The 72,089-nt window shown below is 34.7% G+C and overlaps 1 non-coding gene and 2 pseudogenes across 1 annotated transcript; 2 read left to right on the top strand and 1 right to left on the bottom strand.

Moving 5' to 3' along the window:
* Window positions 1-12,546: 12,546 nt before the first annotated feature.
* Window positions 12,547-13,336, top strand: LOC100426683 (histone-binding protein RBBP4 pseudogene; annotated as a pseudogene).
* A 33,990-nt stretch (window positions 13,337-47,326) lies between these two features.
* Window positions 47,327-47,433, bottom strand: LOC114676481 (U6 spliceosomal RNA). The gene has a single exon (XR_003727553.1). It is a non-coding gene; the product is annotated as a U6 spliceosomal RNA (small nuclear RNA).
* A 7,886-nt stretch (window positions 47,434-55,319) lies between these two features.
* LOC696118 (large ribosomal subunit protein eL20 pseudogene) lies at window positions 55,320-55,833 on the top strand (annotated as a pseudogene).
* Window positions 55,834-72,089: the final 16,256 nt, after the last annotated feature.

Raw genomic sequence — 72,089 nt, 5'->3', positions numbered from 1 at the left:
GTAATGGCTAGAAAAAATTTAAATTAATATATATTTAAATATTTTCTTTTACTTTTTACTGAAACAATATATTCTGCTTAAAAGTAAAATAGTTATAAAAAATATAATGCTATCAGTATTACAAAGGAAAAATTAGTACTGTTTAATAAATTTCTTCTTATTTATTTCTTAGGAGGAAGATAATTTTTCAATAGCTTAACTGCTTCTCCTAATATTTATTTACATATGTCTAAATTATATGCTAGAATGATGTCTGGATATTTCAATTTTATTCACAGACATTATACTAGATTAAAATTTTGCTACTTTACACTATTATTTTACCTACTGCATTCTTCTAATGTCAATAACAAATCAATACAATGATTATGTAAAGATTATTCACTGCTAACGTAATTAAATCTGTCTGATTGTTTACCTTGTCATGTACAGTCTGGAGTCTCTTGGAGATTATTTTCTCAATTTTACATGCATACGTTTTAAAAATTTTCTTTCAATTTTTCCCATTTTTCCATCAAATCTGTCATTTGTCTATTCTCATTTGAAATTTGTAAATATATGAAATATTCTATGAAGTCTTCCTTCTCTTTTAATTTGCTACTATCTTTCTCCCAGATATTCTCCTATTCTAATATAAAGCAAATGATCTCTAGGTGGTTGAAATACTGTCATACATAAAATTCTCTCCACAGCATTTCTGAGTTTAATACACCATTTAGTTCATCCCATATGTTTCTATTTCTAGTTTTACTACACTGTTCTATTGGCAAATAACAATGGATAAAAGATGATGATTTAGTACATAGGTCATAAATTCTTGAGTCATATCAGATTTAAACAAATCTTCATGCTCCCCTTCCATGTAATACATAATTTGATTGGGCATAGCATTCAAGATTTAAAAGAAATTTTTTCAGTATTTAAAAAAGAATTTTCCATCCGTCCTAACATCAAGTATCACTGTTGATCTTTTCAATATCATTTTGATCTCCCTTTCTTTGTGTTTGGCTTAATTTTTTCTTATTAGCTTAATTATCTTTTTCTTTTCTGAAAGTACTGTTAAATTTTGATCATACTGGTTTTGTCTCTATCATTTCTTTAAAAATCTCTCATGGGTTTAAAACACTCACTTGTTCTATACTCTGAAATAATTGTTTAGATTTTTATTTAAATATTTCTCTTTTGTAATATATCAGCAGTAATAATTTGTTTGCAAAACAAATTACTCTTGTCTTCTGAGTTTCTCATAGCATCATACATCTTTCTGAGAATATCAAGTAGAGAAATTTGAGGTTATTTATATCTTCTAATTTCTCTCTTTTTCCAGTCCTCCCCACCCCCTTTTTTTGCTAGTTTATTTTGGTGACTCTATCAATAGAACCCTGCCCATATCCTCTCTGCATTCATTGTACTCTTCTTCTCTAGTAGTTTCTGGCTGTAAGCACCTGGAAGTGTCTTGCTTGTCAACAATCGTAGTTTCTGGTTGTAAACACCTGGAAGTGTCTTGCTTGTCAACAATTTCTGGACCTGAGTCCTTACTCTACAAATGGGGCAGTTGTAGCTGAAATGCCAGGAAATTAATGCCTCAGCAAACATCCCCAACAATAACTGATGGGAGTAAATTATAAATATGTAGCTATTTTGCTCTTGGTTAGGGCAACTCATATTTTTAAACCTCCCAGAAATCCTCAGCAAAAATGAATAAATATTGCTCATAATTAGAACCTGTTCTGTTACCCAATTGTTAAAGTCTTATTTCCCTTCTTTTTCTTACTCCTCCATTCAAATATCAGAATTTCCTGTGATCTCTTCCCAAATAACTGCTTGTATTCACATCTCTTTCTGAAATTTGCTTCAGGGAGAACTCAAGTTAAGGTATTATTTATTGTGAGGTTTTTGCTCGAATGTCAGGTGATTGTTGGTAGATAGTTCATATTAAAATTAATCCCACAAAAATTAACAGAAATTTATATGTGTATGAAGACTTACATGAAGAAGAAGTGGTCAGTTGGGGATGATTTTGCCTCTGCCTCCCAGGGACACTTGGCAATATTTGGCAACAATTTGTATTGTTACCATAAGATGGAGAGCTACTGACATTTACTGAGTAGAAGTGAGGGATGCTGCCAAACATCTTATATTGCATAAGTTTGCCCCCAAACCCCGTACAAAACAAAGACATCCTGTTCAAAAATCAATACTGTTGAGAATCCCTGATTTCAAGTAATATGGCTGGGAGTCAGTAGCATTGCTGTGGTATTTATAATTGTATAGCTTTAAAATTAGTGTATTACTAGGAATGCAGCTAACAAGGGAAGTAAAGGACCTCGTCAAGGAAAACTGCAAACCACTGCTCAAAGAAATCAGAGAAGACACAACAAATGGAAAAACATTACTTTCTCATGGATAGGAAGGATTGATATCATGAAAATGGCCATACTGTCCAAAGTAACATATGGATTCAATACTATTCCCATTTAATTAAATTGTTTTTGGACATTCTTCACAGCATTAGAAAAAAAACTATCTTAAAATTCAAATAGAACCAAAAAAGAGCCCAAATGGCAAAGACAATCTTAAGCTGGAGGCATCACCCTACATGACTTCAAAATATACTACAAGGCTACAGTAATGGAAACAGCATGGCACTGGTACAAGAACAGACACATCAATCAGGGGAACAGAATAGAGAACTCAGAAATAAGAGCACCCACCTACAATGATCTGATCTTCAGCAAACCTGACAAAAACAAGAAATATGGAAAGAACTCCCTGTTTAATTAATGGTACTGGTAGAACAGGCTAACCATATGCAGAAAATTGGAACTGGGCCCTTTCCTTGAATGAACTCAAGATGGCTTAAAGGCTTAAATGTAAAATCAAAACCTATATAAACCCTATAAGAAAATACAGGCAATACCATTTAGGACATAGGCCCAGGCAAATATTTCTGCACAAAAATGCCAAAAGCAATTGCAACAAAAGCAAAACTTTACATTTGGGATCTAATTAAACTAAAGAGCTTCTGCACAGCAAAAGAAACTGTCATCAGAATGAACAGACAACCTACAGAAGGGGAGAAAATGTTTGCAATCTATCCATCTGACAAAGGTCTAATATCTAGCAACCATATATAACTTAAACAAATTCACAAGAAAAAAGAACAAACAACCTTATTAAACAGCGGGCAAAGGACATAAACAGACACTTCTCAAAAGAAGAAATACATGTGGCCAACAAACATGAAAAAGAGTTCAACATCACTGATCATTAGAGAAATGCAAATCAAAACCACAATGAGATACCATCTCACTCCAGTCTGAATGGCTATTAAAATGTCAAGAAACAACAGATGCTGGCAAGGTTGTGGAGAAAAAAGACCACCTTTACACAGTTTTGGGAGTGTAAATTAAGTCTATCATTGTGGAAGGCAGTGTGGCAATTTTGCAAGGACCTGGAGGCAGAAATATCATTTGAACCAGCAATCCCATTACTAGGCATGTACCCGAAGGAATATAAATCATTCTATTATGAAGATACATGCATATGTATGTTTATTGCAGCACTATTCACAACAGCAAAGACATGGAATCAACCCAAATGCCCATCAATGATAGACTGGATAAAGGAAATGTGGTACATATATACCATGGAATAGTATGCAGCCATAAAAAGGAACAAGATCATATCCTTTGCAGGGACATGGATGGAGCTGGAAGCCATTACCTTCAGCAAACTGAACAGACTAACTTCAGCAAACTAACACAGGAACAGAAAACCAAACACCACATGCTCTCACTTATAAGTGGGAGCTGAATGATGAAACACATGGACACATGGTGGGGAACAACACACACTGGGGCCTGTCAGTTCAGGGCTTGGGGGAGGAAGAGAATCAGAAGAATAGCTAATGAATTCTGGGTTTAATATCTAGGTGATGGGACAATCCGTGCAGCAAACCACCATGGTGCACGTTGACCTATGTAATAAACCTGATAGCACATGTACCCTTGAACTTCAAATAAAAGATGAAGGAATAAAATAAATAATTAAAATAAAATTATTGTGTTAGAGAAGAAGAAAGGTCTATTATCAAATACCTGAATCTCTTCTTCAGAAGAGATTTTGTTAAATAATTAAGACAAAAGTATATTTGAAATTCATAGAACAAAGAAAATAATAAAAAAACTAAAATGATTAAAACAGAAACAGACATATAATAGCTGACATTAAAGCCAAATTTTATTTTTTTAAGAAGTATCAACAAAATCTATAACTATCTATACTGATTAAGAGAAAAAGAGAGACACCACAAGTTAGCAATATCAATAATAAAATCTGGACAATGACTACACATCCTTTTGATATTAAAAAGATAGTAAGTGAATATTATTTTAAAAAACTAGATTCCCCCAAAGGGTTTGACTACTTAAATCAAATAGAAAATACTCTTACAGATGTAACTTATAAAAACTGATACATGATGAAATATAAAATCTGAGTATTCCAGTTTCTATTCAAGAAATTGAATTTACTGTAAGGCATAGTCACATAGAGAAAACTTCAGGCCCACATGATTTCACTGGTGAATTATAACAAACATTATTTGAATATCGTATTAGTCTCTTCTCATGCTGTTAATAAAACATATGTGAGAGTAGATAAGTTATAAAGAAAAAAAGTTTTAATGGACTCACAGTTCCACGTGACTGGAGAGGCCTCACAATCATGACTGAAGGTGAATGAGGAGTCATGTCTTACATGGCAGCAGGAAAGAGAATTTGTGCAGGGGAATTCCCATATATAAAACCATCAGATCTTGTGAGAGTTATTCACTACCATGAGAACAGTATGAGGGAAATCACACCTGTGATTCAATTTTCTCCACTTGGCCCCACCCTTGGCATGTGGACATTATTACAATTCAAGGTGATATTTGGGTGGGGACACCACCAAACCATATCAAGTATATATCAATAGTAGTACAGAGATTCTTCTGAGGATGTAAAATAAAGAAATACCTCCAAATGCATTATACAAGACTGACATAACTTGAAACCAAACTCTAACAGATATTAAAATAAGAGAAAATTTCAGACCAATACCCCTTATGAATGTAGATGAAAAAATACTTAACACGTTAGCCAATATATCCAATAAAACATTGTAAAGACAATAAACTATTAATGCAAAGCTAGTTTAAAATTTGAAAATCTGTTCTCATAAGGCACATATTATCAGAATTAAAAGAAAGAAGCATAAGGCCATTTTAATAAATCTAGAAAAAGAATTTGTTAAGATGCAATCCATACCTGTGATACCTCAGACAGTTGCAAATACATAAAGGATTCCTTCAACTGATAAAGACATACATGAAAAATGTATAGCCAACATAATAATTAATAGATACCTCATAAAGGAAACATAAAAGTTGTCAATAAACATTAGAAAATTGTTCAACATTATTTTTTATGAGGCAAATAAAAAATAAACCCACAATGAGAGCTCACACCCATCAGAAAGACAGATAAGAAAAACAGGCTAACATCACCAAGTATTGGCAACAGTGTGCAGCAATTGGGACTCTCACACATCATTGGTGAGATTATAAAATAGTAAACCAGGTTTGGCAAATGTGTGGCCGTTTCTTGTAAAACTTGAAAACTAACTAAAGCAAAACAAATAAACAAAATATTTTATTCCACATCACAGTCATTCCACCTGTAGGCATTTAACCAATATAATTTGAAATATCTATCCTCAAAAAAATTTTTACAAGAATGTTCCTAACATCTTTACTCAATATATAAACAAACCTTGAGACACTTCAGGTGGCCATTAACAGAAACATGGCTAAACAACTATGAAACATTCTTACGTTGGAATACTATCACGAATAGAAAAGAACTATTGATATATGCAACAAGCAAGATCAATTTGAAAAATTGTTGGGATAAGTGCTCTATTACTAAACTAAAACTGTGAGGTGCTGGCATATGAATAGGCAAGAAGATCACTGGAATAGAATAAACGTCCAGATGTAGACCCAAGTATATATAGAAATTTATTATATAGTGCATGATAAAGGTGGCATTTCAAATTACCAAGGCAACAAAGGACATCTTAATAAATGGTTCAGGGACAATTGGTTAACCATCTGGAAAAAGATAAAATTAGGCCCATACTTCACTACCATACTCAAGAACTTAACTCTAAATGGATTATAGATCTAAATGTAGAAAAAAATGTAGCCATACAAGTTGTAGAAGAAAACACCTGTTAATTCCTCCTTAATCTCAGTATAAAAGAAATACTTCCTAGTTAAATTTCAAAAGTCAGATAAATAAAATATCAATAACTTTACCTAAAAAATGACAGCAAATTTTATGGCTAAAAAACACCATATACTCAAAAGACAACTGCAACACTTGAGAAGAATATTTGCAATATGTACCACAAACAAAGGGCTAATGTTCCTAATAATATAAAGAACTTTTAAAAAATAGTGACACTAGGCAAAAAATTGAACATTAAGAGAAAGACACACACAGAAAACACATTAAAGGTATGTAACTGGGCTCTTAAACACATGTAAGAATATTTATCCTCACTTAGAGAAGTGCAAATTAAAACATCATTAAGATAACACTTCTCACCTACCATATTGGTGAAAATGAAAAAGAATGACCTCACGTTCTTCTAGCAAGGCTATGAGGAACCTGGCACTAGACTACGTTGCTACTGGCAAGACAAAGCTGGAACCATTCTGCAGGAAAAATTTTCAATACATTAATTCAATTAATTTATTAGTTATTTATAAAACCCAATTGTGTTGGTTTTTATATCTAATATGTCAATTATATTCTGTCAATTTTATGCATTTGGCTGAATGTTTAATGAAGATAATTTTCAAAGATGTTTAAATTTTACTTCCTATTTGATCAAGTTTTTAAAAGGTTATATTTTTAGCATAAGAAGATGCACCTCTAGGAGATTACAATATGCATGCATATTTATTTCATAAATTCCTTCATTCTTAGGTCAATAATAAACTCCACTTGTGAAAGGATATACCCATTCTTAGTAAATCACCTGGCTTTACATGCATGCTATAAGAACATGTAGTTAAAATATTTGTTTAAGTTCTTTAACTTGGTTTTAAATCCACTCCCGTGAATAAAAACCCCTTTGTATGTGAGCAGTCACTTGATAACTAAGATTACTTTTATGGGCATTTCATTTTTAACTAAGCCTTACACATCTGTTCTACCCACACATTACAATTTCAAAATGATCACAATTCAGAATTTGGCCATAAAAAAGTAAGATTGAGTGACTTAAATGCATCAGTATAATCTTTGCTCAATGCAGCATATATTTATAAGGCTTCCTCAGGTTTAAGGTATAAATTGTAAAATATATTCTCTTTATTTGTAAATTAGCCTCATAAGAAAAGAGTTTATGATTATACATATTTATGATCACCCAGACATCAATGTAAGATTAAATTTAAGTTCAAATTTATTAAAAGTGAACTACTAAAAAAATGCAGAAAAATGAAGCATTTCATAATCTATCTTTCTGTAACATCATAAGAAAGGACTAATTCACATCTCCAAGGGGAAAAATACAATTGAGATGACAATCATGCTTTAGCCAATAGGACTTCAGTCTTTGATGGCACTTACACAAGTTGAAGTGTACTAAAATTTAATTTGTAGTGTAATGATTGCTGAGAAATGAACACTTCATTTAAGCTATATTAATTGACTACAGAATTTTGCTGGTAACCAACTGAATGAATGAGTTGTAAAGAAATTCGTATTTTTTTCATGTATAAAGCTGTTTCTACAAACTTCTAAAGGTAGATATTTCTAAATATTCTCTGCTCCCTAGGAAGAATTTAATCAAATATTATAGCACAAACCACTTAAATAACTTAGAATTTTCTTCATTATTTAGTCTTCACCTGTAACAAACATCTGTTCAATTAAAATTTCACTCACATACATACTAGATATTTTTCTCACAAGTATAAAGTTAGCAAAATACCATTTAATATTTACAGTTAGTATAACAAACCGTGCAGTATATTAAAATCATTAAAATGCATTAAATGTGTTTCATATCTAAGGATAAGCCATGACGTATATGATCAGTTCAACTATATTTTAAATATCAGATAATCTTACTAAAATAATTATGTTGTGTGTACATGTATGTATTTTTAATTAATAGCTGTAAAATGTTTAAAAACTTAATTTTTGTGGATGGTTTTATTGATGGGTAGGTGGGTAGATGGATATCCAGACTTAATTTAGTTCATCTTTGCACATAGAAAACAGTCATTTCATGCACATATGACTTTAGAAATATAGGAATAGGAGGATGAATTAAATAGCCATTTCTGAGCTGTAGAAGGAAACTCTAGAACATCTGATATAATTCCCAATTTAAAGTTTCCACCCACTCCAGAATATCTCCAACTAGTGTTTAAGAAGCCTGTTTATGAACTTGCATTATTAATCCCTATCTTTCTAGCCAGTCAGAGCAGTATTATTGCATAAAATTGAATTTTTTAAAGCACTGATATAGAATCACAAATCTTAGTCATACAATATGTAAATGCATGCTGAATTGACTGAATATGTTTTATTATAAAGTGGTGAATATATTTAACACTATGGTTATTATTCAGAATCCAAGAAAATATGACAGGTCCAAATAACTACAAAAATAATTGGATACAGTCCACTTACAGTTATAAGCCACTGAATGAATAATTCATTGTGAAAATGGATATTCAAGGTGTCATTTTATTTCATAACAATAACAACAATAATAATAATGTGACTCTGGGGAGATATATACTACTATGGGCAGAATTATGTTCCCTCCAAATTCATAGGCTGAAGCTCTAACCCCTAGTACCTCAGCATATGATTGCATTTGGAGATAGAGACTTTAGAGAGGTAATTAGTTAAAACGAGGTCATTAGGGAGGGGTCTAATCAAATATGACTAGTGTCTTTATAAGAAGAGTAAACTTGGACACAGATAGAGAAGATGACATGAAGACACAGAAGATGGTTATTTACAAGTGAAGGAGAGAGGCCTCGGAAGAAATCAACATTGCCAACATCTTGATCTTACATTTTAGCCTCCAGAATTGTGAGAAAATAAATTTATGTTGTTTCAGACACCCGGTCTGTAACACTTTGTTATGGCAACTCTAGAAAACACAGTCATCCTGGAAATCCTCTCTCAGGAGGTAACATTTTAATAGAAAGCGGCCAAGTTCAATGGCTTTGTGACAGTACAACTAGAGACCTTTAGAGCCGAATTAATTTGAGCAGAAGAGTAGGAGGAAATTAGATGGAGGATATAGGCTGAGGACAAATAATATTAGTGCCTAAAAGTCACTTTCCCAGGGTCAGTGATGAAAGGAATGCATATTTATTATTCATAATTTCCTATCTCTTTTAGCAGAGCACTAATCTGAAAAAAAAAAAATTTAACAACTAAAAACTAACATACCAGAATTTCTAGGCTCTGAAATCTAATTACAACCAGTGCAGTAGAGATTGAAGTTCCAGTCATTGTTGGTTAGAATTTGATCAAGTAGTCAATTTGACACAGTAGTCCCATCTCTAAGCATCTTCTCCAAAACTGAAGACATAAATATTGAAGGATACAAGCACAGTGATATTTGTTATACCACTAGTTACAGGAAAAAAAAGTTGAAAAATAGTGACTAAAAATAAAACACATTATAATACAAAGTTTACAAGAACATATACAAGCTAACTATCCAACAGAAAGAACACCTACTTAGAAATAATTCGGTTTTTTTCTTTCTCCTCCGAGTATAATATTTAAATCCTGCTGTATATGATACATTATAAATTGGAATGTGAGCCTTTATAGCTTTCAAACTTTTTTTCTAGATAATTTTATATATTGATGACCAAAACACTGAGAAATAGATATTATCTGTTGTAAAAACAACAAAACACAGTAAGATTGAGAATGGTAAAATAGGTGATTTCAAAACTAGTGAGGAGTTTTTAAAATCACCAGTTCCCAGGTAGCTTGGAAGATGGAAGGAGTTCTGAGATGATCACCACATGAAGAGTTCACTAACCTTTGTTGAGTAAGAAATAAACTGTTGGATGCAAACATGAAGTTTTGGCTTCTCCATTTATAGCACTTTTGCCTTCTCTAGTACAAATAGTACGAAGAGAATTTTATGGTTTAAAATTTAAAACTACACTTCTGGTCTGTTCCTTTTGAAAGATTGGAACGTTCAAAAGTTACAGATAACATCATAATGTAAAGCATTAAATATTCAGTTCTAAATGAAAAGGAGATTCTACAAAAATTTGACATATGAAGCAAGAGATACTTAGAGTATAATAGCTGTAATACTCACATTAGAAAAAAAGGAAAGATATAAAGTTCATAAGCTAAGTATTCAATTCATGAACAACATAAAATCCAAGAAAGAAGGGAGAAAATTAAACATAAAAGCAGAAACAGATGAAATGGAAAGCAAAGAAATAATAGATCCTATTAACAAAATCATATGCTACTTCCTTGAGAAGACTAAAAACTTGAATATGGAACATTAGTAAAGAATCTATTCACAAAAATAACACCATGACCACATGATATAGTTTAAGGTTGATATATATTGAAATTTTAAACAAATGGATAAATTCTCTCATATGTAAAATGTTGATTAAATATTTTAAAAGACAAAAAATTACAGGTATTTTTACCTATCTCATTTAATATAATAGTAATAGAGAAGGGCATTTGTGATGGTTACTTTCATAACTTGCGTGGGCCATAGGTTGCCCAGGTATTTAGTCAAACATTATTCTGGGTGTTTCTGTGAGGATGAGTTTTAAATAAAATTAATATTTAAATTGGTAGAATGAATAAATCAGATTATCCAACCTAATATCAGTGGTTCAGTATTGTAAGCAAAGAAAATTGTGGGGCAATTGCTTTTATAAAGATAAACACAAAACCATAAAGAAAACAATAGAATACCAGTGAAATAAATGCATATATGTTTACGTACACACACACATATGCACACACACCATGATCAAGTGGAATTATGCCTAGGAATGCAAACAGATCTAATAAATTTTGATACATGAATACATTTAAAGTGATTTTGGTGGTAGTTAAAATCAAAGATTTCGGTAAAATTTAAAGCTCATGTATGAAACACATACAGAATTATAAGAAAAACTATTCTATAGAACAAAAGCTACTTATCAAAAAATCTGTAGCAAATATCAGTGTGATAAAATAATTATAAAAATATTATCTAAAAGTAAGAAACAAAACAAAACTACCCGCTAATGTGGATTCTATTCAACAGGATATTTACCAGAAGTCCTATGTAGCCCAGTAAAAGAAGAAAAAGGAATAAATCATACAGAAATAGCAAAGGAATTATTTTAAATGTTTTCATAATTTTCTACAATTATTGTCAATACAGAAAATTCAATAGAATCTAAAGATAAAATAAAGCCAAATAAGCAAAATTAAAATACATAAAATCAATATAAAAATCAATACTTTAATATTTAGCAAGACTGTTTTCAAAATAAAAATTTTAAAAACCGAACATACAGAAACAGCAGCCCAAGTGACATATAGGAATAAGTCAAATTAAATATATTCAAGATCTTTATAGATAAAATAATTTTTAAAAAATAACTAATGCATTTAAAAAAGACCTAATAAATAAATGGAATGATAAACCAGATTAACATACAGGAAGAGTCAATATCAAAAAGATAACAATATATTTTGTGATGAGTTTCAAAAACCTGATAAATACAAATTAGCACAGTAAAGAAACGTAAACGGCACAGAGTCCTCTCCTTTATTCACATATTTATTTATTGTGTTAATTATTTTCCTTTCTGGAGAAATGGCATAACCTTTTGAAATGTCTAGGTTAAGGTTTGTATGACAAGAAATTCTTTAAGTGTAGAGGATCTCTGAAGTTATTCAGAAGTTTTTAAGGCATATTTGATAATAATTGCTTAAAGATACATGTGTAGTTTTATTTAAGTTGGATTCTGGCAAGGAATGCTCTATTCCAAAGTTTAATATTCACTTAGATAAATGTAGTGAAATTAGTAAAAATGTAGGGCATTATAAGCTGGCACATTTTCCATCATAAAAAGTAACCAAACATATATATTGAATAAAGGAAATTTAGTATGGTAATCTTTTTATTACGTATTAGCCTATTCAATGTAATGCATTTTTATTTTTAATTTAACTTAATAAAGAAATCTAGTGTGATTCCTAGGACTGTACTTACAATGATGTAAATTTTCTGCTTTAATGCCTTATTAACTAGTTGGATATTTTAAGCTTCTATTTCTCTTGTTACTAGCACCAATTAAGAGTTGTGAATATAATTTATACATCCTTATTAGCCTTTATATATAATCCACAGCCTGCCCGTCCCACAATTCTCAACCCCAGGATTTCTCTGGCTCACCTGCCTGCCATGGCCAACAAGGAAGCAGCCTTTGACAACACAGTAGAAGAACATGTGATCAAGGAGGAGTACAAAATATGGAAAAATAACACCTCTTTTCCTTATGATTTGGTGATGACGCAGGCTCTGGAGTGGCTCAGCCTAACTGCACAGTGGCTTCCAGATGTAACTAGACCAGAAGGGAAAGATTTCAGCATTCATCGACTTGTCCTGGGTACACACACATCAGTTGAACAAAACCACCTTGTGCAGCTTCCTAATGATGATGCTCAGCTTGACGCATCACACTACGACAGCGAGAAAGGAGAATGTGGAGGTTGAGGTTGGGTTAGTGGGAAAATTGAAATAGAAATCAACACCAGGCTGAAGAAGTAAACAGGGCCTGATATATTCCCCAATACCCTTGTATCATCACAACAAGGACTCCATCCAGTGATGTTCTTGTCTCTGACTACACAAAACATCCTTGGAAACCAGACCTTCTGAAGACTGCAACCCAGACTTCATCTCCGTGAACATCAGAGGGAAGGCTGTGGGCTTTTAAGGAACCCAAATCTCAGTGGGCACTTACTTATTGCTTCAGATGACCACACTATCTGCCTACAGGACATCAGTGCTGTTTCAAAGGAAGGAAAAGTGTTGGCTGTAAAGATCATCTTTACAGGGCATACAGCAGTATTTGGAGATAGAGATGCTTCCAGTCATCTTTATCATAGTAATATTCCATTTAGATCTTTACTATGGTAAAGATGCTTCCAGGCATCTGTTCCATGAGTCTCTGTTTGGAAGTATTGTTTGAACAAGTATCCCTCTATAATAGATGCCACTAGTCATGCTGTTAGCCCAAACACTGGGTGTTTTCTAAATATTAATGGGTGGACTTGATTCAGAAAACCCACAGTCTTACATTGAAATTTTCTTCAAGAATTTTCTAGTTAAAAAAAAAAAAAAAACAAAAAACCCAGGTCTAAAGGAGCTATAGAAAGGGAAATATTATTTCCGATTATTTTTCTTCTTATGCTATATCCCCAAGTTTTTCAGGCTCAAGTTGAAAAGAGTGAGTCAGTAACTTGTATTTGTTTTTAAAATTGAATTAATCCTTGATAAGAGTGACTATTATTTTAGAAGTTAGTCCTTGACCACTAGTTTGATGCTATCTCCATTTGGGGTGACCTGTTTCACCAGCTGGCCTGTTACTCTTCATGACTAACTGTGAAAATGCTTAAAATGGAATAAATTGCTTTTTCAATTGATAAAACAAAAACCATATATATGTGTATATATTTATTTATGTGTGTGAGAGAGAGCGTGTGTGTGTGTGTGTGTGGTGTGTGTATAACTTATTGAATGTATGTCTGGAAGTTAATGCTGCAGAAGGCCTTCTGTAGTAAAGAAAGTTTCTGAATCATTGTGTATACACTTTGAGAATGTCTGAGAAACATCATCAAAGAAGAACTTTGATGCTTCTGACTTTATGCTGTTTCCAAAAGATTTTTTAAAGTCACACAGCATTGCAATATAATTTAGTGTATTTCTTCCAAAGTTATGACTTCTGAATATTTCAAATTAAATTAGGATGCAAAAAGGTTTTTAAGTCATCCGGCTTATGGTGAGCAAGAAGGAGCCCATTACAGCTCTCCACTTGACACAGCAAATCTTCTGGATCATCAAGCATCCTACATGAAATACTACAATTATATTAAAATATAATGATTCTCAGCTTCATAAATAAGCTTAGAAAACAAATCCCCAAATCCACAGATACCACAAACACTTTAGAGCCTGACTCTCTTTATCCTGTGCAAATGCTATTTACAAGATGTCTTTGGAAATACATTATTAACTGATGAAAAATTATCTTTTTATCTCAGAATCCATGGATACAATAATACCACAAAACTTTAGAACCTGAATTTCTTTATCCTGTGCAATCGTTATTTCTAAGAGCCCTTTGAAAAGAATACCTTATTATTAACTGATGATAGATTGTCTTTTCAAATAAGCAAAATGGAAGACTGTGAGGTATTAATAGAAGTATTTAACTCACCTGAGAAATCTAAGTATTCCTCTTTTCGCAGTTAAAGTTTCATATTATTATTTGAACTAAAAGTTCAAGTATTTCACTTTTCTTATGAATGCATAGTTTCTTGTTTTACATTAGAGCAAAAATTTTAATGTTCTAGTGTAAATAGTGATTTCTGTTCAGGGAGTATGTGTCTGAGATACAGGATAGAGGACAGGAGGGACCAGGAGGAATCATTTAACTACTTTTCTATTCATTCAAAATATTAATAGAATTCTTCTGTGTTCTTGTCACTCTGATTGCTACAGTGGTTTTAGGAAGGTATGAAAAAGAGAGTTGGATATACCTAAATGAGTTTCTTAGTATCACTCACATAGAGCTGGGTACCATCATTAAAAAGCAAATTCTGAATTTTTAATAATTTCATTCTTTACTATGATCTTCATTATGTAGCAGAGTATGAGTTTACACAGCTCATTACATATTAAATGTTTCTAAAAATCAGTTTTTAATCATTTTCTTTTCCCAGTATTTCCAATATAGCAACTATTAAAATTGCTATCTCTCTTCCACTAGTATAGTTCATGCATCGTGACATTGCTATAAATCCAGGCTTTCCTTCCTCCTGACTCTTGGCATATACATCCAAACCTGACAAATACTTCCTGTCATGTATAGCTCTCTAGAAACATGGATTTCCTTCCCCTCTACTGGTTTTCTTAGACATCTCTGCCACCATAATTTCTACATTGACTACAATATCTAGAAAATAAAATTCTCCATTTAATAAAAATTCTTTTAGTGATGTTTGATGGGGCAGTTAGCACGTGGGATGTTGATAGTTCTATGCAGCAAACATGAGCTCCAGTGGCCTCCCATGTGTATGTCTGGCCTCTGCTCCTTTACTGGTAGGAGAAAAAACAACCGCACAATTCTACGTGCTCTGAAGTGAAAAAGAAACCACAGTGCTATAATGTACTGCTCCCTCTCTGGCTTCCATTTCCCCACTAGCAAGATGGAAGGCAGGGTCCTGGGATTCCATTTGCTTTCAGTAAAATTGCTATTACCTGACTCCATTCCTACAGCAGCAATGGTAAACAGGGGTATGAGAGGCCTACGTTTACCTGGCAGCCTCTTTCCTTTCCTTCCACCCACAACCACTACTACAGCCTCATATCCACCACTCACCTTGTGCTCATGGGAATCTTTCTCATTATGCTCATTAGCCTAATCAGTGACTCCTAAGGAACCTGGTCCATACAGTTCTGACTCCCAACCTCACCTCTCCCAAACTTCTCTTTCCTGTCATTCTTCCTTCTGCAACTGCAATCCTTCATCACCCAGAATCACCTCCATTCTCAACTGCTTTGATATTATCTTAACCCTCGCGCTTACTTTCAGCCAAGAACTGGCTCTGTCTTATGAATCCCTGGGAAACTATCAAGTTAAATTATCTTGAAAGAAGAGTCATACCTGTACCTCATTACTATATCAAAATCATTCTCACTGCCTCCCCCTCAAAACTTAAAATTCTTTTTTCTTACTATTATACTTTAAGTGTTCCGGTACATGTGCAGAACGTGCAGTTTTGTTACATAGGTATACACGTGCCATGGTGGTTTGCTGCACCCATCAACCTGTCACCTACATTAGGTATTTCTCCTAATGTAATCCCTCCCCTAGCTCCCCACCCCCCAACATACCTCAGTGTGTCATGTTCCCCTCCCTATGTCCATGTGTTCTCATTGTTCAACTCCCACTTATGAGTGAGAACATGAGGTGTTTGGTTTTCTATTCTTGTGACAGTTTGCTGAGAATGATGGTTTCCAGCTTCATCCATGTTCCTGCAAAGGACATTAACTCATCCTTTTTTATGGCTGCATAGTATTCCATGGTATATATGTGCCACATTTTCTTTATCCAGTCTATTATTGATGACATTTGCGTTGGTTCCAAGTATTTGCTATTGTGAATAGTGCCACAATAAACATACATGTGCAGCTGTCTTTATGGTAGAAAGATTTATAATCCTTTGAGTATATACCCAGTAATGGGATTGTTGGGTCAAATGGTATTTCTAGTTCTAGATCCTTGAGGAATCACCACACTGTCTTCTACAAATGTTGAACTAATTTACACTCCCACCAACAGTGTAAAAGTGTTCCTATTTCTCCACATCCTCTCCAGCATCTGTTGTTTCCTGACTTCTTAATGATCGCCATTCTAACTGGTGTGAGATGGTATCTCATTGTGGTTTTGATTTGCATTTCTCTAATGACCAGTGATGATGAGCATTTTTTCATATGTCTGTTGGCTGCATAAATGTCTTCTATTGAGAAGTGTCTGTTCATATACTTTGCCCATTTTTGATAGAGTTGTTTTTTTCTTGTAAATTTGTTTAAGTTCTTTGTAGATTCTGGATATTAACCCTTTGTCAGATAGATTGCAAAAATTTTCTCCCATTCTGTAGGTTGCCTGTACACTCTGACGATAGATTCTTTTGCTGTGCAGAAGCTCTTTAGTTTAATTAGATCCCATTTGTCAATTTTTGCTTTTGTTGCTATTGCTTTTGGTGTTTTAGACATGAAGTATTGGCCCATGCCTACATCCTGAATGGTATTTCCCAAGTTTTCTTCTAGGATTTTTATGGTCCTAGGTCTTAGGTTTAAGTCTTTGATCCATCTTGAGTTGATTTTTGTATAAGGTGTAAGGAAGGGGTTCAGTTTCAGTTTTCTGCATATGGCTAGCCAGTTTTCCCAACAACATTTATTAAATAGGGAATCTTTTCCCCATTGCTTATGTCAGGTTTGTCAAAGATCAGATTATTGTAGAAGTGTGGAGTCATTTCTGAGGCCTCTGTTCTAATCCATTGTTCTATATATCTGTTTTAGTACCAGTACAACGCTGTTTTGGTTACTATAGCCTTGTAGTATAGTTTGAAGTCAGGTAGCATGATGCCTCCAGCTTTGTTCTTCTTGCCTAGGATTGTCTTGGCTATGCGAGCTCTTTTTGGTTACATATGTAGTTTAAAGTAGTTTTTTCCAGTTCTGTGAAGAAAGTCAGTGGTAGTTTAATGGTGTAGCACTGAATCTATAAATTACTTTGGGCAGTATTGTCATTTTCACAATATTGATTTTTCCTATCCATGAGCATGGAATGTTTTTTGATTTATTTGTGTCCTATTTCCTTGAGCAATAGTTTGTAGTTCTCCTTGAAGAGGTCCTTTATATCCTTTGTAAGTTCTATTCCTAGGTATATTATTCTCTTAGTAGCAATTGTGAATGAGAGTTCACTCATGATTTGGCTCTCTGTTTGTCTGTTATTGGTGTATAGGAATGCTTGTGATTTTTGCACATTGATTTTGTATCCTGAGACTTTGCTGAAATTACTTATCAGCTTAAGGAGATTTTGGGCTGAGACGATGGGGTTTTGTAATATACAATCACGTCATCTGCAAACAGAGACAATTTGACTTCCTCTCCTCCTATTCCTTTATTTCTTTCTCTTGCCTTATTGCCCTGCTCAGAACTTCCAATACTATGCTGAATAGGAGTGGCGAGAGAGGGCATCCTTATCTTCTGTCAGTTTTCAAAGAGAATGGTTCCAGTTTTTGACCATTTAGTATGATATTGGCTGTGGGTTTGTCATAAATAGCTCTTATTCCTTTGAGATACATTCCACTGATGCCCAGTTTATTGAGAGTTTTTATCATGAAAGGGTGTTGAATTTTGTTGAAGTCCTTATCTGCATCTAGTGAGATACTCATGTGGTTTTTGTGATTGGTTCCATTTATGTGATGGATCACGTTTATTGATTTGTGTATGTTGAATCAGCCTTGCATCCCAGGGATGAAGCCAACTTGATCGTGGTGGATAAGCTTTTTGATGTGCTGCTGGATTCAGTTTGCCAGTATTGTATTGAGGATTTTTGTATCAATGTTCATCAAGGATATTGGCCTGAAATTTTCATTTTTGTTGTCTTTTCCCAGTTTTGGCATCAGGATGATGCTGGCCTCATAAAATGAGTTAGGGAGGATTCCCTCTTTTTCTATTATTTGGAATAGTTTCAGAAGGAATGGTACCAGCTCCTCTTTGTACCTCTTGTAGAATTCAGCTGTGAATCCATCTGCTCCTAGACTTTTTTTGGTTGGTAGGCTATTAATTACAGCCTCAATTTCAGAACTTGTTATTGATTTATTTAGGGATTTGACTTCTTCCTGATTTAGTTTTGGGAGTGTGTATATGTCCAAGAATTTATCCATTGCTTCTAGATTTTCTAGTTTATTTGCATAGAGGTGTTTATAGTATTCCCTGATGGTAGTTTGTATTTCTGTGGGATTAGTGGTGATAACCCCATATTATTTGTTATTGAGTCTATTTGATTCTTCTCTCATTTATTCTATATTATTCTGGCTAACGGTCTATGTAGTTTGCTGATCTTTTCAAAAAACCAGCTCCTGGATTCATTGATTTTTTTTGAAGGGTTTTTCGTGTCTCTATCTCCTTCAGTTCAGCTCTGATCTTAGTTATTTATTGTCTTCTGCTAGCTTTTGAATTTGTTTGCTGTTGCTTCTCTAGTTCTTTTAATTGTGATGGTAGGGTGTCAATTTTAGATCTTTCCAGCTTTCTTTTGTGACCATTTAGTACTACAAATTTCCCTCTACACTTTCCTTTAAATGTGTCCCAGAGATTCTGGTACGTTGTGTCTTCATTCTCACTGGTTTCAAATAACATCTTTACTTCTGCCTTCATTTCGTTATTTACCCAGTAGTCACTCAGGAACAGGTTGTTCACTTTCCATGTATTTGTGTGGTTTTGAGTGAGTTTCTTAATCCTGAGTTCTAGTTTGATTGCACTGTGGTCTGAGAGACTGTTATGATTTTTGTTCTTTTGCATTTGCTAAGGAGAGTTTTACTTCCATTTATGTGGTCAATTTTATAATAAGTGCAATGAGGTGCTGAGAAAAACATATATTCTGTTGATTTAGGGTGGATAATTCTGTAGATGTCTACTAGGTCCTCTTGGTCCAGAGCTGAGTTCAAGTCCTGAATATCCTCGTTAATTTTCTGTCTTGTTGACCTAATATTGACAGTGGGGTGTTAAAGTATCCCATTATTATTGTGTGGGAGTCTAAGTCTCTTTGTAGGTTTCCAAGAACTTGCTTTATGAATCTGGGCGCTCCTATATTGGGTGGATATATATTTAGGATAGTTAGCTCTTCTTGCTGCATTGATCCCTTTACCATTATGTAATGCCCTTTTTAATCTCTTTTGATCCTTGTTGGTTTAAAGTCTGTTTTATCATAGATTAGGATTGCAACTCCTGCCTTTTTTTTTTTTTGCTTTCGATTTGCTTGGTAAATATTCCTCCATTCCTTTATTTTAAGCCTATGTGTGTTTTGCTCATGAGATGGTTCTCATGAATACAGCACACTGATGGGTCTTGACTCTATCCGATTTTCCAATCTGTGTCTTTTAATTGGGCCATTTAGCCCATTTACATTTAAGGTTAATATTGTTATGTGTGAATTTGATTGTGTCATTATGATCCTAGCTGTTTGTTTTGCCCTTTAGTTGATGCAGTATGTTGATAGTGTCGATGTTCTTTACATTTTGGTATGTTTTTGCAGAGGCAGTTGTTCCTTTTCATGTTTTGTGTTTCTTTCAGTATCTGAACAGATCAGTATCTGTTCCTTCAGGAGCTCTTGTAAGGCAGGCCTGGTGGTGACAAAATCTCTCAGCATTAGCTTGTCAGTAAAGGATCTTATTTTTCCTTCCTTATTTTTCCTTATGAAACTGGATACAAAATTCTGGGTTGAAAATTCCTTTCTTTAAGACTGTTGAATATTGGCCCCCACTCTCTTCTGGCTTGTAGGATTTCTGTTGAGAGATCCTCTGTTAGTCTGATGGGCTTCCCTTTGTGGCTGACCCGACCTTTCTCTCTGGCTACCCTTAACATTTTTTCCTTCATTTCAACCTTGGTGAATCTGAAGATTACGTGTCTTCTGGTTGTTCTTCTTGAGGAGTAACTCTGTGGTGTTCTCTGTATTTCCTGAATTTGAATTTGGCCTGCCTTGCTAGGTTGGGGAAGTTCTCCTGGACAATATCCTGAAGAGCATTTTCCAATTTGGTTCCATTCTCCTTGTTACTTTCAGGTACGCTAATCAAACATAGATTTAGTCTTTTCATATAGTCCCATATTTCTTGGAAGCTTTGTTCATTCCTTTGTATTCTTTTTTCTCTAATCTTGTCTTCCCTCTTTATTCCATTAAGTTGATCTGCAATCACTGATATCCCTTTTTCCGCTTGATCGATTCATCTATTGAAACTTGTGTATGCTTCATGAAGCTGTGGTTTTCAGCGCCATCGGGCCATTTATGTTCTTCTGTACACTGGTTATTCTAGTTAGCAACTCGTTTAACCTTTTTTCAAAGTTCTTAGCTTTCTTCCATTGGGTTAGAACATGCTCCTTTAGCTCAGAGGAGTTTGTTATGACCCACCTTCTGAAGCCTACTTCTGTAAGTTCATCAAACTCATTCTCTGTCCAGTTTTGTTCCCTTGCTGCTGAGGAGCTGTGATTCTTTGCAGGAGAAGAAGCTTTCTGGTTTTTGGAATTTTCAGCCTTTGTGTGCTGGTTTCTCCTCATCTTTGTGAATTTATCTGCCTTTGGTATTTGATGTTGGTGACCTTCAGATGGAGTCTTTGAGTGGACATGCTATTCCTTTCTGATTGTTAATTTTCCTTCTGACAGTCAGGGCCCTCTGCTACCTGTCTGCTAGAGTTTGCTGGAGGTCCACTCCAGACCCTGTTTGCCTGGGTGTCACCAGCAGAGGCTGCAGAACAGCAAAGATTGTTGCCTGTTCTGTCCTCTGGAAGTTTTGTCCCAGAGGGGCACCTGCCAGATGCCAGCCAGAGCTCTCCTGTGTGAGGTGTCTGTCAGCCCCTACCGGGAGGTATCTCCCAGTCAAGGTAGATGGGGGTCAGGGACCCATTGGAGGAGGCAGTCTGGCCCTTAGCAGAACTCAAATTCTGTGCTGGGAGGTCCGCTCCTCTCTTCAGAGCCATCAGGCAGGGACATTTTAGTCTGCTGAAGCTGTGCCCACAGCCGTGCCTTTCCCCAGGTGCTCTGTCCCAGGGAGATGGGGGTTTTATCTATAAGTCCCTGACTGGGGTTGCTGCCTTTTTTTCAGAGATGCCCTGCCCAGAGAGGAGAAATCTGGCAGTCTGGCCGCAGCAGCCTTGCTGAGCTGCAGTGGGCTCCACCCAGTTTGAACTTCTCAGCAACTTTGTTTACACTGTGAGCATTAAAACCACCTACTCAATCCTCAGCAATGGCAGATGGCTCTCCCTCCACCAAGCTGGAGAGTCCCAGGTCGATCTCAGACATCTGCTTGCAGCAAGAATTTCAGGCCAGTGGATCTTAGTTTGCTGGGCTCTGTGGGTCTGGGACCTGCTGAGCCAGACCACTTGGCTCCCTGGCTTCAGCACCACTTTCTAGGGGAGTGAATGGTTTTGTCTCGCTGGCATTCCAGGCACCACTGTGGTATGGAAAAAAAGAACTCCTGCAGCTAGTTTGATGTCTGCCCAAATGGTCACCCAGTTTTGTGCTTGAAACCCAGGGCCCTGGTGGGGTAGGCACCAGCGGGAATCTCCTGGTTTGTGGGTAGTGAAGACCGTGGGACAAGCGCAGTATCCGTGCCAGAGTTCCTCAGGCTCAGTCCCTCACAGTTTCCCTCGGGTAGGGGAGAAAATTCCCCAACCCCTTGCACTTCCCTGGTGAGGCGATGCCCCACCCTGCTTCGGCTCACCCTCTGTGGGCTGTACCCACTGTCCAACCAGTCCCAGTGAGATGAACTGGGTACCTCAGTACCTTAGTTGGAAATGCAGAAATCACCCGCCTTCTGCATCGATCTCGCTGGGAGCTGCAAACGGGAGCTCTTCCTATTCATCCATCAAGCCAACAATCTCCCAAAACTTAAATTTCAAATCAAATGTCAAAATGTTTACCTGAGTCATAACATTTAGTTATAATAATATCTACATAGATGACTCTTTCAATACTCGGGCACATTTCCAAGAACATTTAATACTCAAAAAACCCTATGAGGTAAATATTATTAATAACACATTACAGCAAAATCGCTTGAAAGCACTGTCTCTATTCTGAGTTTTCAATTACTCTCCTTCACTTCATTAAATCAATTCCAAGAGATCTTCCTCTCCTGCCATGACGTGATGTTGACAAATGTGTATCTCTAACTAGACCCTTAACTCTCAAATGTAATGACTATGTACAAGTGAGTATCTAACACCCTTACAGACATCTCAAGTTCACCACGACTAAAATTCTCACACCCTTCTGTTCTTCATGTGACACCATGTCTCAATAAATGGGAAACTTATACATTCAGTTTCTCAGGAAAAAAATCCAGAGGTCATTTTTGACCCACTTCTCCCTCTCAGTCTTTACCCAAAGCATCAGCTCATCCTTTTGGTATCACCTTCCTAATATATACAGATTACAACCAGTTCTTACCACCTCCAATACCACCATCCTACTGTACATAAGGCCACCATAAAGTCATCCCCAGTGGCACATTTTCAGGAATGCTACGTAAGCAATTATTTGCCATATAAACAGCTTCAAACTGAGACTCCAGGCAGAGCAAAACGTGGTCACCCTAGATCAAACTAACATCAAATTCTAGCCATGGGCTTCTAAATGATAATCTATGCTGCCCCTGCACTTAGTTAGCAACTAACACTCACAGTGATCACATCTCTGTAAAAACTTTATATAATCCAATGGTTCCCCATGTTCATCAGATTTTAATCCAAACTTCCCATAATTACCTAAAGATCCAGGTGAAGGTAGTCAACACTACATTCCCCACCCCCATGACCTCTTTGGCCTCACCTTGTTTGCTTGTTTTATATGATTGTAGCCATTCTTTCACCTAGCTAATGATAAAACATATCAGGTTATTGTACTTACTGCTCTGACTGCCTGAAATGCTTTCTCCAGGTAGTCCCTGACTTCCTCCATCACTGTTGTACATTCTCTGCACAAATATTACCTTAATGCAACTACTTAAAATAGCAACGCAACACTCACTATTCCTGTTCTCTGATTTATATTCTCCTTAGCACTTAGAACTATGTGGCATACTATATTATACTTACATATTTGTTGTCTGTAATACCCACCATTATGTAAATTCCATGCATGAGCATTTATAAAAATAATAGACTTATAAATTCTTGAAGATTGTCTAGCAAATATTAGAGATTCAATAAATATTTGTTAAATAATTGAATAGATAAACGAGACTCAGTGAAAATTTGATTCAAGAAAAATGGTAAATATTTCTTCAAATAGTTTTATATTCAATATGTTTAGTATTCATGAAGTTAGATGCATCTCTTATAAATGCACAGATTCTAGCAGGTAATTTCTTCTCAAGGAACTATAAGTGCAAAAACATTAAAATTGATATTTTTAATTTCATTTAGAAAAAGTCATTATCATAGTATAGACAAACCTCCATCCAGAATGATTATGAATAATTTTAGTAGATACTATTTTCAAGGAGGTAGAACATAATTCTTCACTTCTTAAACATAAGCTGTGCACAGTAACTTCTTTTCAAAGAGTACCAAAAGGAAAAGGGGAAAAAGGTGAGTTTTGCAGTAAAGAAACTTGACCCACATTACCTCAACCAGGTGATCAAGATTAACATCAACAGTAATAGACAATTTTAGAGGAATGTAACCTTAAGATACTTACTTCTGAACTGATTCAAAAGTGATGATTAAGTCTAAAAATTCTTCTGTATTCTACAGTGTTACATACCTAATCAATGTAAAACTTACAAAAGAAAAAATCAAATAAATATCAAATTATGCTTTCAGCAAGCAAGAGGAATAAATAAGAATCAAACTTTAATATGTATGTGAAGGTCATTTAATATTTCCAGCTCTCAATAAGCGCACCACATAGTTGAATACAAATCAGAGATAAACAGGGCAACTGCTTACTAAAAAGAACTTCAAATTATAAGAAGGACATATTTGAAATTAGGGAGCACATATATTTATTAGGGGGCAGAGAGAGGGAGAAATGGGGAGAAAAAGTTCTTGTAAAATATATAACCCTGGAAGCTATATAACCCTGTAAAAAAATAAATACTATAAGAGTGAAATAACAGAACTACATAATAAAATTACATAAAATTACTTCACAATGGGAACACAGTGTTTCCAATAGCTATGATTGTTATTGCAATTCTAATTTAGGGTGATTTATTTAAAAGTTCACAGCATTTTCAAAGATATGACAAATTACAGAAGGGTGATCATTCTTTACATCTCTCTTCCAGTGCATACTTAAATTTTTAGTAGTCCATACCAGAAAACAGATAAAATGCAAAGGTGCTTTCTATGGTTCTATCTACATTAGGCAAAGGTTACTATTATACTCAAACAAAAATCATCACTTCTTTTCATAAGGAATTTGAATAAACGAGCCCTGAAGAATAGTTTCTGAGTGAACTTTATTAAAGATTAGTTTTCTAGTGATTCTTCCTTATTACCGGATCTCTCTAGTGTTTGCTCTTCTGACAGTTTTCCCTGTCTGAAATTTTCAAGAAAAAACTAATATATTCTCAGTTCAAAATATCATAACTTTCTAACTCTCTCCTGTGGTTAAAACATATTATTCACTTAAGGTCAGCATTACGAACATAATCAAAAATACGAGATCTGGGGAGGATGATGTGAACCAAATACAAAAATACATCAAAGCAAAAATACGCATGTTCATCTCCTAGTAAATTCAGTTTTTATGACAAGATTACCTCCAGAAATACCAGAATATTTTTCTTCCTTTAGGAAACCACTGCTGTTTCCATTATTTGTGGACATCCTATCATTTAATAAAAGCAATCACTAGGTATTTTTGCCTGGGAACAAATCTAATTTCAATGAATCAATGTTTTTGCCATTAGCTTCAAGAAAGTGTATATTTATGTTTAAACAAGAATTATTCCAACAATAAGGTTACCGTGATTCTCTTATAACTCTCCAGTATTTTATAGTCACAAAAGTGTAAGCATAATTTAAACACACATTTTGCTAGTTATTATTGATAGATTTTCAATTAGTATGGAGCATAAGACAATCTCACTGTATAATTATTAATTCAATAAAGTTTAAACTGTATTTCATGTATATTTGCTCTAATTCAAATTGTAGCATTCCAGGATAGCAGGGGAAAAATTAGGCTAAATCACGGTAATTATGTTTTCATCTTTACTAATTTAAATTGACATTTAGTATGACTAATTTAAAAAGCAAAACATCAATAATAGAAACACTACAAATAAAAGAAATAAGCAACACGCAAATTATTCCACTCGAAGACAAAATGTATTGCACTCTGCATACCAACCTTGCTATTACTTTTAAACTCAAAATAATGTTCTATGGCAAAGAAATTCACTTAAAATTGGCCAAATTACATCTATTCCATCAATGATAGATTCAAACTAACATCTCTCCAAATTAGTATAACTTAGAGAAGTTTTCCAGAATCATCTTCAGAAATCTCCTAGGGTACTGAATTCTGGAGATAATAAAAGTATTTAACCAATAGCATAATTACTGATCCAAAAAAAAAAAAAGAAAAATCAAGACAAGCCACAGAGCTAGAACAGGGTCTTAGAGGTCACTGAAATTAACTATTTAATTGCTGAAAAAAAAGGGAGGCCCTCTCACAGAGGGACAACATGGCTTTGAGTTAGTACTGAAATACTTCAATATTTTAACAATTACTGCAATGTTTAATGTTTTGTCAACTTGATTGGATTGAAGGATGCAAAGTATTGTTCCTGGGTGTGTCTGTGAGGGTGTTGCCTAAGGAGATGAACATTGGAGTCAGTGGACTGGGAGAGGCAGGCCCACCATCAGTCTGGGTGGGCACCATCCAATCAGTTGCCAGCACAGCTAGAATAAAGCAGGCAGAAGATGGAACGACTAGACTCACTGAATCTTCCAGCCTCCATCTTTCTCCCATAGTGGATGTTTCTTGCGCTCAAACATCAGACTCTAAATTCTTCAGATTTTGGACTCGTGGACTTACACCAGTGATTTTCCAGGAGCTCTCAGGCCTTCAGTCACAGACTGAAGGCTGCACTGTCGTCTTCTCTACTTTTGAGTCTGGGGACTTGGACTGGCTTTCTTGCTCCTCAGCTTGCAGATGGCCTATTGTGGGACTTCACCTTGTGATCATGTGGGTCAATACTCCTTAATAAACTCCCCTTCATATATACATTTATCATATTAGTTCTGTCCCTCTAGAGAACCCTAATTAATACAATTACTAAGGCTGAACAAGCGCATACAACCTGAATGTAAGTTCTGTTTCTAACACACCCTTGCTTTAAGGATGTGACTTCTCCAAACCTGAATCTATCAAATGGTTCCCCTCCCAGGGGTCGCTACAGATGCTAAAGACCATGGGTATTGACAGTTGAAACCTCCCAAGTTGTATCTCTCTCATATTCATGGAGTCTCTGGACAAGGGCTTTTTGAACTGCCCATTTTTAATTTCCTTCAGGACAGTGGTTTGTAGAGATTCTTCTTAAATTACTATATCTTGTATGTAACTGTATTTAATTCTCCAAAGTTTGCATACTTCAATTAAGTATTGAGCTTATTTTATCCACTATTACAGGAATTTGTGCCCTGTGTTTTGAATGTGTTCATAACACTGCGTGGATCCTCTAGAATGTTGATGATTTACCTGGACTTTGTACAGTTTAGGGCTTCTTTTCTACCCCTATTCCCTTCCAAGAGTTTACTGATACCCTTCTTTCCTTCTGTCAGGAAATACAGTTAAAGTGGTAAGAGGATAAAACCAAACTTACTGACCATTCCATACTATATTATGGCAGTAATCTAATGAATTTGAATACTCTTAAGGAAGTACTGGAGGTATAAAAAATAAATAAATAAAATGCAGCTGACTTACTCTGATAGACAGAGATAAAAGGCATTGGTCAAATAAATCTCCCAATGTAACTGAGACTCTCATTCTACTATAATGATCATTTCAAATGATCATTAATGAAGGAATGGTACTCTTGGAGAGATCATATGAAATGACAATAATTATTTCAAAGACATAGCAATCAGAGAAACCACCTTTTGTTGACTTCTATAACTCACAGCCTATCCTCAAGATATCGTTAAGATACTTCAGAGTGCATTGTGAGAAAAAACCGGGTTTTGTAAGAGTATTTTGTGTTTACCAGGACATAATTCTCACATCTTCATGATTAGCAAAAAGATATTTTTATCACATCCTGTTAAATGTAGTATTTTTCTGGAATTAGAGAACCTCTAGTGACTTCCAATATACTCTTTCCTCCCATGTTTATCTAACCTTTAAATTTATGGCCCTTATCCATAACATTCTTTACTCCTCCAACTGTGAAGCCACAGTCAGTGTAATCCAAATTTGATTTCTCTTCTACTTCATGTCCCTGTGTAAAATCACCACTAAATACTCCTGACTTGATGTACTGTGGTGATGTTACTGAAAGCTACAAAGGTCAATTATAATTTGGCTCCTATTTTCTAATAGTCCCTGAAACATTGCTTGCTCACCCAATCTCAAAACTTTGAAGCTAGATACAGGTTTTAAGACCGTGCACATGGGCCTCTCTTTTATTCCCTCAGTTATTATTAACTTTTCCTAATTAGAGCTTATATGGCTCATTATTCCATGTTTTAACAACCAAAACCATTGGTCCTTTTTACTAAAAACTTGTTTTCTTTTTTTTTATGAGTTGTATTCCCTGCTAACAATTTAATAATTCAAGCTTTTTGTCTCTCCTTTATAACCCTACATGTTATTATTCCTTCCTAATCCTAAAAATGTCTTCCTAGTCTCCGCTTTTGCAAGCCTTGTCATTTCATTTACCTATTGCTGTGTAACAACCTATTTCATTACTTCATAAATGAATGGCTTAAAACAACCACTTTATTACGTTTCATAATATTTGGAGTCCAGGAATTTAAGCATACAGTGACTGGATTATTCCACATATTTACATGGTATTGACTAGTTAGTTACCTGGTGTATTCAGATGAGCTGGTGTTTGACGGGGATGGTTGGAACACTGGTCTCAAGTGGGCCTGCATCCATCCACATGTAGTCTCAGACTCCTTCCAAGTTCTCTCTCCATCTGGGCAGCAGGACTTCTTAGGTGGTGGCTCAGAACTTCAAGAGGAAGTGTTAAGAAGACACAGGAAGTGTGGAAGCTGCCCATCTCTCATGACTTGGGACCAGAAACTGACAGATCATCACCTCCAGCATGTTCAAAGCAGTGTCAAAGCCTGCCAGCTTAAAGGAAAGGAAATATTCATCCAACCTCTTCACTGGAGTAGTATATCAAAAAAAAAAAAAGTGTAGCCATCTATAATCTGCCACACAGGTATTGTTTCTGAATGAATACCTACTCAGTCATTACTCAGGTGATATGCAGTGTTTGTAAAATCAGGCCAAAATTGGAGCATCAGGAAGTGAGATTGCCAGACCCAGTACTTTCATAAGTGATGCCTAGTTCTTTCATAAGTTTTTCACCACCATCCCCACACCCCTAAGTAAAATATTACTGGATTTTTAAGGGCATTATTAATGGTTCATATTTGGTATATCTAAGTCAAGGAGATTCCAGGAAAATCATGTTGACACATGACAAAATGTAATTGATTTTATAGCAGCAATGTGTTAGAGTGTCTTAAAGAGCGTATCTCCTATGAGGGGTACTTTCTCAATCCCATTTTTCCATATTTTTGTAGACCACATAGAAAGAGACTTGCAGAATTGATATGGCTTTTTCTAGAGGCCATTCCATAACTTATCAGTGATAGCAACAATCTGGCCCACAAATTCATGCTTTTTTATTACTAGGTCTCCCAAAAATAGCCACCAATTGAGGAAGAGTAAGTCACTATCCTTGAAGACCCAAACGAGGGGTATACTCTTCCCACTTTGAAGATGTAAGTAAATATCACTCCCACAGGGGAAAAAGAAAATAAATTTCTTCTTTCCCTGAGTTTTCCAATATTTTGTCCTCCTTTCCCCCAAAACATCTGCCTGAATGGCTCCCACCTGCATCTATCTGAAGGGAGCAGAAGGAAAAGTTGTTCACCTATTATGATCATTGACTGTTCTTTTGGCATCTCTATTCCTTGAAAATTAGACTGTTGTTCATTTCCTTCTGTAAACTTTCTAAAATGAGATAGGCAAAATCCAGAAAACTTTGCCATGTGTCTTTATCTTCCTATCCTTTCCCTTTACTTTCTTTTCATTCCTACAAGTTGTTCCCCAACAGTTCATCTGGGCAATTATAGTTCATCCATGGAACTTCTATATTCTTTGGCACAGCTCTTGTGCCAAAGAATATTTCAGTGGTTTAACACAATACAGATTTGTTTATCACTTAAAGTATCTTTCCCAGTCTGTCACTCAGTGATCCAAGCTAAAAGAAACTCCACAAATTTAGAGCTCTAGAATTTGAAATGGGTAGATTCTTTGGTTGCTGCAATGGAGGAAAGGTACTCTTGGAGATATTACACTTTGTGCGGGCCAGATGTGATATTTTTGACTTCCACTACAGTCCGTAGTCTAGAATGAGTTCATAGCCCTGATTCCTGATTACTGAAGGGTGAGTAGAAAGTGTAGTTTCTCTGAGTCAAGAAGAAAAGGAAAACTGGATACAGCTGAGTATTCATAATACCAACCACGAGTTATGTGACAAAAAATTTATTCTTTTAGTCTTGACAGCAAATTTGGAGATAAAGTCAAAATTTGTGGCTTTATATGAATATAAGGGTTCATATAGCTTCCTTGGCTATAATTTTAGGCCCTGGGAAATGGGGACAAAAATGAAAAATTCTGTTATTGATTCAATGATTGTGCACCCACTGAAAATGTATATATTGAAACCAAATCCCCAATGTGATGGTAAGGACTTTGAAGATAGGGCCTTTGGAAGGTAATTAAGTCACGAGGGCAGATCCCTCATTATCAGAATTAGTGCTCTTATAAAAAGGACTCCGAAGAACTTATTTCCCCTTTCTGCAATTCAAGGACTCAAAAACAAGACAGCCGTCTATGGATCAAGAAGCAAACCCTCACCCAAACTCCAAAACTGCATACCTTAATTTTGAACTTCCCAGCCTCCAGAACCATGAGAAATAAACTTCTGTTATGTGTGAGCCACACATTTCATGGTAACTTGTAATAGCATCCCAATTGGACTAAGACAAATGGATTATTTTTGAGCAATAAAAAACAAATAACATCTATCTGTATCACATTTCATTTAGGGAATTTTTTCAATCAAAGCATCAGAAATGTATAAAATAATTATAAAAAATTACTAGATGTCATTGTTTTAAAACATCTTTATCATAATACCACAGTGACTTCCCTATTTTATTTAGAGCATTGCTTAAATGTAACCTCCTTAGAAGTTAAACCTTTTGTGATAAATCTTTTCAAAGTTATATTTGTATTGCACTTCTTTCTCCATTCCTTATGCCTTCACACTATGTTGTGTAATGTGATCATATGATATATTGATGATACTTTCCAAAGAAACAGTACATTATACATGTGTGCTATACCTGTTTGCTGTTTGTCTTTTTACCCAGAATGTAAGTTCACCGAGGGAAGACACTTCTCTTTCATTCTAATCAACTAGAACAATATCTGACAAATAGGTAACCAATATATATTTTGTTGAATGAAAACAACTTCAGAAGAATCAATCTACTACAAAATAGCTTCCAGGCCAGCCTTTCATTAAAACTGTATTCTCAGTGATATACCACAAGCTCCTTTATAAATCAGGAGATAACCAATCATCAAAAGAAGAGAGACTTCCTCTTGGTCCTACGCCTACTTCTTGTCTTTGCGAAAAAAAATACCACTTTCTTCTTTAAATTTCTTACCTCTTTGATTCTGTGATGTAATTTCTCTCCCTTTACATTATTTTTACTCTCTTCTTGAGAATTTTTAATGTCTTCTCTTCCTCTTCTTGGTAAGTCATAAATGATCAGCTAAATTCTCTTTCATTAATAATCTCTTCAATAATTATGCTTCATTTAATTTCTTTGGCTTGCATTACTCTGAGACCCAAGATTGATGGGTCTAAACTGATGATCATTCCAAAAGTACTTATTAGACTTATGGACTTAAAGGCCTTTCATTTAAACTCAATATATCCAGTTTACAATTTGGGGACTTCCAGATCAAATGGCAGACTGAGCAGACATGAGAAATAGTACTACGAGCACACATATCGAACACATATACTACATATTTACATGCTTCATACATACATATTCCAGTACTATAAATCTTATAAATTAGTAGGTAGAAGATTTTTAATAATACCTAGTTGAGTTTGAAAGCAAAAAAAAAAAAAAAAAATCTACCCATCTCAGGAATGAATGAAGATATTCCTTACCCAACGCAACTGGAAGCTGAAGCTGTACAGCTCAAAGGTATACCAGGGTAGGAAATATGCTTCAAAGCCTAGAGTCTTATGTATTGTTTAATGTAGTGAAAATGTGGTTCTCCATGTAAACCCAAGAACTTGGGTAATACTATTATATATCTAAAGAGATTTTTTTAAAAAGACAGCATACATCAAATAATTGAATATCATTACATAAAACAAAATGTGTCAGATAAAATTTATAGGTTGAATAAAGGACATCATTTAAGAGGGAAGTACAAATAGTTACTAACCATGAGGAAAGCAACACCGGAATATGAACAATAGATGAGAAGAAACTCTGGAAGCTAGACATACAACTCATAGATTTCTCAGAGGAGAAGAATAGAAGGGGTAAATGGAAGTAAATGTTTTAAAAAATGATAACAGAGTTTTCCAGAATTAAAAAATACACGGTTCTCAAACAGAAAAAGCACTAACATTCAAAATAGGATAAAACAGCCTAAAATTTACTTTAACAGTTGAGTGTGGTAATAAAAAAATAATTTTTTCATTAATAGGAAGAAATACATTTTCAAAGTTAATGTTATTAGTGGTCAAAATTCTACACAGTATTATTAAATACTATAGACAACTAATAATTAGATTTGATTAGCCTATCTAATGGTTTAGCTCTCCACTTCTGGTGTCTACAATGGATTCACATCTCCACTCCATCATTTACCAATTGTGTAACTGTGAGATTACCATTTAAACTTTCACAGCCTCGGTTATATCAACTGTAAAATGGGAATATTCATAACATCTGCCTAATAAGGATACTATACAGATAAAATTATAAGATATAAGATTAAATTATATAATTTCTATAGTACAGTATCATGGATAAGATAGATTCATAAGAGATATTAACAACTCATATTAAGATGAGATACTGAATTTTATCTATAAGAAATAAAGTATATTTTTCACCAGCCAATAACTTACAAATTATGTATAAAATATAGTATTTATAGCTGTTTTAAATTAACTTTTTAATAATCAGGGTGGCTAGGTAATGCATCATCCAATAATAAGTATATAAAGTACTCAAATTGGGACTTTTGAGAGCAAAGGGAGGCTTTATTAATGATTACACCAGTTCAATCTTAACATAATCCTGCACTTTCCAAAGTAAAGCAAGTTGTGTGATCATTCAATCCATAATGTAATTGGTTTTCACTCATGAATTTTGCACAGCTAAATTGAATCATGTAATTACATTGAAATTGGTACCTCTGAAACAGATGAGCATACCCCACAGGTACCATATATGAATCTTCCACTAAATTGAAGTCAATAAAGAGATAAAAATTTATATTCTTCTTCAACCCAAAACATATAGTGCTATGTCTGCATATTTCCAGTCTTGCTAAAATTATAGGATTATTTAACATAATGAAAATACTTTTCACAAATGCATAGTGTATTGTTTACCATTTAAGAACCACCCCTATATCTCAGACTTGTTCATTGGTTAGTGTTAATTTGGAAGAAAGATGCAGCAGAGGGTGAATTGAAAACTTCTTGAAAAAAAGTTACTATCTAATTGAAGTGGAACCACTCAAAATCTTTTTCATTAGAAATAATCACTGAGAATGTGCCTTTTTTAATGATATCAAACTCCTCAAACTTGAAATGTTAAAAAGAAAACCCTGATATTTTATGTTGATGAGTTTTTAAAGTTGATGAGTTGAAGAGTTTTTAAAGAAATTTTGGACAATAAACTGCTACATGGATTCACTTTCTCACAATAAAGATATGACATTTATTTTCCAATGATTCTAAGTGAAACAAATTTAGCAATGTATTTTGCTCCTTAAATAATACAAATAAAGATTTGTAAATCTTGGCAAATCACTGAAAACAATTTAACTGGATTAGTTGTACTAAAAATCAACTTTGGTTCTAGACACTGACTTTTACTATAATCAAGTTAATTAAATTGATATAGTGTTGCTTTTTGCTTTCTTAATAATTAGCAAAGCACAATATTAGGGAATGCATTTTAAAAATTATTTTAATATTTGTAAGTGCTAAAGCAATCATATAATTGAATCATCTAATTTATTCAACAAATATGCAGTTATCATCTTCTAAAACTTAAAGAAATTGCAATATGATGCATGCCTTTCTTCTACATTGAATCAAATGAGTTTCTAACAGCATGTGGTTAAGGGAATTACTTGTCCATAGAAGAGTGGGTCGGAATGAACTCATGACACTAAAATTTCAAGTGTATACATATGTATATGGAAGGACAATTGTTTTTCTCTATCAGAAAGTACTAATACTAAAATGTACTAAATGAATTAATCTGTCAGCATGTCAAGCACCAAAATTTATATATGTGAACTGATAGAATGAAGGGGGTATGGTAAATCAGGTCTCTTAGAAGAAAGGCTAATATTGTGTGTTATTCTAATATGAGAGAGGCTAATGTGCTATCAGTCCAAAAGTATCAGGTTTTGAGAATAAAGTTTCTTCATGCCCATTTAGTGGCTAGTGAGTAGAACTTGACAGGGCAGAAGAGCCCCTTGTGAATCCTTCAATCAATGCAAACTGTATATAACTTGAAATTAAAATCAACTTTTATTTTGCAAAACATATTACTTTCCGTATAACTAGTCAGCTGGCATTAACAGTTTTGGTTGTTCTTTATAACGGAATGTTCTTCCTTGCTATTCAATGTCAGAGGCATAACGAGAGGTTGTTCAGGTCATTTACAGTTAGGATTCCATTTGAATACCCATACTTAATTAGGGAATTCAAAAATTAAGGAGGGGGATGGAAGAAAGAAAATGCTGGGAAGGACAATCTTAATGCAACAGGAACTGGGCACATGCTTATCAAATTCATTTTGTATTCTTTCTGGACACAACTAGAGTGCATTTCACACCCTCCTTTGCAATTAAGTGTAGCTAAAGGCTAAGTTCTAGTCAAGAAAATATAAGTGGAAGTAATGGATACCATTTACACACAGTATTTCTTTGCATTTCCAGCAGCTTTATACAGGTGAGTAGAGTGACCTTGTATCCATGCATTGAAAATGGCATAACCACAAGATAGAAAATGACTGAGTTCTTGGGTCATGATTTACACCAAGTAAGAACACTCATTTTGGACTTCACAATAATAACAAATTAACTGCCACTATGATCTTCAAACCATTGTGTAGATTCAGGTTTGTTTAGTACTGCAGCAAGTGGTGCCCTAACTTATACTAAGGTTGTTTATAGAAGTTGAGTGCTTTATCCCATTTTTCTTAGTCTTCCTCCTCTTTAAAAATAGGCTATTGGATCTGATCATTAGGTAGTCATGCGTGAACTGTAAGAAAGCAATTTTAGCAAAGTATTAAGGATGAACCACAAAAGTGTTGAGGAATTAAAAGTTGGTGTCAAGTGGTGGGGGAATTTCTTCCAAAGCTTTCTGCAGCCTAGAAACATAACTAAGATCTTAAGCAGACAGCAAAGCAAAAACAAAAACTTTATCTTTGCTTGTAAGATTCAAAGTGGCTTAAAAGTCTATATAAATATGGACTATGAAAATAGAGAAATATATAGATAAAGTAAATGTACGTGGGAAAGAAGGATATAACTGATGAAACAATAAGTCAGATAATGAAAAAAGTGGTAGATTTCAGATAATTAGTAGCAGTATCAAATATGGAAAGGACAAACAAAGGAAGCAAATGAGAGTAGATATATATGCACATATGTACATATAAATACATATACTATATATATTCACACCTACATATAATGTAGGAATATGCTGTGAGTTATATTCTTGAAGATACATTAAGACTAGACAATAAGGACTATAGAAGAAATAGAATAGGAAAATCTCAATATATTTGATGACCTAAACAATATCACGAAACATAATTTTGCAATGGACGTTTCCAGGTTAAAAAAAGTAACTACTAAGTTATCAAGGTTTTGTTTTTCTTTATAAAAATACATTGTTGAGTATATGATTAGTCTTCTGCCAAATACTATATACATTATATCATCAGAGAAGCAAACAGCCATCAAAAATGGCAGATTATATAGCATAGAATTTATGCCAAATTTATCTCACCGTATTCTAACTCTAAAAATTCATAATGTATGTATTGTACTGTATCTCTAAGATAACCAAAATAATTCCAATTTTTTCTTCTATGTAAACAAGATTTTAACTCTGTATTAAAATGCAGAACTACGTAATTCAAAAGTCGATGAAAATGTCAATTATTTTAGAACAAGCTTGAGAAATTTAGAATTGCCTCAAGGACTTTAAAATTGTAGACATATTCTGGGAAACCCACTTGAAACTCCTTCATTTAAAATTGTTCATGTCTTTAAGATCCAGACTAATTCACCTAGACAGTAAAATTGAATGGATAGCTTTCAAGAATTAGATCAAATACCTTAATGCTTACACCATAACCTAAACGCCAATATTTTCATTAAAATGTTCATAAACTCACAACATGTATTTTGTTGTTTCCTATTTTTTTCTATATAATTGTTTGGGAAACTGTGCTTTTCTTACAGAAAACCTCCATAATCGTGCCATTAATCATTATGTATGCCCTCTGCAAAATATTCATGTAGTTAATTTTTCCTAGAATTTTTCACTAACTTCCTAAACCTCTCAAAATAATCTAGAAACTCAGTTACCTCATTAGAGTATAAAGTACATATATGGAACAACATTTAGAATTTGTCACACAGATTATGTTTTATCACACAAATACTTATTCTCCTACTTAGAAAGTGCAATTCCTTTCTAGTCATTTTTGTCTAACTTCAGGGAAATAGCAAATTTTTCCTCAGCTATCTCTGAGGCATATAGCCTCTTATTCATCTACATAAAAAATGAGGTTATAAAGATATTAAATAAAAATCCCAATTTCTTAGATATGAATACAGTGTTTAAGTGTCTGGATTTTTATTCGGCTATAGCTGCATATTGGAAAATGTTTTAAAAGGGAACACATTTTGAATGCATATATGAATCTGAGCAGCAGTATCTCAGATTGGAATGTTTTTCTCTAGAGAAATATGTTAGGAATATGCTTCTTCCAAATTTTTCTCTTTGATTATATAGAGTTCTTCTCTCCAAAATATTGGTTTTCTCTTATCTAACCAATAGAGTGGTCTGCCTTTTCTCTCAAATTAATGGCACAGAGACATGAAAAAGAAAGGTGAAAAATGAGAAATAGTATGTGGTATATTTATATCAGAAGGCAACCCAGAAAACACCTTAGCAATTGTCCTAAACACACATTCCAAACAAAGCCTCACAACCCACTATTAATTGCAATAAAAGTAGTTGCCCTCTATCCTAAACAGTGAAGAGACTATTCAAATATGACCTAAGCAGTTGAATAGGAATACCTTCTAGGCTAATAGCCAGATGGGAAAAAGTAAAGGATTCTTAATAGTTTTACACAGAACTCTGTGTGAATATGGCTACCACATTATTCTGTTGAGCATAGACAAGACAGATGGGAAAACTTCTTTACAAAAATCTTACATCACTGAGACTATTTTCTGCTCTTTGTGCACATTTTATATATATAAACTATTATGTAAATTTAACATCGACAATCCTATATGTTATCATAAAACAGGCAAAGTTTATTACGAACAGTTGCTAGGTTTTAGAATAAGCAGACATAAATCCTGTTTTTGGCACTTGATAATTATGTAACTTATCTTCAGTTTCTTTACTGATAAGTTGCAATATTCATATAAATAAGTTTTAAATGAAACATTTAATTTGGTAAAATATGTTAGTTGCAGATATTTTCAAAGATTCCACATATTAGACAATGTACTGCAATTCCTTCACTTGAAGAGTTAAAAAATTACTTATAACATTGTGTAAGTGTCTTTATTTGAATGACAAGAACCTTTAAGAAGGTAAGAACTTCTTGTATTGTAACTTAATTTACTATTAATTCTAATTTATTCTCTTACATGAGCTAAGCAAATGGCTAGAAAATGCATGTGTTCGTGTATATCAAAACATTTTCCTTTACCAAAGACCCCCTACTATTGTTATTTAATGATTTCCAGGCAGATTTTCAAAATGCATTCTAAAACTTCTAACACGTTTTGTATTTATTTTATCAAATATTCATTAATCTAACATTCATTAGAGTCAAAAATGGGACTGTTTCTCCTTTCCATTTTTCCAATTGAATGCCTAGTGTACTTAAACCAACGTCTATTCCTAAAAGGGAAGAGAAACATAACAGTGTTTATCTGGATACTTTAATCTCAGAAGAATTTGACCACAATATTCAATGCTGTGTCCTGTTTTTGTTGTTGTTGTTGTTTGGTTTTATTTTCTGCCTTTTCTAGTCTTCTTAGCAGTCAATGTCCACATGTAGCATACCCCTGTGGATACAGCAATATCCGCTATTTAGACAACTCTGTTTAAGCAGGATGGTAAAGGCAGCCTTACACACACCAACCTTGTGGTTTACAATTTAAGTATGTAAATACTTAAGTACTTAATTTCAATTAAGTATTTAAGTACAAGTTAAGTACATTCGCTAGAACCAAGAGCTAGGAAGTTAGCTATGAGTCCAAAACACTTGGGTGGCTGCAAAAATCGACCTCTATGCCACACTGTGGATTCATCTCCAGCCATATCCACTATGTGTTTTGTTCAAAGTGAGCTCTAGCCCCTAGCTCGGTATCCCAACAGCAGCACCCCCAACTCTCTTATCCATATCATTCATCTTGTGAATTATAATGTTATCCTGCTTCCCTACCCTATTGACAATCTGGTTATTCCGCCCAGTAGTCCAATCACTTTCCAGATGGAAGGCTAATGCACCCACAACTACTTGCCATTAGTCTTCCTCCCTAGGTGTTTCTGTTTTGTCTTTGAATCCCTGCTTCTGCCTCTGGACTTGTTTCTGACAAATAAGTCTATCCGAAATCACTTTCTCTTCATACATTGATTCAAGTGATGATCAACAGAGGATTTGCCTTTGCTCTTCTCTGCCTCATTTTAGGCTATCCATCCCAATTCTAGGGATAGCTCTTTGTATTCTGTGCCTTTAGATGTTCTACTTCATCTGTCATGCCTGCACTTCTGCTGCTGGATTTTAATCTCCTTATTTTCTAATGCTGCTAATGATCCACCATAGCTGTGCCACCTTCTTTTGCTTTAACGCCAAGAAAAATTCTATCTGATTTGCAATATGTATTTGCAGTTACCTTGATTTATGCTTACACTGCAATCGAGTCTTTACTTAACATTCTAAATTATGTTCCTGAAGAATGTATATCAGAATAAAATACATATCCCTAAAAAGTACTGTAATCCAGTTTCCTACATTTATAAAAAGGGTAATACTGTCTTTAATGTGGCTAGATTCATGGGCATACAACCTGTGCAGTCACATGGGACCCCCTGCTGAGAAAGGTTCCATGCCTGCTTTATGCTCTCCTGTCATCATCTCAACATTCTCAATACTTTCATCTTTTATCTTGTGTTTTGAAGTGAATTGCAAGGACACAACAGAGCATGTGCATGAGTGGAGAAATTTGTTTACAATATATGTGTCTGCTGTTTCTTGCCACCCTATTCATGTATAGTATCCAAAGTCCCTATAGCACAAAATTCCAGTGGAACCAACGATGGATGGGAGTTTAGTGATATTCAAAGGGAGAGTGAGATATGCTTTTTTTTGTCTGCAGCTGAGTAAGCAGAGGTCTTAACAATCTAGAGTGGCCGAACTTTCCATTAGAATGAGAAATTGCTTCAAATGTAGAAAAACAATGACGGTATGAGAAGAATGAATAATAAAGGAAGCTTTTTCATATTTTTTCTTATTTCTGTTACTTCCCTGTGTTAGCCCACCCCTTATGCTGAAAATGAAGAAATAGAAGGAAACGAAAAAATAGGGCAACCCTACAGTTCTTTTTCCTTTCAGTCCTTCCTTACTTATCAGTAAGCTAAAGATAGAGGTTTTTAGTAAAATGTGTGTGTATCAAGTGAAAACAAGCAAAAGCAAAAACAAAACAGGTCAGTTAGACTTTCCACTATTGTGTGGCACTTTCGCTGTCCTGCAAGAAAGAAATACATATGCACAAGCTATGAAATATAAATTGTGAAATTTCAGTAATTCTTTGTGTGAGTTAAATGGTATAATATTTGCATTTGAAATTGGCATTGCCACTATAATGGTAAAATTCCTACAAATAATGCGTGTAGATTTTTAATTTAGAAATTAAATAGGAAATTAAAATGCCAATACAGGTTGAGAGAGAGAGATGGTGGAGTACATGTAATGACACATTTTCCTGCTTTTAAAACAAGGGGCCCTGCACTTTCATTTTATACACTAACCCTCAAATTATGTAGCCAGCCTTAATCTTTAGTCACATATTTGAATGGGCTACTCAGTCTGTCGCTGATTAACCTTCTTTTATTTTTAGTGGTCACAATGTATTGATTAAAGAGAAAGTTTACTTTGCTTCTTCTCTCGGGATGGCTATGGTTGACAAAAACATACATTTTGGCTTCTGCCCTATCTTTTATTTTTATTTCTCCCTTGGTAAAGTACTATATAAAAACTTAGCAGTGTTTCTCCTTGATCAATGAGATGTCTCCCTTTTCCAACAACAGCTTCTATATCAGACTCAGTACCCCAGGGACTTAAGCACATAGATGCTTCTATTCCGCTATTTTTCTTCATTTAGTATCTCATCCTTAGAGAGCACAAGAGGATAAATAGATTGTTTACCCAGGTGTGTTTTAGTGTTGTACACACACAACATGCTTACTCTCTGTACCCTTCTGACACTCGGTAGGATAAAATTAAAAGTATCCTAATATATATTTTTCTGCTGTTTCTCTCCAAAGTGCTTTATTGTTGTCTTTTCCTCTAGCTGTATGAAGAACCTCACAGATATCCCAAATTAGGATCTAGAATGGACTCCTTATCTGGTGGCCTCTATTTCGCCTTCCTGATCCTGATCCTGGGAAGGTCCACCACAGAGAATAAGTCATGCCGTTGAAATGTAATTTTTAAAATAAAACTAATTTGCCCTAATATTCACCAGTTTAATTTCAGCATTTGAAATGACAATAACTAGGTATTTTGCAAAGTTTTTTAAAATATCTATCATGTGCTCTTTGTAGGTTATGTTTTTACATTTATATTAAGGCAACATTTATGTTAAAGCAAAATTTATAACATCTGTCTAAAAATCAGTTTAACATGTACATTTATAATATGTAAAATTAAAAAGAAAGGAAAGAATATTAAATGGAAAATAAAATTTCTACACTATGTCTTACTTATTACTTTAAAAATAAAATTAGTATATGAAATTTATATATTCCTCAATTGTATTAAATTTTAGAGTGACCTCTAGAGTATCCAGTAGATAATGCAGTTAGCCCTAAAGAAGCAGTGAAACAAACTTCTGGAATGTTTTTAAATTTAAAAAGAAAATCAGTATATTACTGCGTAAAACAAATTCTACAGTATTTCTTCAGAATGTATGAACTATTTGGAAAATAATGTAAACTGTCAACTTTTCCAGTGTAACATAAAAGACAGCATTATGTGGTAGGATGTAAGATGCAGATCCTAGATAGTTTACCTGGCTAGGTTGTAATCTAAGCACCAGCACTTTCCTGATATGCAAATTAAGTATTTAATTATCTGTGCCTCAGCTTTCTCATTAGAAAATGAGGATACTAGAACTGACTTTATGCATGTTACAGTAGTTATCTAAGTTGATGTTTGTTTAAGGCTTAGAACAATTACAACCATATTATAATTGCTATATATCTTTGCATATATGAAATTTAAGATTAATATACTTTTATGGTGTTGATACTACTTATGATGCCTAAATGTGCAATCATACGTAAGCCAACTTAAATGACTCCAAAAACTGGCAAGCTTTCAAGAAAATGACATTCGGTACTATGTCTGGTGATATCAAAATGATATTTGTAAATATATTACAAGTATATTCAATATTCTATTGGCTCGCTTTTTAAATTCCAAAACATTCCAGTTTATTTCACTGATTCTTTGGGGCAAACTGCACTAAAATTATTGCATTGAAAGGTGCTCTGCAGAATTGTAGCTAATATCTAAATGTACAGTTTAGGTTACAACATATGTGAACTAAACACGCTCTCTTAGATCAACAAAAATATTAAATTCAAGTGTAATTCAATTACCTATGTATGTGATACAAAGAATCATAATGCCAAAGAGGCCTATGGTAATCTTAGCCAAGTCATAATAATCATATGACCTACACATTGCAAGTAATGATATTAAAATATAAACCAGTCAAATCTTGACATAGCTAATTATTTTTTGCCTAATTACCTCATTTCTAAATAATTTAAGATTTATCATATCAAGTATTGACTCAGTTGGTATAACACTCATATACTCATTTCAACAGCAGAAAACATTACTGAAGATGTTAATTTCAGGGTTTCAAGTACCTCTCTTCAATCCTCTGTCAAATTTAACAGTGCTGAAAGAAATAATATTTTGTCACCTCCATACCAAAAGCTAACAGTGAGCAGGATTGATATAGCTAGGAAAGGAGCAAGAACAAATGAAATCAAATTAAATCTGGTTCTTTTTCTTAAATCAGCCATGTCTGAATTCAGGGTAAATCAGAGCTCTTTATATCCAAGACTGTGGCAATAGCCTTCCAGCACTGGCTGAAGAGAAACTAATCCATTATAAAAATTAAGATAAATGGAATGTTCTAGAGGTGATTACCAAAGCTACATAAAACCGTATACCACCTAATTGCTTTTGTTTTTATTTCTTTTCAATTGTATGCACTATTCTCTAAATCTACAGTGTAAATGAAGGGAACCATTTTAGAATGAACGACTTGTATTACTGACTGGTATTACTAAGACTAATTGAAAATACATAATTTTTAAATTATTAGTCGAGAAATCAGAGGGGAATTGAATGGAATTTCCTCCACTACTAAAATCCTAATAAATAAGCTTCTACTGGGCATTTTGAACTCCAGCCATTCTCAATAATTTTTGAAATTTAATATACACACAATGTCAGGCATTTATTATTTTACTTAAATTGTTATGGAATATCTTCTATTCGAATTCAAATTAAAGCTTAATATAGATTATGTCTCTTGTCTAAAGTCATCACTTACCTAATTCTCAAAATGAAGCATTCTCTAAGTTATATTGCCTCTTCAATTTTTCAACTTTTAAACAAATGTTTTTGTCTCATGTAAGAGCTTTCCCATCATAGAGATCAGAACTTAGTCTTCATTCTTTGAAGCTATAGAAGAAAATCTAAATCTCCTAAATATATTCTAAACTTTTCCTCAAATACTTCAGTGTTTTTTTAATGTAGGTTTTATATTTGTTGCAGTTGAGATAAAATTTTAATTTTTCTCTTAATGGGTTATCAATTGTCCTGATTTTACTTATCAAATACATCATATCTCTCAATCTGGAAGCCACTCACTATATATTAAATGTTAATCTATTAGCATTTATTTCTTGATTTTTCATAAGCTGCACTGCTTGATTTTTATATTAGTTCTGATATTATATTATTTTCATTACAATCATTTAAAAACATTTTGATAGCTGGGAAGACCAAACCCTGCCTCTCCATCTTCCTACCCTTGCATTTTCTTTCCTCTAAAATATATCTGGCCCTTACTTGCAGAATTACAATCCTATCTATGAATGTAAGATATATTCAAGTCTTCCTTCAATTAAAAAAAATCTATTGGAAATTTTATTGGGAGAGTAAGAAATTTCTTGAAGATAACTGGTATCTTTAAAATATAAAGTTTTGGCCGGGCGCGGTGGCTCAAGCCTGTAATCCCAGCACTTTGGGAGGCCGAGACGGGCGGATCACGAGGTCAGGAGATCGAGACCATCCTGGCTAACACGGTGAAACCCCGCCTCTACTAAAAAATACAAAAAACTAGCCAGGCGTGGTGGCGGCGCCTGTAGTCCCAGCTACTCAGGAGGATGAGGCCGGAGAATGGCGTAAACCCGGGAGGCGGAGCTTGCAGTGAGCTGAGATCTGGCCACTGCACTCCAGCCTGGGCGACAAAGCGAGACTCTATCTCAAAAAAAAATTTTTTTTAATAAAATAAAATATAAAGTTTTATATCTACAAACGTGGATTATGATTCTATTCTCCTATGACAGCTTTTACTCCTTTAGTAGCGTTTTGTAAATTTTTCCAATAAACCCTTATACATTTCTTATTAGGCACATGAGTAGGCACTTTATAATTTTTTTCACAATTGTTTTGGGATCTCTAGCATATTTTCTAATTGAATATTCTTTTTGTATAGGAATATTATTGATTTTCTTATTTTGCCCTTGTTTCTGGCCACTCTGCTGACCTATTTTGTCACATTGTTAGTTCATATTATTGAGTTTTCTGTGAAGAGAAGCACATTGTATGAACAAAAGGAGAATGTTAACTCTCTCCAATATTTATACTTCACATTTCTTTTTCTAAATACATCGATTAGGAGCTCCTGTATCATCCTCAATATTGTTAAAAATTATGACTTTTTTCTTATCTCTTACTTTATCTGGAATGATTCCAATATTTGACAAATATACTATTTGATGTAAATTTTTCTAAATACCTTTTCTCAAAATTGAGGCACTTCATTCACATTTCTTGTTTCTTAGCGCACTTGCTATCAATGCATGTTTAGATTTGTTAATACTTTGGATGCAGCTTATCACATATTTATTCTTTTAATAAATGTAGTAGATTATATATATATAAGACTTTCTAATGTTGATTAATCTTGCATTTCCAGATCAAATCATACTTCTGGATATGGTCTTCTTTCAGAGAATACCTGAGGTGAATCTGAGGACATTTTATTTGGGAATATTGAATCTATGTACATAAATTAATTTGACCAATAATTTATCTTTTGTTATCTTTGTAGTGTTTTGATTTGAGTTATTCTAGCTTGTACTTATCCCCGCCTATATCCTAATTTATACCGAAAGAAATATAAATTATTCTATTATAAAGACATATGCACGTGTATGTTCATTGCAGCACTATTCACAATAGCAAGGCATGGGATCAACCTAAATGACCATCAGTGATAGGCTGGATAAGGAAAGTGGGGTACATATACACTATGGAATACTATGTAGCCATAAAAAAGAATAAAATCATGTTCTTTGCAGGGACATGGATAGAACTGGAGGCCATTATCCTTAACAACCTAATGCAGAAACAGAAAAACAAATACAGCACGTTCTCCCTTGTAAGTGAGAACGATATGATGAAAACTGGTGGACACATAGAGGGGATCAACATACAATGGGGCCTATTAAAGGGTGGAGGATAGGAGGAGGGAGAAGATCAGGAAAAATAAATAATGGGTACTAAATTTAATATCTGGATGATAAAATCATCCGTACAACACAGCCCCATGACACAAGTTTACCTACGAAACAAACCTTCACCTGTAACCCTGAACTTAAAAGTTAAAAGTAAAAATAAAAAACAAAAGCAGCAAGAGTAGCTTTTAAAAAAGAAAAATAGTCAATTAATTTTTCAATGTTTCCATGTTTTGAAATAGTTTTACATAGTGAAATACCTTTCTTTAAAAGTAATCTGGACATTTACACGTTTATAAGTCTTATTTTTAGACTATGTTTTACTATATTTTTATTTTTTCTGAATTATTAATTTATAACTATTGATCACTTCTAAAAAGTCTGGATTGTATATTTTCTTATAAAAGTATTTTTCTTTCGTCTTATTTAATTCAAAATTTGTACAAAGGAGAAACCTTCTAAATTTTAAGTTCTGGTTACTTGTTTTTTTGTTTTAATATTTTCATTGAAGGGTACCTTTTCTCTGCTTCTCTTTCTCAATAACATTTATCAAGAATTTGTCTGTGCTTTATTTTCCCAGATCTTTTTTAAACATTTGCCACCAGGGTAGTATATTTGTTACAATTGATGAGCCTACATTGACACATCATAATCACCCAAAGTTCATAGTTTACATTAGGGTTAATTCTTAATGTTGTATATTTTATGGGTTTGAAACAAGGTATGATGACATGTACCCAAAATTACAGTATGGAGCAGTTTCACTATCCTAAAAATCTTCTGCGCTCTGTCTATTACTCCTCACTCCCTACTAAACTAAGCTTTTTACTGTCAACTACTAAGCTTTTTACTGTCTCCATAGTCTTGGCTTTTCCAGAATGTCATATACCTGGCATTACACAGTATGGAGCCTTCTCAGATTGGCTTCTTTCATCTAGTAATAGACATTTAAGTTTCTCTCGTATCTTTTCATGGCTTGAGAGCTCATATATTTTAACATTTAATAGTATTTCCTTGTCATTGGATGACAATGATGTGCCACAGTGTATCCATTCACCTACTGAAGGACATGTTGGTTGCCTCCAAGTTTTGATGATTTTGTGTAAAGCTGTTACAAACTTCCACATTTTTGTATGGACATACATTTTCAACTACTTTGGGTAAACAGCTAGGGGCAAAATTTCTAGATCATATGCTAGGAGTATGTTTAATTTCATAAGAAATTACCAAATTGTCCTGTAAAGTGGCTGTACCATTTTGTATTTCCATTAGCAATGAGTAAGAGTTTCTGTTGCTGCACATTCTTGTCAATAGTTGGAGTTTTTGGTGCTCTGGATTTTGGACACTCTACACAAGTCTTTTCAAATACATATTTTTAAGGCTTTATTGATTATTTGTTTATATTTATATTTTCTTAACTATTTGAAAATATAATTATAATTCCTTTCAATTGATACTAATTAAAAATAGTTCATATTGCCAAAATTTATGGAAATTTACAATAAAGTTAATAAATAAGCAGATCTTTTTTAAAAATAAAATGCAGTGGTATTTCTCCAATAGCTGGTAAGTAACCATGGCAGGTTTCCAGACACCTATTAGATTTTCCAAGAAAATAAGTTACCATAGCAACTCTAAAAGCATATTATATGGTTTTAGACCATTACTACTCACTGATACTTCTTCAAATATGAATACATGTGTGAATATATCAACTCATAAACACATTGATTCATAATAAATTAGTTTACGGCATTTACAACATTGCTGCATTTTAAAATAAATATCATACAACGATCCAAATACTTTTTTTATTTTTTAATGGAACACTTCACGAATTTTCATGTCATCCTTGCACAGGGGCCATGCTAATCTTCTCTGTATCATTCCAATTTTAGTATATATGCTGCCGAAGTGAGCACTGATCCAAAATACTTTTGATCATTTCAAATGCAGGAACAGGTATCTAGAAAGCTAGCTGTGTGATGGATCTCCAACTCCTAACATTATACAGAAACTCCACTGATCATACTATTTCCATGTCAGATATTGAAAGCAGCTCTGGAAGGTCAAGAAAGAGATGAAATGGGAATCCTTAATAAGTATTTGAGAACACTGGTCCCAATTCCCACCTCTCATTCTTTAATGGAAAAGAAGAGTTGCAACAAGTATAAATGCAGGCAAAGAAGCAAACCCGATAGCTTAATTCTAAGCATCCCTTTCCTTAATAAAGAGGAGTTGAAAAGTGAATGACTTAGAATACTCAGGTCTAGACTTAGTGATTTCAGAATTATCCTGGAAAGCTCTTAGCTGAACGAAGGGCCTTCAGAAGGTTTAAAACTGCATATTGAACTATTGAGACTGTCTCTCAGCCATTTTTATTGTTGGCAACAGTCCCCAACCCCACTCTCACACTGTTGTGGGGGTTGTTAGCCTGAAAATTCCATCATGTCACTCCCACGTTTCAAAATCGTTTATACTTGTCCACTGTCTACATCATGATGTCTATACTGCTTTTACCATGGTGAGGAGTCCAGCTTCTGGTGAAAAAACTTCAGGTAATTTCCAGGTCCAGTCTGGTGATTATAAACCCTTCACCTGGAAGGCTTAGGAGAAAGCTGCCTTCCCCACAGCAGACGTGGAGAACAGTTAGAGCACTGCAGTCTCTGAAGGGAGCAGCAGGCAACGATTCTGGCCCCATCTGGTCAGTCATGCTCTTTGCATCTTTGCATGTCTGGCCCCAGCAGGATACCTCCATTCCTAGGTCATTTCATCTGAGGGCCCCCAGGCTGAGGTCTCTCTCAGGTACCGCTGCCAAAGCCTCCTTAAAGCAGTGGCAGGCTGGGTAGAGGAGGTTGTGGAGACTCTGACTCAATGCTCAGAACATTTCCATGTTTAGGCCTTCTCCCTCATCCTCTCCACTGCTTTAAGGTCCGTAAAACTGCTAGAGATTTTCTTGGGGACTCCCTCAATAGTAAGATGCCTCTCATATCTGCTCTGACCTGTGCTCCGTTTTATAGGGCAAAATGCAACAGAAGGTTCATGCTTTCTCTGATTTTATCCTTTTGCTTATACCATCATAAAAGAGTAAAGCCTAACTTCTTGTATATTTTTGGCTTCTTGCTTTAATTGGCTACTCAGACACCTCACAGCTCACCTTTCTCACTCCCAGTTTATCTGAACTCTTGTCATATGACACTCAGGCCCTGTTAGAGTTTGCAGAAATGTGTCTTCAGGACCTCTTCTCACCATAGCTTTCTGAGCAACCTTGTACTTGCATCAGTCTCGACACTCCTCCTTTTATTTACTCAGTGATTTCAAGCAATTCTTTTCCTAGAACGCTCCCTTCCTCCTTGACAATGAATAATAGAAAAAGCAATCACTAAAGAACAACATAGACATGACTTTCTCTCAAAGATCTTCTCATCTTATGCAGGGGCATCCCCATGTTCCCCAAATCTTTTAAGTGCTTTACCACAGTTTTGTACATACAAAATTACATTGCAAATTATATGTCCACATTTTTTTTCTTTTTGACACTAATCGAGCATGTGGAAATCCAGAACTGTATGTCATTTTTATCTACATCCCTGGTCCCTAACCTAGGGCTTAGCTCACCGACGATGCTTAATAAAAAGCCTAGATCCCTAAAGAAGATTCTTAGATTTCAGCATAAAAGTGAATTAAATGTTTTGTTTAATAATAAAATAAAAGCATTATATAAAGAAGGAACACTTGATTTTGACCATTTAAAACATTTGTGTGAAACATATCTGAAATTGAATTTAGTTTTGCTCAAAATTGTTACGTAAAATTATAATTTTAACATTCTTATGAATGTATATAATAGCTACACAATGAAAAATTCTTCCTCGATACCCTAAAGAATGTCTATAACGTATATGACATCCAATGGTAAACGAGTAAATGTTTGAGTTTTACACATTGTTATGAATATTGCTAAAATAAAGCATGCTATTCATAAGACTTGATCACCGCCTAAAACAATAATGCTTTTATTGTTATGTGCATAGAATAATTAACATTGTCACTTTTTTCTTAAAAATAAATTTTAGTTTTATGTAAAGCCAAGAATTACGTAAATAGAAATGTAATCAGCTCTACTTTACATTTTATTTTTAAATAGGAGAAATACGGACATTTACCCTTTATTTATTCTGCTGTTTGGTTCCCCTCCGCCCTTCTTTTGTGCTCAATATACACTCGGTCACTTTCTGGAAAGTCACATGTGGTCATAGAAAGTGATATTTTTATGTAAAAATGCTTGTTATTGCAATGGCTTTTTAAGGCAGCCTGATAACAAATTTCCTGTCACAATCTGAAATATATTCTCTTTCACATTTGCCACTGCCTGTGACTTCAACATTTATTCTTCACTTAGCTAATTGTTACTCATCATTCAATGTGAAGCAAGAATGTTGTTTAAAAAACAAAAACAAAACACTGTTTCGAAAAGTTTCAAGTTTAGGCATTTAAATCAATGTCTGAAAATATTTGCTACAACCATAATAATCAGGATACAAGAAAGAAGGACCTCAGCACCCAAGCCACCCCAAGGCCTCACCAAATATTACCACCTCCCAGGTCCCAGACCCCGAACTAAGTGTTAAGGATCCAGTGGTGAACAGAAGCAACATGGGATCCGCAGGTTGAGAGAAAAGACTCAGCTGGTGGGATGGGAGATAAAAAGGGAAAGAAATAAGATGGAGGGAAGGAAATGTTCAAAGTTGTGTAGCTGTGAGAAAGTATGGTATATATGGAAAACAGAAAGTTCTGGGTTTTGTGTGTGCGTTTCAGTTTGTTTCATGTTGGCTTCTTTTCTGGCAGTGGGGGACTCAGAATAGGGTGGAAACACTAGGTGCTGGGTGAAAAAAAATTACTAGCGTATCATTCACTAGACTGTCCTTAAAGAGGTTTCTGTAGACTGAAGGGAATAACTTTTATTACAGGTAGAGTCTAAGATTTGGATTCCCTATACAAATTCAGTAAGCAAGGTTAAAGAGGGAAGGGTTCAGCAGGCAATATTGGACAGTTAGGGTGTTAGAGAAGCACATTTCATAGTTCCTATGTGTTCCCCTGGTCCATATCAACTTCAGCAGCAGTATGATATTCAACAATTACAAGAAAGTGTTAAAAAATACTTTAAATAATAAAATTAAATGATTAATCTGATTTTTTGCCTGAATGGGTAAAACTGGCATTTTCAAATTGATTTGAAATATTTTGTCTTAGAGTACGTCAGCTCAGTTCAGTGTTTTGTCCATCTAATGATTCATGGTTCATTCTTTTTTTTTTTTTTTTTTTTTTTTTTGAGACAAAGTCTCACTCTTGTCCCTCAGGCTGGAGTGCAATGGTGTGATCTCAGCTCACTGCAACCTCTGCCTCCTGGGTTCAAGCGATTCTCCTGCCTCAGCTTCTGGAGTAGCTGGGATTACAGCTGGGATTACAAGCGCCAGCCACCACACCCGGCTAAATTTTGTATTTTTAGTAGAGACAGGGTTTCACCATGTTGGCCAGGCTGGTCTCGAACTCCTTCCTCAGGTGATCCACACACCTCGGCCTCCCAAAGTGCTGGGATTACAGGCGTGAGCCACCATTCCCAGCCAATGGTTCATTCTTTAGATCACTCAATAAATAAATATTTATTGAGTTATTTCTATATGACTATTTTTGTTTTCCATGTCTAGTCTCCAGCCACCATAAGAAAAAAACATATTATGTATAAGAAATGAGAAATAAAAATAAAATCCTAAGCTGCCAACCAAAATAATGGACCCCCTGTTAGACAAACCTTGTAAACTGAGTTCCTGGCCATGACCAGATGGGACGCTGGACATGCCTCTTTATACCTCCTCCCCTGCTAACCACCATTAGACTTAATTTTTTCCTAAAGGGTTAGACAGAAACTAACCCTTTGGAAAGACTTCCTCCACCACTGATTTGAACCATCTTTGTGACTGCTCCTCCCTTTGGTGATTGTGATAAAACAACCAACCAGCATTCCTTCCTGTTAACAGACCACCAAGCATGGAGTGGTTCTGGCCAATATATGGAGGATGTGCAGTGAGGCTTTTCATGTCCTCAGCTTCAAGATGTCAAGGGGCAGAAAACTCCACTCCTGAATCATGCTAACACTGCCACTTTTTGAACAAGGACCCTTGGGAAAGCATGAAGATCATCTGCAAATGCACATGTTTCACCTCTCACAAATATATGTAACTCTTCTTATAGCTTATTAAATATATATACGTGTGTGTGTGTGTGTGTATGTGTATATATTCACCTTCTGTGTTCAGCATAAATTCCTATATTATTCTTCCCACCCTAGAAGTGCCTGTTTATGGCTTCTGGACTGATGGCCACCCTGCAGGCTGCAACCCTTTTTGGGAAATAAAGCTCTCCTTTCCCAATTTATGGACCTCATTATTCTTCAGTTGACAGGAAGTAAGATACGTAAGAAGTATATAGTGTACCAGACATTGATGTTTTCTAAGAATAAAAAGTGAAACAGGAAGAGAGATGGAAACTCTATTCAGGTAGAGATGGCCAGAGAAGGCATCGCTGAAGGGATATTTTAAAACTTGAAGGAAAAGAGGGAATTGAGATATATGGATATTGGGGAGAAGCACATCCCAGGCAGTTCAAAGGGCAAAGAGCAAATGTCCTACAGTGTGATCATGTTTGGCATGTATGAAAGAACAGTAAGGAGGTCAACCAGGAGGAGGACAGCAGAAGAGGAACACGGTAGAGAGGAGGGGGCCACTTTTACCCTAAGTGACATGCAAACTCACTGTGGAGTTTTGAGCAGGAATGACAACATCTTCCTTGACAGGATTAGTTTAGAAATGGTTTGCATATCGTCTAAAAGCAAACTGGGAGGAAGTAGGAAGAAGAAGTAGGAGGTTGTTACAATATGAATACAGGCAAAAAAATGATAGTAGTTTAGACTAAGGTTAAAGATGTGAAAATAATAAGAAAGGATTACAGTTTATTATTATAGGTAGCCAACACGAATAATAAAGTCCAAAAATCCACTTGTGCCAACACTGACACAATTCAAGAAATAACCATGAGTTCCATGTCACATTTCATGAATACATACTCTACAATATTTACCCCCTCATTCAGAAATTATATATGAGTTAGGCTGCAGTTGGTGAAATGATAAAAGTTCTTCTCCTTTGTTTGTTTCACTAACAAATACGAATGGAAAGTTGACTTATGAAAAGATTTGTTTGAGTTCCAAAGTTATAAGCAAGGAATTTACCCCAGGATCATAGAAATATCTTTGTCTGGCCAGGCGTGGTGGCTCATGCCTGTAATCCCAGCACTTTGGGAGGCCGAGGAGGGTGGATCACGAGGTTAGGAGATCGAGACCATCCTGGCTAACACGGTGAAACCCCGTCTCTACTAACAATATAAAAAATTAGCCGGGCATGGTGCCGGACGCCTGTAGTCCCAGCTACTCGGGAGGCTGAGGCAGGAGAATGGTGTGAACCCGGGAGGCGGAGCTTGCAGTGAGCTGAGACGGCGCCACTGCACTCCAGCCTGGGAGACAGAGCGAGACTCCGTCTCAAAAAAAAAAAAAAGAAAAAAAGAAAAAAACATCTTTGTCTTAGGTCACAGGCTGTGCAGTGCAGGGACTCTAGGCTCCATCACTCATTAGCCGTATGACTTTAGGAAAGTTACATAACATGTTCTTTAAGATGGGACGTAACTATGACCCACAGCATAGGACGAGTGGTGTTTATTTTAAAGTTACTATTATAGCAATGTCTAGCTTATGGAAACAGCTTTTAATATTCAAATGTTAGAAATTTATCTTTCCTGAAGCTAAAGAGGAAAGGACTCTCCCCATTGTTTAATGCATTATTTTCTTCCAGAATTCAACCTATATTAGACCTCAGGATGACAGTGCTATCATTAATGCAGAAGTTGATGTAGCAAAGGAGGAATACAGGATTAGAAGTCAAATATTGCTTGAACTCAAAAACCTCATTAGACCAAACTATAACACAGAATTCATAAAATTTCCAAAGTATATGAAAATGAGAGTAATTAATAAATAAATGCATTTTAGACTAGTATGTGACACCTAATAGATACTCCATAAGTACTTGTACAGTGAATTCGTTTTCAATTTATGTATTTTATTTTTTACATACCTACCACAGACCATTAGATATTGACTTAAACTCATTCTGCTCTCTTAGATTCTCAAATGATCTACTATAGCTTTTCTTCTCTTAAAAGTTGTAACTATGGAAAATGATTTTATCAAGTTTTAAAAAAACTGCTAATTTAATACAGTCTCACCAAGTATGACTGACATCATACTTCTATTGGGTTTCAAAATGAAATATTCTTAATGTGTTTATTGATTTTGAATGAAAAATTAGGTTTTAATATTAGAGAAGTTGAAAATAAAATCTGTTATTAGCTGTCAAACACATTTGGTTCATGCTGACTTATCGTTGACTGTGTATTGACAATTGTTTAGGACTAAAATGGGAAAATATCTGTTTAAATTCCGTGTAGTTTGTATTTTTATCTTAACTGTCATGTATTTTTTTCCATTTCTTAGCAATAAAGCAACATGTTGGTTCATTACTTAGAAGATAGAATGTAAATTGGAAAACTATTTGGTACTTGCATGTGTGTACACACACACACATTTAAAATAAAATTATTTGATACTTGTACATGTATATATAAAACATTTTTCATATATATCTATCCCTTCCAGTTTGCTAATAGCAATATTAGCTATATGCTAATAGCTCCTTTTAAGGGGGAAATGTATTATTTTAATTAATCATTTTAATTATTGATTAAAATAATATATTTTAATAATTAAATAATTAAAATATTTAAATATTTAAATAATGTAATGTTTTAATTATTTTTCTAGAATCCTAGCCTTCTACTTTTTTGAGAAAAACTTGCTCAGTTATATGTTAGTTGTATGAATGAATAGTAAGCATATCGTGGGGAGCGATATTTTTTTAAGACTTTCATAATAATGTCACTTAGGTAATATTGGTAAACTTAAATGAGATTATATAAATAAGATGCCTTATAAACTGCAAAATCTATATGTTCACTTATTTTGAATACGAATTTCTTATGCAGTAGTCATTTGGTTTTCAAATGAAAATTAACTAGAATAGAAAAATTACTTTTTCACTTTACGAGTAGAATTGTGTATTACATGTTTATGTTAGCTGTCTAAATATGGCTGGCCGGGCACGGTGGCTCACGCCTATAATCCCAGCACTTCAGGAGGCGGAGGCAGGCAGATCACTTGAGATCAGGAGTTGGAGACAAGCCTGGTCAACACGGTGAAACCCCCTCTCTACTGAAAATACAAAAATTAGGGGGCCATGGTGGCGCATGCCTATAGTCCCAGCTACCCGGTAGGCCCAGGCACAAGAATCTCCTGAACCTGGCAGGCAGAGGTTGCAAAGAACGGAGATTGCGCCACTGCACTCCAGCCTGGGCGACAGTGCGAGACTCTGTCTCAAAATAATAATAATAATAATAATAAATAATAATAAAATAAATAAAATATGGCTAAGACACTGATTAGAATAAATTTATAACTAGAAAATTGTAAGAAAATCAGATCTTATTGTTCTCTTGAATTTTTTTTTAGAAATTACTCAGTTTTTGGGTTTTTCTTTTTATTCAAAAGAGGAGACTCTCGACATTTAACAGAATAGATTTAACATCTGTGTAAAAACACATTTTTCCCTTTTGCGGGCGGCGGGGAGCGCGGAGAGAAGCCATGAAGGCCTCGGGCACACTACGAGAGTACGAGGTGGTGGGTCGCTGCCTGCCTGCCCCCAAATGCCACACACCGACCCTCTACCGCATGCGAATCTTTGCGCTTAATCATATCGTTGCCAAGTCCCCCTTCTGGTACTTCGTATCTCAGTTAAAGAAGATGAAGAAGTCTTCAGGGGAGATTGTCTACTGTGGGCAGGTGATTGAGAAGTCCTTCCTGAGGGTGAAGAACTTCGGCATCTGGCTGTGCTATGACTCCCGGAGCGGCACCCACAACATGTACCGGGAATACCGGGACCTGACCACCGCGGGCGCTGTCACCCAGTGCTACCGAGACAAGGCGCCCGGGCCCACTCTATCCAAACATGAAGACGGAGGAGATCGCAGCCAGCAAGTGCCGCCGGCCGGCGGTCAAGCAGTTCCAAGACTCCAAGATCAAGTTCCTGCGGCCCCACCGGGTCCTGCGCCGTCAGCACAAGCCACGCTTCACCGCCAAGAGGCCCAGCATCTTCTAGATTAAGGGCCCTCGCCCGGGTTTGCCCCAAATAGACTCATGAAAAAAAAATATATATATATAATATATATATAATATATTATATGTATTTTATATATATTTTATATATAAAAGATATATATACACACACATTCCCCCCCTAAGTTCTTAATCTGACTTTAAATAATTTATTCTGGTGATTGTACTTCAGTATTATAGGTATCACAGTTAAAGATAAAAAGTTGGCAGAAGTTTAGAGAAAAAAAATCTAATTTATACCTAATGCACTTGTTTTACATATTATCATTTAAGATAAATTTTTATTTTAAATTTATTTATTCTACCTTAGTCATTATTTGTCAAAAATATTACAGGATATTTCAATTTCCACAAATAGGTTGAAATTTGCATACTTATATTTATAATCGGATATTCCAGCTCTATTTATATTTTTATGTATTTTCACTTGCACTGAGAGCATAAAAGTATATCTAAGTTAACAAATTACATCATTCACACCACAAATATATGCAAAACTCTAGTTCATTAGAGGGATTTTCTTTTAACCTCTAATCAAATTATTATTTCTCATTTCACTTTAGCCCTGTATACAAATAAACAGAAAGAAGGAACCAGCTTCTTGCTTAATAGTGTGAGGAGTTCTGTTGGTTGATCTGCTCCCTAATGAAAGTAAAGAAACTTACAACAACAACAACATTACAACTACTTAAAGCAACTGGAAATGGTCTTACGGGCAGTAGCAAATGAAGCAGTATCTATTTAATAACATCCATGAAAATTTTAAAGAAAGGCAGGAATTCGTGGTATTTGAACCAAGAGCATTCACTCTCCCACCTCTCCCAACTCCGTAAGCCAGACCCCACTTCAGACTGTTGCAACCAAGAATACAGGTTTCCTCTCTTCCCAGTGCCCAGATAGAGGGCTTTCTTTTGGGAGGAGCTGGATGCCAGGATTCCTTATCCTGCCCCCAGCTATCTGTTGCTAAGACTAAGTCCTAGGCAAGTGGGATTGTGAAGTGGAACACTTGTGTAGAACAGAGGGTCTCATTTATTTGTGTGTGGTATGGTGAAAATCCTGGGGCTGTATCACCTGTGCTGGCCTCATGGCTTCCTTGTTTCATGCCAGAGAGGCAAGACAAGGGAAACTGGGCTCTTGTTCCAGTCCCATTGCTAAGCTCCAGCAGCTGTGTCACTCAGAGAGAAGCTTGCCATTGTTCCCTGAGCTATAGCTCAGACATTTTTCCCTGTAGGGAGAGACAGAACACAAAACAGACTGCTCTTAAGCTCCTCCCCAGGAAAATTAAAAAAAAAAAAAAAAAGTGACTGTATTTGCAACAGAGAATGGAGAAGTTCAAGCCTAAAGGTACTCTCAAGAACAGTGGAGGCCAGTCATGGTGGCTCACACCTGTAATCCCACCACTTCAGGAAGCTAAGATTGGAGGATTGGTTGAACCCAACATTTCAAATCAATTTCCATAATTGCACCACTGCACACCAACCTGGGAAAAAGAGTGAGACCCTGTTTCTAAAAACAAACAACAACAAAAACAGAGGGTTGTGGAGTTGTGGTAAAAGGCAACTTTGAGGAGATTCAAAATACAGGCTAAACTGTAGGTAGGCAAGTTGTAGGAGAGAGCCAAGTAATGACATCTGAGAGGAGTCCTCCTTGAGTCAGACCAAAAATCAAACACTGACTTCAGAAACTATCTCTTCAAAGGAACCAGAATTAAATGAATTAGTGTGCAGAGCAATTTATGCCCAAGAACATTGTCAAAAGCAATGTGGCAATCAGCCAGCAATTAGTGGACTTTAATGGCGTTGTACGTTCAGAGAAAAATTCAGTCCTGCCAATGCCACTGTCGCTCCCGTGTGCATCTTCCTGAGAAACAACAGCAGAAGCTGAACACCGGGGTGGGAGGTGGAGAAGTCAGGATGAATTTCACTAAAATAATCCATTCAGTCACTAAACAAATAGATAAGCAAATCAATAACCCAGAGGAGGAGGGGGATACCAGTACCCAGAGTTGCTGTAATGTACTATCTATAATGTCCAGCTCCCAACAAAAAATTCTAAGACATGTAAAGACCCGTACACTGAAAAAAAAAAAAAAAAAAAAAATGCAGCCAACAAAACTGCCTGTGAAAAAGACCAGATGTCAATTTTATCAGGAAAAGACTGTAAAGTAGCCATTATAAACATGTTCAGAGAACTAAAGGAAACCATGATTAATGAAGAAAAGAAAGATATGAGAACAATGTGGCATCCAATAAAGACTACCAATCAAGAGTAAGAATTATAGAAGACTACCAGAAGTGATAACAATGAAAATTTAAAATGTACTAGGGGGGCTATTCAGTAAATTTGAATTTACAGAAGAAAAAAATAAGCAAATTTAAAGATAGAGTAATAGAGATTTGGCAACCCAAGAAAGAAACGAGAGCCTCAGAGTAACGTGGGACACAATTAAGCACAACAACAAACTCATAATGGGACCACCAGAATGAGGAAAAGAGTAGCAAAAATAATCTCGAAAGAATAATGGCTGAGAAATCCCCAAATTTAGTGAAAAACCATTATGTTCACATATAGGAAGCTTGAAAAACTTCAAACAGGGTAAACATAAGGAGATCCACAAACCTATATGCCACAGTAAAAATGCTGAGAGTCAAAAACAAAAAGAAAATCTTGAAACACTACAGATAATTTATTCATAAAACCATTTTTGCTTTGGAAATGATCAAAAGAGCTTAGGAATCAAAAGTTCTAAATTCAAGTCTAGGTCTGTCATTTATTAATTAGATGAGCTTCAGCAATTTTTTGGCATTTCTGAATTCTAATTTCCTAACCTGAAAAATAAAGTTAATATTTCAAACAAACATGAAATTCTCCTTACACTCAATGTGGTAATATAGGTAAAAGCCTTTAGAAAACAATGTGTCCTAAACAAATACAAAATGCTTTTAAAATTTTTAAGTGAAGGCCGGGCGCGGTGGCTCACGCCTGTAATCCCAGCACTTTGGGAGGCCGAGACGGGTGGATCATGAGGTCAGGAAATCGAGACCATCCTGGCTAACACGGTGAAACCCCGTCTCTACTAAAAATACAAAAAACTAGCCGGGCCCAGTGGCGGGCGCCTGCAGTCCCAGCTACTCAGGAGGCTGAGGCAGGAGAATGGTGTAAACCCGGGAGGCGGAGCTTGCAGTGAGCTGAGATCCGGCCACTGCACTCCAGCCCGGGCGACAGAGCGAGACTCCGTCTGAAAAAAAAAAAAAAAATTTTAAGTGAAAATGTTTTGGGAGCTCAAACTAAGAACCCAGATTTTTCTGGTTTATCCTTTGCTTTACTACAAAGCCAGCCTAATCCAGACAAGTGGCAGAAATAAAGGAGGCTGTTTTCTGTATCGTAAACAATATTATTCTTTTCAAAAAGACACAATTTGTACATCACTATAGGCAAAGAAAATAATGATATTTGAAGAAGCACTAGATCAATAAGCTCTAAATCAAGCATTTGTGGATGGACTCAGTATTTTAATATAACCAATGCAATTACATATTATGCCAGGGGCAACTAAAAAGTAGTGCTTATATTCATGTTGATCAATTTCTCTAGAAGAAATACATATCTATTTTATTCCATAAAACTAGTAAGAAAAAGAAATAGTATTTTCAATGAATATAATTTATATTGATATTTTAGTATTAACTTGCTATTATCTATATAATAACGACCATTACTTATATGTTACATACATTATATATATATGAAAATTTGCAATAAAACTGAAATCCCCAAGGAAGACATTGATTCATGGAAATCAAACTAGTTACATTTCTTAGAAATCAGTGAAAATCACGATTCTGTTTCAGCAAATAGCCAAATGCTTACAGAGAGAGTTTTAATTTTGATTGTTCCTGAGAACAGTGTTTGCATTACCAATGTTTGTGGATAAAAGTAACAGAGATTTAAACAAGGTGGGAGGAGATGTATTTTTTCTCACTTGAAAAGAAAGTCAGAGGTAGGCTTTACTGAGCATTCATTCAGCTATTAAAAATATCATCAGGAGTCCAGGTTTTTCTCTGTCTTTGTTTCCAAAGTTTTCATTTGATGGTTGCAAGTAGACTTCAGATCCTACCATCATGACTAATGAAGGCATTCAGAGGCAGCAGTAAACAGTGACCAGAAGTAAACAGGGCTTTTTCTCCAGAAATGTTATTTTTATGAATAAGAGAGAAAAATAACCATAAACTCTCAAGCAGACTTCTTAATTTATCTAGCCTGCTATGGCCAATCTTAGGTGCAACTCAGATGGAAATATATTTAATCTATTATCTTTTATTAATATTTCAAGATTGGCAATTAAGAAGGTATTGGGAACAGCTCACTCTTAGGTCATCTAACCAATGATGTCTGTCACAAGTACTATGAAAGAAGAAAATATTGCATAATTTCAAAGCTTATATAACTGTAAATATATAAAAAAGATCCATTAATGATTAATAAGTTTTAGTATTTCCACAAATTAGATAAGCTTTGGATACACTTTTGAATCCACAATTAATTGTACAAAACTCCTAATTTATTATATTCCTGATGATTTTAAATAGTCATATTACCACAAAAAAATTAAAGTCTAAATTTGGTGCTAATCTATAAAACTATGTGACTTAAATTATTTTCTAAGGTAGGATTATTTCTAAACAACAATTGCAACTATTGTTTTTAACAAAAACAAGTTTAAGTTTGAGCTGCCAACTCAAATACCATATAATAATTTTTGGTCTGTTCAAAATGTCCAGTTCTCTTATTCCAAGAATGTATTATAATTGTACTTTTCTACTTATTTGGTTTCAAAGCATAAATGTGTATTTTAGCCCATTTTCTGTTGCTATAGCAGAATACCGGAGACTGGGTAGTTTATAAAGAAGAGAAGTTTATCTAACTTACAGTTCTGGACACTAGTACGTTCAAGATTGTGCAGTCACCTCTGGAAAGGACCACATGCTGTGTTATACGGCAGATGGCATCACATCGGTGGCAGCACTTGCAAGAGCAGCAAATGAGTGCCTGCAAAAGAGACAGGGGCAAAGGAGGCCAACTCACTTTAAAACAACCTTCTCTCACAAAAGCCTCAAGAGTACTAACCCAGTCTCATGAGAAAGACGTCAATCTTAACAAGCTAATCCTCTTAAAGGCCTCACCTCCAACACCATTAGATTGGCAACTAAATTTCTACATGAGTGTTGGTGGGGACAAACCATATGCAAACCATAGCACCATGAGAGGCTTTTTTGGCTTGTAATGGTAGAATTAGTTGCACACAGTGAATAGGGCCTGACTCAACACATGGTCAAAAGTTGTAAGAGTCATTACATAATCTGGTTTGTTTCTCTTTTTATCTGTATGAATAAATACATGAAACACAAAGTAGCTTACATACTAAATACCAGCAAAAAAATTAGACTACCTTTTCAAATGTTAAATAAGCAAACGCTTAAGACTACATGTGATCGTTATAACAGTCACTAATTGTCACATGACTCTGCTGTGCTCTGTGGTGGCATCTCCATCTGGTTGAGCCTGTGAAATATACATCTACACATTTTTTACAGACAGAACATGTAATATTGATGGTCAGCAAGACCACGTAGCCATCCATCCCAGATCCCTCTCTCAGGCTGGACAAAGTCTTCTAAGTTTGGTGGGTGGTGAAAATGGTGGAGAGTCATTGAGTCCTGTGCCTGAACCCTATAAGATGATGATTCTGGGATCATCAGGCAGGCATTTGAAGTATTTATCCAGCCCATCATCATGGGTCTGAATTAAGTCTTATTTCAACTGGTAATTTGGCCTCACATTGGCCATAATGGAGGCAGAGAGCAAACTAAGTGAAGTAAGTAATTCTAGGAAACTGCATATCTTATTACACTCAGAGGCATCATGATCTAGCTAATTGAGGTGTTGGCAGAAATCCTAGGATTAAAAAAAGCAGTACAAATAATTAACTGTGTTATTTGAATGCAGGCCTGTTTAGAGGCATTGGGCTATATCAGATGACCTCCTAATTAATGAAATACTGTAAACTATTTGATTTACTGGAGTCAGTACCTCAAAATCTGCTCATATTCTCAATGCTTAGCTCGGTAAAATTTAAGAATTCCTGCAATGATGGGCTTCTAAATTATTATGAAGGTATTACTGGTTTCCCGAGGAATATATGTGTATCTTCCTTGGAAAATTAATGTATCTTCCTTGGGAAATTATATTTCTGGTTTTTGTTGTTTTTGTTGTTGTTGTTGTTTTGTTTTGACAGAGTTTCACTCTTGTCGCCCAGGCTGGAGTGGAATGGCATGATCTCAACTCACTGCAACCTCCACCCGCCATGTTCAAGAGATTCTGCTGCCTCAGCCTCCCGAGTAGCTGGGATTACAAGTATGCACCACCATTCCCCACTAATTTTTGTATTTTTGATATAAATGGGGTTTCACCATGTTGGCCCGGCTGGTCTCAAACTCCTGACTTCAGGTGATCCGCCTGTCTTGGCCTCCCAAAATTCTGGGATTACAGGCACGAGCCACCATCCCATCCGGGAAATTATATTTCAATATGTCTTAGGAAATTCTATTAATTCACTTATGAATGTTGATTAATATCAAGATTAAGATATATATATATACACCATATTTTTTAAAAAGCAGTTGCAAACATTTTTAAAATATAAATATTTATAAGAATATTAAAAGTAAAAAGGAAACTAATTAACATAAATTTGAAAGTAACAATAACCAAAAAACCTTGTTTTAGATTTTGATGAGTTGATCAGATATATATAATATGCTCAAATGAACTACACATAATTTGACAAAGATATGCTTTGTGAAGTCTTGGCTAACTAAAACTAGTCTGCATAGCAAGTATAGTTGTAGAAAGGTTGAGTAAAAATGATCTAACCAGAGTAGATCATTATGGAAATCACATGTATCAAGAAGTAAGAGCCAACTTTTTTTTTTCTATTACAAGGACATTTTCCATTTCAAGTTATTCAATCACAATAAATTTGAAGTTATATATATATATATATATATATATAAAATTGCATAGTTTATTTAAAGCAGTGTCTTTTATTTTGTGGGAAAATAATTGTCTGTGAGGTTTGATGAAACTTCAAGAATATTTATCACTGTGATAGTCTTATTCACCCCATATTCTATGGTCGAAATGTTCATGTCCCCATAAAATATGTTTTGAAACCTAATCCTCAATGTGACGACATTAGCAGGTGGTGCTTTGAGAGTTGCTTAGGTGATATGAGGGGAGACTTCGTGAATGAGATTAGTGCCCATACAAATGAGGCCCCAGAGAACTGCCTTGCCCCTTCTACCACATGAGGAAAGACATAGACCGTGATGAACAAAGAAGCAGGCTCTCACCTAGACACCAAATCTGCTGGATCCTTGACCTTGGACTTCCTAGCCGCCAGAACTGTGAGAAATAAATTTCTGTTATTTATAAGGCAGTCAGCTTATGGTGCTTTGTTATAGTCCAAACATACTAAGACAGTGTGCCTCTTTTGTTTCCCATTTACATTTAAATATGCAACATCTTAGACTGTTCTGTTAGTTCTCATTGAATTAGACAATTTTGCCAATGGAATCATAAAGATGATTATAAAAGTAACCATTATAGCATATGTCTAACCTCAGAATTAAGTTTAATGAGATGCTTCTGATTTGTATCATTTCTTTACTTGTCTTTAAAAAATAAGAGGTTTTTTTGGTAGTTTTGATGAGTTACAAATTTTTAGCATTTTATTATGGAAAAAACCTTTGCTTTACATATAGTTCATTATATTCTAAAATTTGTCTAGGGAACAATAGATTGAAGATTAAGAATATAATATATAGGTTTGGGGAAGAGAAGGAGATCAAAATAAGTCTCATTTATAACAAAAGAAAATAATGTATGAAAGTGTGCTGAAATCAATAACTAATTGTAATATATTCATCCTATAATGAAGTAAATATAATACCTTACTATAGCAACAATTCACCTGTGTACCATTATAAATTAGTTACCACCATAAATCCAGTAATTTCATGGTTCTTATTGATTTAACTTACTGATAGATTTACAACCTGACTGTAATCTATTTAGTTATAGGCACAGATTCAGTATTCAAGTCAAATTCTTATTTAATGCAAACGTTGTTTTATTACCTAAAACTTGAAAATAGAAAGAAATTTTTGTTACCTTCACGGAAAATTCAATAGAATAAAATGATGTAAAAATAATGAATAACCTTAAAATATTTCACGTACTCCTTAATGCCAGTACTGCTAATGAGGCTCTTTGGAAGCTTGGTTACTTTTTTAAAAAACACTTTCATGTGAGTGTGGAGTTTTTGAGGCATGAGACTAAATTATGTCTTAAAATAATAAAATAAAACCCACTGTACATAAGCACATGGCATACAAATTTAATAGTTTTTTTTTCCATTAATCTAACTAGTTACTCACCTTAGTTATAGGCCAGGTTGATTACCTCACTGATAAATGTAATTGCACCACATCTCACTTTCATCTCTTATCTCCAGTATCATAGATGAAATCGTCTTCCCAAAGGAAACCAATAAAGTACAGTTCTCTGTTTTAAAAAATGTGTAATAAAATTTCTAAATATCATAATGTTTCACAGCTTCTCTCTGAGTTTGTTTGTTTTTGCATTTTATTTTGAATGTCAAATGCATGTGATTGTTTTCTGGCCATCTTAGCCTTAATAAAGTTTAGAGATAAGTAAGAAGAGTTGGAATTATCTTATTAAGTAATGAATTTCAGGATGTAGTTTCAAGGTCAGCTTCAGCAATTCTCTCTCTCTCTGTATTTTAACATGTGTTTCTGTTCAGCAGCCTATCTCTATCTGGACAGCTTCCGTAATTACAAAACCTCTCTTTTTGCATCTGTACAAAGTGCCCTCTTCTTAGAGATTGATCTATCAATTTCAAGACAAGCTTACAGCCGCTAATGCACACTTTTTTAAAAAATAAATTTTACTGTGTATATCTGAAGTTTACAACACAATGTTATAGAATACATAGAAATAGTAAAATAGTCACTATAGCGAAGCAAATTAAAATAATTTATCATCTCACATAGTTACTATTTTGTGTGTATGACAAGAACAGCTAAAATCTATGTATTTAACAACAAAATAAATCCCTGATAAAATAAAATCGTATCACTATAGTCTTCATGTGGTATATTAGATCTCTAGATTTGATCATTCTTTATGACTGCTACTTTGTATCTTTTGACCTTCCTCTCCCCATTTCCTCACCACCCCTGATGACTAATGTTTTATTATCCATCTCTGTATATTCTCTATCTCTGTATATTTGGCCTTTTCTTTCCTTAAAAGTCATACAGAATAATATGATTAATTTGGGTCTTACAGTAGAAAAAATACAAAATAGTTCCTATTTTTCCTGTTACCTCCTTATCCATAATGATTTTGATATCTCACAGATCTGACCAGAAATCCATCCATTCAAACAGAAGGAGTTAAATTTTTCTAGTCTTGCAGCAGTTTTTGATGGATATATCATAGGTTCAACAAAGGGACTATCTAGCCCCTAAACTAAAGGATCCCGTTTTCTCTGTGAATGAGTCAGGTACATGAACAAGAAAAGGTTTTCTACATTTAAAATGATTTAATAAACCATCTGTCAAAGAAGAATGTATAAAGTGCTATCTATGGTAGCACAGTAAGAGGAGAAACTGTCTACTTGAAAAGGGTAGTTTCACAGATGTTATTTAACTGCATATTGAATGATGACTGCAAAGGTAGCAATGAAACATTATTGGGGCAAATGAAACAGCAAATGCAAAGAAACTGAGGTATAAAAGTGCATAGAATCTGGGATAGATGGAAACATTGACCAGATTCTTTGTCCCTCCCTAACGTATATGCTTGCTATGGCCTCATCTTTGGCAGCAGGTGGTTCTCTAATCTGTGACCATGGGCATAACCATGCAACTTGATTTAACTAACAAAATACAAGATAAAACAATACCTTATGGCAAAAGATAAATCATATATTTTTATCACTGTCATAAGCTTCTACCCTTTCCATGAGAAGAATGACTCTGGCTAGCCCATTGGTTGAAAGAAGATGGAGAGAGGCAGAGCAGACCTAGATTTAAAAAGGTATAGCCTAGGGTAGAGATGCCAAGTCAACCCACAAATTCAAATGTTAGAAATAAAAAATAAATATTTACAGTTATAGTTTACCGAAGGTTGAGTTTTATGCAACAAAACAGAATTATTAAAGTGCAAAGAACCATTGGAAAGCAGCTCCGAAAACAATAGATAAATAAAACTGCAGTGCCAGGTTTCTATTTGTTGGAGAGCATATGTACAAGATGAACTCACAGTTACACAATAATCAAATTACAAAAGCTTTTGAATGGTCATATTAGGTCTCACTTCTTAAGCACTGGGAAGCAGTAAAAGACTTTTACTGTAGTAAAAATCCAATCAAACTTAAAATATTACTCCAACAGAATAGTAGTAAATAAATTAAGGAGTATAAAAACTAGGGACAAAGATTGGGAATGTTGTTGTTGAAAGTGTTCATTGAAAGAGTTTGAGATAAGAACTAAAGCATGAGGATGTGGGAAGAGATAAGTTTAAATAAATAAAGGGAGAAGATTTCACAGAATGATTGAATAAATAGATGTAGTTATACAAGAAAACACCCGCTCGGTCAGAAATCCAGTTACTACATTTTCTGTTTTTACTTTCTAACTTTTATTTTGTAGTTCAAGGAATACACATGCAGGTTTGTTAAAGGGGGCTTTGATGTGCAGATAATTTTGTCACCCAAGTAAACAGCATAATACCTACTAGGTATTTTTTCAATCCTCACCCTTCTCTCACCCTCCACCATTGTGTAGGCCCTGGTGTCTATTGTTCTGTTCTTTGTGCCCATGTGCACTCAATGTTTATATTCCACTTACAATAGAGAACATGCAACATTTGATTTTCTGTTCCTGTTTTAATCTACTTAGGATATTGACCTTCAGCTTCATCTTTGTTGCTGCAAGGGACATGATCTTGTTCTTTCTTATGACTGCATACTATTCCATAAAATAAAAGGCATCCGAATACAAAGAGAAGAAGTCAAACTATCTAGCTTCACAGACTATATGATTCTATAACTAGAAAACCCCATAGTCTCTGCCCAGTAGCTCACAGATCTGAAACAACTTCAGCAAAGTTTCAGGAGACAAAATCAATGTACAAAAATCAGTAGCAGTTATATACATCAATAATATCCAACCTCAAAGCCAAATCACGAATGCAATCTCATTCACAATGGCCACACAAAAAATACTTAGGAATATAGCTAACCAGAGAGGTGAAATGATCTCTACAATGAGAATTACAAAACACTACTAAAAGAAATTAGAGATGACACCAAAAAAAATAGAAAAACACTCCATGCTCTCGGATAGGTAGAATCAATGTTGTTAAAATGACCATACTGTCCAAAGCAATATATAAATCCAATGCTACTCCTATCAAACTACCAATGACATTTTTCAAATAATTAGAAAAAAATTCTAAAATTCTTTAGAGTCAAAAAAGAGCCTGAATAGCCAAAACAATCCTGAGCAAAAAGAACAAAGCTGAAGTCAGCACACTATTTGATGTCAAAATACACTACAAGGCTACAATAACTAAAACAGCATGGTACTGGTACAGAATCAGAAACATAGACCAATGGAACAGGTTACAGAACCCAGAAATAAGCTCCACACCTTCAACCATCTGATCTCCCATAAAGCCAACAATAGCAATCAATGGGGAAATGAACGCCTATTCAATAATCAGTGCTGTGATAACTGGTTAGCCATATGCAGAAAACTGAACACTTACCTTTCACCATATGTAAAAACCAACTGAAGATAGATAAAATATTTGAATTTAAAACCTAAACAATAAAAAAACCTTGAAGAAAAACTAGCAAATTCCATTCTGGACATTGGCCCTGGCAAAGATTTCATGACAAAAACCTCAAAAGCAATTGCACCAAAAGCAAAACTTAACAAGTGGAACCTAATTAAACTAAAGGCTTCTGCACAGTAAAAGAAACAATCAACAGAGTAAACAGACAACCTACAGAATAGGAAAAATGACTGCAAACTATGAATCTGACAATGGTCTAATATTCTGAATCTATAAGGAACTTAAATTACCAAGCAAAAAGCAAAAACCCCATTGGAAAATGGGGAAAGGACATGAATAGACACTTTTCAAAAGAAGAAATACATGCAGCCAACAAACATATTTTACAAATGTTCAATATCACTGATCCTTTGGGAAACGTAAATCAAAACCACAGTGTGATACCATCTCACACCAGTCACAATGGATATTATTTTTAAAAAAAAATAAAAAAAAAAAACACAGGTACTGCCAGAGAAAACAAAACACTTATACACTGATGGTAGGAATGTAAAGTAGTTTAGCCACTGTGGAAACCAGTCTGGAGATTTCTCAAATAACTTAAAATGGAACTGTCTCTCCCCAGCAATTTCATTATTGTTGTATACCCAAAGGAAAATAAATCATTCTACCAAAAACACACATACAAGCATATGTTCATTGCAGCACTATTTACAATAGAAAACACATGAAATCAACTTAAATGCCCATCAGCAGTGAGTTAAAGAAAATATGGTACATACACATCATGGAATATATATACACCATGGAATTGTTACATGTTTGGTTTATGTTGAGACACAACAACTGTGTTACTGGCATTCCATCAGATTAGGCAGAGAATGAGGTGGACAGTCAAGTGCCAAATCCCTCAAGGAATGAAAATAAGTGATTTTGAAATTAGGAGGTAGAGAGAGAGGGGTATAATGATAACTTGTTAACCTGCGAATTGGGGTATTTTATAAAGGAAAAATAAAACAGGTGGGAAAGTTTTGTAAAAGACCAGAAGGCTAGTTTTAATATGTTTCATTCAGGATATGAGGACACAGAGCAGAATTCTCCATTCTAGGGTGTAGAGAGATCTTCAAACATGACAAGTAGCTGGAGAGTATAAATAATATAGGAAAAGTTTAAGTTAGGATATTTATTGACATCTGAATAGATTTATTAAATGTATAAGTTAAAGAAACAGACACTAATTCAGAAGGTGGGTAAAAGTTTACAGCAGTGGTTCTCAAGTGGGTTGATTCTGCCAAATGTCTCATTAGTCCATATGGAAATGTCTCAAGGAAATTTGGTTTGTCACAGCTCGGGCAAAGTACAGGAGGCATGCTGCAGCCATCCAGCAGATAGACATCAGGGATGTTGATAAACATCCTATGATGTGCGGGGCATTCTCCAACAATAAACCACTATATAGCATATTCAAAGTATGCATACTGCTAAAATTGAGAAAACTTGGGTTAAGGACCAGTCTGAACGTTGTTGATGAAAATGGAAATAGGAAGACGTGATTCAAGAAACTGAAGTAAAGACAAAATAAAATTAAAATACTTAAAAGAACTGTTGTTTCTTTGGCCCTTGTTTACTTCACCTTAAATGCTAATTTATATTGTTTTTCTGAAACACACGTAAAAACTTTATGTGTTGTAAGTTTCTAATAAGTGTTTTAAAGATAAAAATGATCCCATTCTAATGGAGAGTGAGCATGACTCCCCACTCCATGTGTGTCGTCCGTAGTAACTTCCTTCCACAGAGGAAGTACAGTACAGAGAGAGGCGACATAGAGTCACTGCAGAGCAAAGAAACCTGACAAACACTACTTCAAACGCCTGGTCAAGGTTAACATGGACAGTGGATGGTGATAAATCGTGTTGATAGTATGTACTATCGATGATGTGATTAAAATGACAATGTATTAAATATCTCTGTGCTCTTCCTCCTACCAACCAATAACCCCAGTCTAATCACGAGAAAAACATAAAATAAATTCCAATGGAAGGACATGTTACAATATACCTGGCCTCCACTCTCAAAACTGTCAGGGTTATTAAAAACCAGGAAAGTTTGAGAAATTGTCATAGCCAAGAGGCGCCTAAGGACACATGACAACTAAATTCAGTATGGTAACCTGAATGAAATCCTGGAATAGAAAAAGAACATTAAATAAGGCAATCTGAATAAATGATATATGTTAGCTAATGTTATTAATATATCAATACTGGTTTATTATTTGTAACAAATAACTTGTTACAAATCAATTATTTAAAAGAAATATTATATAGGATGTTTATAATGGGGAGAACTGCAGGGGGAGGGGCATATAGGAACTCTGTATGAGTTGTTTCATTTTTCTAGAAATCTAAAACTTACAAAAATGAAGAGTTTTTATCTGCTAATAAAGATCTTTTGAATAAACGAAGAGTTTTTACCAAAAACATGATAATGATAAATGTAGTCTATGCTAACATTTGATAAATTGAAAACTGATAAATGTTCCCTGCAAGTTTTTTGGGAACTTACTTACAAATAACAGTAAAAAATTAGATAATTTATTTTTATCACTTTTCCATATGTTCATTAGATAAAAACTGCTTGCACCTAAGTTGCAAAAATATATTAAAGATATTTATACATATGATACCAGTGTAATTTCCTGAGATGTTGAAGTATGAAACATTAGTCTACTAGACTGTAGTCTATAAAATTTTTTGCTTAGATGGTATCTTTAAACCTAACACAGAAAATAAAATGTTTAATTCAAAAGATGAGTTATAATTGACCTTAAGAAAGTCATTGTAATTTCTGTTTTCCACTAAGATATTCATGTGAATTTTAATTTTTACCACATGATAACTTGGAATATACAAAATGTTAGCTACAGCTTTATTTAATTATTTTTTTAAAAAATAATGGTAGGCCAGGCACGGTGGCTCACGCCTGTAATCCCAGCACTTTGGGAGGCTGAGGCAGGTGAATCACCTGAGGTCGGGAGTTCAAGACCAGCCGAAGCAACTTGGAGAAACCCTGTCTCTACTAAAAAATACAAAAAAAATTAGCCGGGCATGGCGGCGTGCACCTGTAATCCCAGCTACTTGAGAGACTGAGGCAGAAGAATTGCTTGAACCTGGGCGGCAGAGGTTGCGGTAAGCCAAAATTGCGCCATGGCACTCCAGCCTGGGCAACAAGAACGAAACTCCGTCTCTAAATAAATAAATGAATGAATGTAACCAGACCATTCAATTTGAAGACAAAGGGCAAGAATTAACATTTATTGTGGTTTGCAACCTTAAAATGTGTCTTCCCGTTTATTTGCACAGAATTTGACAGAAAATAAAACAGACTGAGAAAGTTTAAGTCTTATTAGTTCTTCCATGAAGTTAGTAAATATTGGGGTGCTGAAATGTTGACTCAAATCCAACTAAGACACCTATGCTCTTTTACACTGCAACCTTTAAGTGTGTTAACATATACCTCCAAACATAAAAAGCAGATTGATACGTTAAAATGATGGCAATCCTTGTATAGCTATTGAATGATATAGATTTGAAAGGGCAAATATATCCTTGAGCAAACAGGTTTCATCTTAAGGACTAATATAGCTTTGGAAAATATTCTGTAAAAAGAGTTTGGCTTAATAAAAAAGTGTTGCCATATGGTAGTGAAAGAGCTACTAAACAAAAGGACATGGTTTCCTTTCCCATTGTATTTGTCTTTGCAGCCCTCAAGTACTCAATTTTATTTATGTTGAACATCTCAAAGCATAAAGTTGATCTGAAGTTCTGAAGAGGCTTACATTTAGCATTAACACCAAAAAAGATTCTGCAACTCCATAAATACCTGTATGCACATACACATATGTGTGCACACACTCATACATTGCTTCCCAGAGAATCTCATTTTTTCTACTTTCCCCTACCTATTATTTGTAGTTATTTATTTTATTTTTTTCTCATATCCCAGTCTCAGTCCTTCCTTTCTCTACATAAGCAAAGACTCTAATAGTTTAATAAGTATCTTCTGGCTTGTATGTGTTCTCACAAAATATGTGTTGTAGTTTGAGCATAAAATTGAGCTTACATAAATAATAATGTGTTATGCATCTGATTCTTTTTCTTGCTGTTTTAATTAAAGCCTATATGTCTTTCTTTCTGTACAATCAGTGTAACACTTAATCGGTTATTTTAAACCTCTGAATAATACTCTAAGCCTCGAAAACAGTACATTTTTCCACTCAGGGTTATGCAGGTT

The sequence above is a fragment of the Macaca mulatta genome, chromosome 2, assembly GCF_049350105.2.
Source record: "Macaca mulatta isolate MMU2019108-1 chromosome 2, T2T-MMU8v2.0, whole genome shotgun sequence".
NCBI classification, from domain to species: Eukaryota; Metazoa; Chordata; class Mammalia; order Primates; family Cercopithecidae; genus Macaca; species Macaca mulatta.
Note: the sequence above shows the minus strand (reverse complement) of the source record. Positions and strands in the feature narration are given on the sequence as shown.